General features: G+C 32.2%; 1 protein-coding gene across 1 annotated transcript; it reads right to left on the bottom strand.

Moving 5' to 3' along the window:
* Window positions 1-17,776: 17,776 nt before the first annotated feature.
* LOC129217053 (zinc finger protein on ecdysone puffs-like) lies at window positions 17,777-60,720 on the bottom strand. The gene is made up of 4 exons (XM_054851294.1): window positions 60,588-60,720; window positions 42,286-42,331; window positions 36,471-36,521; window positions 17,777-20,211 (listed from the first exon to the last, which is right to left on the bottom strand). The coding sequence occupies exon 4, from the start codon at window positions 20,192-20,194 to the stop codon at window positions 18,314-18,316; it is 1,881 nt and encodes a 626-aa protein (XP_054707269.1). The 5' UTR covers window positions 20,195-20,211; window positions 36,471-36,521; window positions 42,286-42,331; window positions 60,588-60,720; the 3' UTR covers window positions 17,777-18,313.
* Between the last annotated feature and the right edge of the window lie 6,526 nt (window positions 60,721-67,246).

A 67,246-nucleotide genomic window follows, 5' to 3' on the forward strand; every position in this document is an offset into this window, starting at 1 on the left:
TAGGCTATACTTCGCCAATTCTTTTCAAGAATTTTAGAAGATTTAATAATTTAAGTCACCTTATTTGCACTTTCCAGTCTCTGAAATCGAGTACTAGATTATACAGTTGTACAGTATTATTCAAACTTTAAGTTTAAAAGAAAAAATTAACAAAAGAATTCTCTCATTACAACAACCTTTTTTTAAATAAGCAGTGCAGAAAACGAAAAGAAATAGAAGTAGTGTATCATTTTTTCTGGGCTAAACAGATTAACAATATGCAGTAGAAGCAAGATAAAAGCAATCAATACAGAAGAATTTCCAAAATACTGCATTTGGGATTAAATAAATAGCAAGATATGAAACACGTGAGTCACAAAAATTTATTTCAAGTAATATGTTACAAACGAAAGAACCATGATTTTTACACTTTTGATACAGGATGTAGCAAGGAGCTGAATTTGATTTTATTTTGGCATTCATCCCCCTAGCATTTGTTAGAAATTTTAAAATTTGAGGTTTGTAGCCACACGTTTCCAAATATTCAAGGTTTTCAAGCACTTGAAAATAAAATTAGTTTTTTCCCAGCACTTACCATTTTTCAAGGAACAAATCATGCAATTTTTTTGCGAGTTACGGACCCACTTCAAAGCAGTAGCCCGAAGCTATAGCTTGTTTATCTTATAGGCAAATCCGGCCCTATATGTAATTCACTCTTACCTGCAGATTTTTGTAATTTTTACGAACATTCGTCAGTTTTTACGGTTAAAATATTTTTACAATTTTACCAATAAGAACGTGTGAATTCCAGAAGGTTCTTCAAAATTTTTCGTCTGTAACAACACAAAATATCTAATTTTTGAAATCACGCAAATTGAAAATAAACATTCTGAAAATAAAGAAAACAAATCATAACAAGTAGATCATTCTATTAGCACAAATGGGGAGGGGGGTTCCCTTTGTTTTAGGTTCTAATTTAAAAATAATCATCAATTATTATAAGTTGCAGCTGAATGCATAGCTCGTTTAGCCTACATTTTCATTTATATACTTGCCCAAATGGTTTTCAGTTCAAAATAGTGAATATAGGAATATTTTCAACACCCCAGTGAAAGCTTTACTATTTTTATTTAATGTTTTTTTTTTTTTTTTCTTCTTTTCTCCCTCCTATTCTCTTCATTTTCATTGAACTATTCAAAAAAGAAAAAAATAATGATTTTTTTGTTTTAAGATTTTGAAAGATGTGTTGTTACTATTTTAAGTTCTCCCAAAACTGGGGGGCATTGCCCCCTATGCCCCCCTTCTATAAATCCACCCATGCCCTTCTGAACTAGTCAAAGAAAAAAAATAATGATTTAAAAATAAAAAAAATTAAAAATGTGTTGTTACTACATAAAGTCCTCCCAAAACTGGGGGGGCATTGCACCCCTCTGCCCCCCATAAATCCGCCCATGACGGAGAGGTGACACAGCAAAAAGCAGACGAAAATTGGGAACCTGCCGTTGTTGCACGAGGTTCTCGTGTTCTGAATTGACTCAAGCACTGAGAAAATTGCCGATTATTGGGAATATTTAAGGGGAGAGAATGCTGCGTTTTATAAAATCATTATCTTTCGGAAAAATTTTGTTGATGCGAGATGCAACAACTGAGAAAAAAGGAGAGGGATCTTTCGGGAAGGGGGGGGGGGGGGGGGGTCCGGACCCCATGGACCCACCCCTTGGCTACGTCCTTGGGCTATCGTGAATTTAGATTGAAACTGTTGTGGACATCGCTACGCGTAAGTCTCTAGACTGTGGCAGGTGACAAAATCGAGATTGAAGGTAAAGTGGACTTGGAAATAGTGTTTGGGAATGCCACCTACCATCATACGTCATTCGTTGCTGATATCATGGACCCCTTCATTCTCGGATTGGACTTTTTAAAGAAATATGACTTCACCCTTGACTTCAAGACTAATGAGCTGCACTCGATGAGAGAAGACATAGCCATCTTCAACGCAGAAAATGAAGTAAAATCCGCTCATCAAATAATAGCACAAATAGACTTCACCGTACCCTCTAGAACATACTCATCATCATCTGGCTCCATTGAAGGAAGTAATAGTTTTCGATTTGACCTCATTGAATACCCTAACCTAAGCAATAACCCAAAGGGAGTGCTGGTAGCATCTATACTTTTGGTACGGTGTCAATTGATATTTGCCTAATTGCTATGTTTGATTTAGCAGTTGCAACTACATTTCCTGTACATAGCTGTAATTAAATCTCATGTGCTTTTGTCAAGAACTGTGTCGTCATTTCAAGAAACTTTGAAGTTGTATCACGAACTCTTAACAATATATATCACGATATATATCCGATATTTATTTTGAAAATATCATGACATTTTGATATTTTCGATATTTATTTTTTTCAAAGTGCGACATTTGCGATATAAAAATTAAATGTATTAATCATACTAATATTTTTTTTATAATTATAAATAATCAAAAGTAATATTTTCATACAGCATTAATGTATGATTAATATAATGTAAATAATATAATCTTCCTTCTTTATTTTCTGTTCATAAAATTATTAGTAATGCAACAATTTCAATTGGTCTGAAAAGAAAAATGTTTTATGGATGTGTACTGACTTATTCATATTTTTTATTTCTAAAATATATAAAATTCGTAAAAGTAGTTACCCAAGGAAGCATGAGTAAAATGTCTAAATGCCTAGATAATTCAATTAAAATTAATAGAAATGTATCAGTTATGCTACATTTTATTTCTAATAGATCAAATTATCACTTTTTACAAATGATGTTAAAAATAATTTGTACTTATGTCAAAGTACGTACATTTTTATATAAAATGTATATTTATGATTATAAATAATGAAGCAAACATTAATTTTAAAACTGATGCATTACAGTAATAACAAAAGTTAAAAAAAAAAACTGATTTGAGGAAGCAGTTACTATTTAATGACTTAATCTTGTGTTGATTGATAATATCGGATATATATCAAAATATCGGATATTTTCGAAAATATCATGCTATTTTCGGACCCTGCTTCTCATCACTCTAATTGATCGTTAAGAACGAAGTTCATCCTGCTCTTCACATCACAGAAAAAACCTTTTAAGTTGATCAAATTAGTAGTGCCTATCATGTACAAAAACATTTTTAGTGATGTTTATAAGTAGGCTTGCCAGACGTCCCGGTTTGACCGGGACAGTCCCGGTTTTCAAACTAAATCCCGGTATGCCAGCCGCATATAAGCTACCTTTACTCCTGTTCGGTCATAGGAAAATTTCAGGCCCTCTCATTGGCTTATTCGAGTGTCAATCAAAGCTTCAAAGACGCCATTGTAATGTTGCTAGTCGTCTCTCGCACTGTGTTTCTTATTTGTAATCTGCTAAATACGAATAAGCATTTGCAAATGATATTTAATTGAATGTTGCTGGAAAAAACAGCATTATTATTTCCAATCAATTTCATTCTTTGCAAAACAAATGAAAGCTGCATTTGAGCAACTATGCTTTGAAATAAAAATAGGTGGCGCCATCTTTGGGAAAAATGCATGTTTTACGACATTGTTTTGATTTGAATTCAAGTTATTTTAAAAATAACTCTCATGGTAAATTATTTTGTAGATAAAAAAGAGAGAATTCTGCAATTTTTCATATTCTTAATGATATTTAATGCAATTTTAACAGCACTTCTTAAAGAAATGATTACCATTTAACTTAATAATAAATACTTCTAGTGAATAATTTAATACATAATAATTTCTAATATAATTTTCTCTTGTGTCAATTTTTTTCTCGCTAATTTCTGTTGAATATGGAGTTAGCATTCCAGAATAAAACTTCCAATTGAATTTTGAGTGAGTCTGGGAAACATATCCTTCTTGTCTCCTTCTAATTTCATAACTCATAAAACAAAATAATGCTCTGCTTTAAAAAAAAAAAATTGTAAAATATATAATTAAACGAATAAATATTATTATCTTTAAGCAAAAAATGGCGTTTTTGAAGAAGGAGCTATTGGAGTTTAATTTAAATCATTTTTCAACTAATTCTCAATGTAAGTTTTTTTAATTGAACAACAAATTCTTTATCTTTTAATATTCTTCATAATATTTAAAGTTATGTTAAAAGAAATAGGTAATTTAAACTCTTGAATGAAATAATTGAAAATAACATTAAAAAGCAATGTTTTATTATGTAAATTTATATACATATGTTATTTCAAGTCACACTTCCAGAAATCGCACCGTTTGTTACCTTAAATTCACTTATTATTAATTAAAAAAAATTATCGCTCACAGTTGATGAGGCAATTCAAGAGAATTTCATGCAGTTTCATTTACTATTTAACTTAAATACATTTGGGGAAAAAAAAGTTTCACAAAATTCTAAAACTTGAAAACTCAACCATTTTTGTGACAATTTTGAAATCAATATATGATTTTTAATGTATTGTAATAAAAAATACAGCGAAATTTTTTAGACTGGCGAATGAAGAGAACTGCAGCTGTTAAATATTTTCAGCAAAATTTGCAAAAACGTTTTCCTTATTTTTTTGCTATACTGCTGATAAGACCTTCGTGGTTTCATGAATAGTTCTGAAACAATTTGAATGTAATCATTCAAATACATTAACTATCATACATTCATTGAAAAAATTTTAAAGCATTTTAAAAAATTGAATTTAATGAAGGTGAAAGCCTTTCTTTTTTTAATGCAGACATCTCAATTGTTTTAGCATTTTATAAAGAGTACACATCGACTATTTATAATTTAATTCAGGATTATGAATTTAACTATTGAAGACACACATAAAGCAATCCAACCAATGAACGATAAGATAAACAAAATATAGACAAAACAAAAAAAAAACGGATTAACATTAAAAAAAAATGGACAACCTGTTAGAGAGCTTTATAAAGATTTTGACCAATAACGATATGATATTTTGTTCAGCTGATTTTATCCAATAGTAGTGCGCGAACAGCTGATTCTTTTAAACATAATCTTTGAAGTAAAGGATTAGTTTTTTTTTTTTTTTTGTAAAGAAGGAAATTTTTCCAAAACAAAAAGGAACTTTTTCCAAATGCACTCACTACTCAATTAAAGGTCTTATTCTTAAAAGCTAAGTTATATTCAATAGAAATTAGCTAGAAATAAATTGGCACAAGAGAAAATTGTATTAGAAATTATTATGTATTAAATTATTCACTAGAAGTATTTATTATTAAGCTAAATGGTAATCATTTCTTTAAGAAGTGCTGTTTAAATTGCATTAAATATCATTAAGAATATGAAAATTTGCAGGATTTACTCGTTTCCATCTACAAAATAATTTTTCATGAGAATTATTTTTAAAATATCTTCAATTTAAATCAAAACAATGTCGTAAAACATGCATTTTTTGCCCAAAAATGGCGCCACCTATTTTTATTTCAAAGCATAGTTGCTCAAATGCAGCTTTCATTTGTTTTGCAAAGAATGAAATTGATTGGAAATAATAATGCTGTTTTTTCCAGCAACATTCAATTAAAGATATCATTTGCAAATGCTTATTCGTATTTAGCAGATTACAAACAAGAAACACAGTGCGAGAGGCGACTAAAAACATTACAATGGCATCCTTGAAGCTTTGATTGGCACTCGAATAAGCCAATGAGAGAGCCTGAAATTTTCCTATGACCGAACAGGAGTAAAGGTAGCTTATATGCGTCCCCGGCCGGTTTACTTCACGACCCGGAAAAGATCAATTTGATTTAAATGACCAAAAAGGTCTAAAAATAATTAACAGAAGTATTATTTAGGATAATTACTTAATCATTTGAAACATTGACTTGTAAAATTAATACCAGATTAGCTTGTGAGGGTTTTTCCAACAAGATTGAAACCAAAAAAGACTATGAAAAAGTCCTATAAAATGGAAAGTATATCAAAATATTGTTAAATCTTTTTATTCTCCATTGAAAATGTTTTTTCTAACTAAAATAAATTGTAAATATTTATACAGTCAACTCTCAATAACTTGATGTCCCAAGGGACCGGCTAAAACGTTCGAGTTATGGGAACTTTTCACAACAGTTTTTAAAAGTTTGGAACCCAAAGAAAACTTCGAGGTACAGGAATATTCGAGTTATTGAGATCCGACTGTCTCAAAAATGAAATATTGCAATTTTATCTGCTTATGCCATTTTTTACGACCCCTGTTTTAGGTTCATAATTAGTAACCATTTATTCATAGTATTGATAAGCTGCCCTATAAAAGGCTCCAAAATTCAGCCAGGGGTGTGTACGGATTTGAATGCTAGCGACGCTGGGGGAGGAGGCGTGGCATTCCGGTTGAACATTTCAGAAATCTGGCAAGCCTATTTATAAGAATTGCTTAACATACAGCAAAACAAAAAAAGAAATGGCTTGTTTTTTGGATGAAACCCTTTCAATGTTTTAAAATATTCTAAAAAAGGTAATTTTGCTGTTGCAAAACCGTCTTGCAACATCAGATTTTAGGGAGGACCCAGGCCCCCCCCCCCCCCAGGAATAAATTAATTGAACGACTATTTCACTTATTATTTTTAATTGACTTTTACTTAAAGAATTTTTTTTAGTTTAAAAAGAACACAAAGCATACTTGAATAAAAGCATTTTTGTTTGTTAAAGAAATAAAACTGGCGTCAGAGGACAAAGCGGCAGAATACTGTAACTCACTGGTTTCGAATTCAAGGGAACGTAATATTGCGATCCCTCATTAGTTCTTCTTTGATGGAATCAATAAATACCATGCTTCCAATAAGTTACCGCCATAAAGCCAGGGCTAAGTCAGAAATACATGAAAGCTCAGTCACTTCCTATGCCGGGCTGATGGGTGCTAATAAGCACGAAACTGCAGTCCTCGGCGGGAATGACTGAGCTGCCGGTGTATTTCACGAATAAATACAATTAAAGCAAAAAAATGTGCTGACGTACCTAGAACAGCCATTTTGGTTCAAAAATTTGGGAAATGTAATAGATTTCTTTTTCAGCTTCTCAAATTCCGAAATTAAAATTTCTTATTTTATAACATATCGGTGAAATTATATAGGGTTTAGTATTTAATTGTTTGAAATGTTAAAAATATTTTACGTCCGCATTCAAAGTATATTAGTGCTAAAAATAAATTTTAAAATGACTAATTGGCCTTAACAGATTCTTTTTTTTTTTTTTTTGAATAAAGTCATGTTAACTTTATTATGAAAATTTATATGAGGTGGGGGGCGCGCTCCAAAAATTACTTCTCATCCGCCCCTGCCCTGGATTTACAGCCCGACTAGCTAACATCTAAAATGTAAATGCAACACACTGCTGTGGAGTTGAATAATAAATCATGAATGTTTAGGAAAAAACTCTCACACAGATTTACTATAAACGCATACATCTGTGCGATGATGTGTTTTTTTTTTTTTTTCGTTAAAACCTTTTCTTTTTGATTTTTATCTCTTATTCTTGCCAAATTTGGTGCATTCGTTTGCAGCATTTTCAAAATTTGCCAGTATATAGCTACTTTCAATTTGGAATGCAGTGCTTGATATATTCTAGACTGTAATTGTTAAAATTAGAGGTGCGACATCGATGTTTTTGTACTTTAATTAAAAAAATAAAATTTCTCACAGCGAAGCGACATTGATTAAAAAACATCGATCTTTAAAATGATTAAAAAAAAAAAAATCGATGGTATCAGTAAATTGACCCAAAAACATTGAACTCTCGGAAACATCGACATCACCTAAATTTGAAAAGCGCAGGAGCTGAGCTCCTGTTCGCTACCATGCAAAATACGCACAAACAGGGTTGCCAACTGCTCCGCATCTTGCGGAGTTGATCCGCAGAAATTGCGCAACTCCTGAGCTACGCAAAAAAAAGTTATTTTTCTCCGCATGTCCCGGCCGAGCGTTTTCAAGCATGACCTAGTGTTTAAAGCTGTTCTTTATTTTTATGCTAGTGCTCAGAATTATTATTAAGCTCAAAAATAATTTCAGACAGGTGATTTTGGTTTTTTAAATTGCATTTTACGCAGAATACTGAGCTGCTCCGCAAAATTACAAAATATTTCTTAAAATAACCACAGATACTCCTCAAATTGTTTCTCCAAGGTTGGCTCAGATATATGCTGAATCCACACAGTGAGGACCTCATTGCTTGGAAAATAACATAGAAAAAAAATATAAAAAAGTATAGATTACCTGGAATTTCCCAAAACCATTTAAACTTCAACGGAGTATAAAATGAATGCATTCAAAGTAAACATGAACTCACTGGAAGAAGAGCTTTTAGAAGTGATAAAGGAGAACGAAACCAGCGAGAATATCGATATAGATGACACTAAACCAAAAGCTTTCACACTGAAAATTTTGAGACATTCCTTGACAATGTCAAATGAACTTTTTGATTTATTAGTGACGGAAGATCCCGTCATGGAAATTCAACGATGGAAGCGTCAATGCCTCACAAAGAACTTCAGAAGAAAACATTTTTATTGAATGCCAAGAGATTAACATAAGCAGATCTTTTTAATTAACACCAAGTTATTTCATGTTTTCTTTATACACATTATGCATATGTATTGAAGTAAGTACTCATTAAACTTAATATACAGACTTCCCTCGTATAACATGGTACTTCTACAACACGGTTTCTATATTACACTGTACCAAATTAGCAATTATTTTATATGGCTTCGATATTACACGGTACCATGGTAGTATTTATACTTCATTTTAATGCTTCGTGGTTTTGATATAACTCGAATGTTATATTTTAAAAGGATGGAATCTCATTTTTGTTTAATACATACTGTTAATGGTTCATAACTCTAATAAGTTTTTACTTTGTTTTTGTGAAACTTGGTTTCGATATAACACGGTATACATCCCTTGATTTACAGTACTTCCAAGTCTCGTATAACACGGTTTCGACATAACACGATACATATTAAACTGATTTTTCTCACGCACATACATGATTAGTATTAATAAAATAACAGTTTAAAAAACTAAAAAAACACGCTTTCGTAGCAAAATGAACTAAAAAGCGAAAAATAATCTTTGGATGATAGTAGTTGACCAATCACTTAATTTTAATGTAATACAAAAAAGCGTGGAGTGCTGTCTATTTAATTTTGCTGGACAACAAATGGAAGAAATTCAAGCAACTGATAAGAAGCACCCACGCTTTTTTGTATTACATTAAAATTAAGTGATTGGTCAACTACTATCTTCCAGATTATTTTTCGCTTTTTAGTTCATTTTGCTACGAAAGCGTGTTTTTTTTAGTTTGTTAAACTATTATTTTATTTTTCTGTTTTTTAGTCTTATCTTGGAGAATTATCAGATGACGAAATTATTTATAAAACGAATGCGACAAGGGCACTCCGATGGGAAGCTACTGCGGTGAGTCATCGATGTATGTTTGCTGAAATCATATTTATATTGCTTTGAAAATTTGAGATGCATTTGAATTCGGAACTCCAGCGCTCGAATACGCTACCTTGCGGTGATTTACAAAACTGCAAATGAAGCGTTCCACGTGTGTCTGTTGACGTAAACACAGGCAGTTTGTTCTGAGTATTTATTAACGCAATCGATGTGTCTTAGTTTGCTTTCAGCTACAGAAATTAATTCGTCACTTAGTAGTATTCTCGAGCTTCTCAAAATAATGTTAGTTTTCATTATTTCCTTAATAATTGGTAAAAGCGAAAATACTGGATTAACAAACTTGGATAACGTTATACAAGGTAAAATTTTTTATTGTTTTGTATGAATTTGTAAGAATATGGGGGTTTTTTAATCTTAAATTAATTAAACTTACCATATTTTACAGCAGCATTTAGTTGGAATGGACAGTATGCAAAATATTTTCTTGAATATATTATCATAGAACAAAATGAAAAATGTTTAACCGAGAAAGAATTTACTTTATTCCTTTTATTCTCAGCTGAAAGGTATCGCCAAATTTGTTTAGGGTTATAGTTGCGGTATTGTGCGAGCAAAGTAGCCTTGGCGAGATTTCGCGTTTTTAGTTAAACCATTTTCAATTTTTATCATGAGTGGAATAAAATGGTAGTAAGATTACAGAATTTGGTAAGTAAAAAGAAATAATTGTCAATCAACTGAAAAGAAAACTACCACCATATATCCGTGAGAATTTTGTTGATGATTTGCATAACATGACACAATTAAATCGTAACTCAGAAATTAGAAAAATCGAAACAGAAAATTTTTAAATTAACCGATTCTGGAATTCAAGAGAAATAACTCAGCTACAAATGGAAAACAAGTGCTAGCCAAAGCAAAGCAAAGAAGTATCATCTTCTTTTGGTAATAATTTGTAATGTCATATTAAATTTTCTAGCATTAATTGTTATTCTTGTCAGGCCACAATTATTATTTAGTTTTATCAAGAATTGATAAATATCGAATTCAACATCGTGAAAATGGCTGCTTAGAACTATGAACTACGTGTACTTTGCATTAATGTTTGACGTTTAGAAATGCTTCTTGAATTCTCATTTCTTTCTACGTGGGTCAGAATATCAACAAGACTTTGAAAATTAATTTAAAAAGAATAAAGCGAAAAAATCATACGTACGAACAAAAATCACAACACTTTTAGCATTTTCTTCGTTACCATGTGCGTTTGTTTTAGTTTTCAATTCCGCCATTAGACAGTGACTTCAGTGCCCCCTATAGTTCGTTGGAGTTGCGAATAAAAGTTTTGTTCAACAATGGTCTGATCAGCAATGAATTTCCAATTGAAGGCTTACCTAAATTTTGGCATGAAATTAGTTAAAAACAATTATATTTCATGTTCTAATTCGGAACTCCAGCGCTCGAATACGCTACCTTGCGGTGATTTATAAAACTGCGAATGCAACTAAAACATTGCCACGTTGCGCATCACGTGTGTCTGTTGAATCAACTGAAAAGAAAACTACCACCATATATAAACTGTGAGTACACATTTTATTTATTTTGTTCTGAGTGAATTTGAATAAATATCAGTTTTTCAATTCGATGAAAAAAAAACGAACTTAACAACATTGACTGGACACTTTTCTTTAACCTAATTCCACATAAATGATTTAAATAACCTTTGTTACTACAGTATCCTACTGAAATAGACAGTATGCAAATAAATTTTCTTGAAAATATTTATCGCAGAACAGATTGAAAAATCCAGAAAGAACGTTAAGAATTTGAACAATAAAAAATAAAAGATCGCCAAAAATCTGTTTATAGTGTTATGGTTTTAAAATTATGTGAAAGAATAATGTATCTTGACAAGATTTCGCATATCAGGTAAATCATTTCCATGACGAATGAATTAAATGCATGATTTCTTTGGATATCCAATCATATAGTCATAGAAATAAATTATCTAGTGTTAAACGTTGCTCTTGACAGTCTGCCACGTATGTGCACTATGTGACAAAAATGTCAACAAATGCTGGAAATGTCACGAAACTGAACTTAATATGTACTAATGTATAGAAAAAACGGTACAAAATGAAAATGCCGTTCGAAGCGAACCAAAAATTTATGAATTCCGAATTCAACATCGTGAAAATGGCTGCTTCAGAACAACTTACTGTGTGTTCTGCATTAATTGTTTACTTTCGTAATACTTTTTGGTTTCTAATATCTTTCTACGTGGGTCAGAATATCAACAAGACTTTGAAAATTAATTTAAAAAGAATAAAGCGGAAAAATCATACATACGAACAAAAATCACAACACTTTTAGCATTTTCTTCGCTACCAAATGCGTTTGTTTTAGTTTTCAATTCCGCCATTAGACAGTGACTGCAGTGCCCCCTATAGTTCGTTGGAGTTGCGAATCACCTTGGAACAAATTTTGTCTGATGCAGAAAAAATTAAAGGTTTTTGTAGATATTTTTAAATAATTTTTGCGAGCATTTTTAAAATTTTTTCCTTTTTCACATTGTTGGATTTATGCCAAAATATTGATTAAAACTGGAGGAAACTAACAATTAAAAGAGTTAATTAATTTGATTGTAGAATATTGCATTGTCATCGGGTCTGAGGTCGCGTGCCAAATTTCAAAAGAATACGATCGCAGGAAATTGGCGAAATTTGAGCTGCAAGATTCCGTTACAAGATACATACATACAGGTGAAGCTAATAAAAGCGTGTTAAAAATAAGTAAAAATGTTATTTACTAGACGATACTACACGGAACGAATTAACCGTGTTATACGAGGGACACACCTGTATATATTTCTCTATTACTGGAGTGAAGTTTTGTTTTTCATCTGTGGAACCTAACCCCTATTTTAACACTATTATTATCTTAATTTACATGGCGTTTCAGTAGAACGTAACCCCCCGATGTACAACGAGAGTTTATTATGTATATAAATTTGATATTGGCTTTACTTAATAATTTCTGAAATAATTTTTACATATCAATAGGCAAGCCGTTTTCTTTCGGTACCGATTCCTCCTTTGTTTGTGAACCGATTTCCTTCATTCTTTTTTTGTTCAGTAGCTATTCGGAACTCCAGCGCTCGAATACGCTACCTTGCGGTGATTTATAAAACTGCGTCTGCACCTAAAACATTGCCACGTTGCGCATCACGTGTGTCTGTTGACGTAAACACAGGCAGTTTGTTCTGAGTATTTATTAACGCAATCGATGTGTCTTAGTTTGCTTTCAGCTACAGAAATTAATTCGTCCCTTAGTAGTATTCTCGAGCTTCTCAAAATAATGTTAGTTTTTCTTATTTCTTTCAAAAAAGTATTAAATGGTGGAAGCGTAAACAAGAAAAGTCTGGATTAACAAAATTGGATAACGTAATACCAGGTAAAATTTTTTATTGTTTTGTATGAATTTGTAAGAATATGAGTTTTTTTTAATCTTAAATTAATTTAACTAATCATATTTTACAGCAGCATTTAGTTGGAATGGACAGTATGCAAAATATTTTCTTGAATTTATTATCGTAGAACAAAATGAAAAATGTTTAACCGAGAAAGAATTTACTTTATTCCTTTTATTCTCAGCTGAAAGGTTTCGCCAAATTTGTTTAGGGTTATAGTAGTTTTAGTATTGTGAAAGCAAAGTAGCCTTGGCGAGTTTTCGCATTTTTAGTTAAACCATTTTTAATTTTTATCATGAGTGGAATAAAATGATAGTAAGATTACAGAATTCGATAAGCAAAAAGAAATAATGGTCAATCAACTGAAAAGAAAACTACCACCATATATAAACTGTGAGTACACATTTTATTTATTTTGTTCTGAGTGAATTTGAATCAGTTTTTCAATTCGATGGAAAAAAAACGAACTTAACAACATTGACTGGACACTTTTCCTTAACCTAATTCCACATAAATGAGTTAAATAACCTTTGTTACTACAGTATCCTACTGAAATAGACAGTATGCAAATAAATTTTCTTGAAAATATTTATCGCAGAACAGATTGAAAAATCCAGAAAGAACGTTAAGAATTTGAACAATAAAAAATAAAAGTTCGCCAAAAATCTGTTTATAGGCTTATGGTTTTAAAATTATGTGAAAGAATAATGTATCTTGACAAGATTTCGCATATCAGGTAAATCATTTCCATGACGAATGAATTAAATGCATGATTTCTTTGGATATCCAATCATATAGTCATAGAAATAAATTATCTAGTGTTAAACGTTACTCTTGACAGTCTGCCACGTATGTGCACTATGTGACAAAAATGTCAACAAATGCTGGAAATGTCACGAAACTGAACTTAATATGTACTAATGTATAGAAAAAACGGTACAAAATGAAAATGCCGTTCGAAGCGAACCAAAAATTTATGAATTCCGAATTCAACATCGTGAAAATGGCTGCTTCAGAACAACTTACTGTGTGTTCTGCATTAATTGTTTACTTTCGTAATACTTTTTGGTTTCTAATCTCTTTCTATATGGGTCAGAATAACCAAAAGACTTTGAAAAATCTTTTCAAATGAATAAAGCGAAAAAATCATACATACGAACAAAAATCACAACACTTTTAGCATTTTCTTCGTTACCACATGCGTTTGTTTTAGTTTTCAATTCCGCCATTAGACAGTGACTGCAGTGCCCCCTATAGTTCGTTGGAGTTGCGAATTGCCGAGCGTTAATGTCATCAATAAAATGTTTCGAAATCGGACGCTAATATACGGAGATATTAAAAACGTATTTTCGTCCTAAATGGCTCTTTCAGATGGCGAACGGATGGTCCAATTTTTTCGAATTTGATGCGGTTGGAAAGGTCTTTAAAAAATACTCCTAACGAAGAAATTGTCAGGGCGCCCTAAGCGAAACTCAATTTTTAATTTTATCTCTTTTAGATTGTTGAAGGCGTGAAACATGAAGTTTAAACCGCTTTTCCTACACGAAAAATACATTTCAGTGCTTCGAGTTTGGTATAGTTCGAAAGATCGTGAAAAAAAATTCAAAAGACGTGTGCCCCCCGTTTTACGGCTCAAAAACGGAAATTCGCAAAGGTGACTAGAAAAGCAGCTAGAAGCAATTAGTTTGACCGCGGATTGTATATAATTTGGCAATCTGCCAAGTATAGACTTCCATCTGAACGAATCTAGCAGGGGAGGAGGGAAAACGATGGGATTTTGATGTAGTACGCGTTTCATTATGTCACTAGTGCCTTATTCATTTATTGCATTCGCTAAATAAAATAAGGGAAAACAAAAAGTTACCATGGAAACAACAAAAAGAAAAAATATTTTCATTTCGTTCAGGAACGCAAAAGCAAAATGGTAAGCTTAAAACTTTGTTGTAAATAATTCAATTTTTGCCTTGAGAATATAAATCGAATATAATTTATATTAAAAAAATGTTGCTGAAAGAGTAAATTTTCATTTTACAAAACTAAGACGAAATAATCGAGAGGCAAAAGTGCATATCTGTAACAAACCAACACCTCTATAAATTAATAGATACGTCACTTTTCCGCCTATCAACCGCATATTCGTCTTTCCATGTAATCGATGGTCAGACAGTACATTGAGTAAATTAACAGGTGGTGTTTGTTTTTATAGCTATCATCTTCTACAGCGTTTCATTCCTCTGCCTGCAATAGATCCGATCCCCACCCACTTGCAATACATGTTATTTTTTAATTAACAACCGAAATATTCACTAGAAATAATTTATGTGGCAGAACAAGGTTTGCTGGATCTCAGCTAGTTTTTATAATAAAATCTTGTTTTTCCTTTGTGCACTGTAATTTCAAAATAAATGTCTGGTTTGTTTGTTCATTTTGGAAAAGCAAAGACATCTTAACTTTCACTTTGCTTCATCTTCTCGTTTAAACGCCTCAGAACTTCTAAGAGGGGTGCAGCGTTGCCACAGAAGTTCAAGAATGAAATTCCCTAACATTTCCAGTCGATTTTAGGAAAAACTCCAGGATAATGAATGTCAACTTACGTTAATATCAATACAATATAATTTTTACTTAAAACATTATCAGTAATTGTTGCCAATATCTGGGTTAAGACAAACTTGAAATTTAACTACAAACTAGCTGCGTGCCCGGCGTTGCACGGGCTACCTAAAAAATGTAAGAGCAGTCCAGTTGATGCTTTTGTAGTACACTGACACTAGTTTCTAACGCGTTCAGGAATAAATAAATGCGCGTAAAGCAAGGTTTGCAAAACACCAGTAAAACATATTTTTGCCAAAACACCTCATCAACGTTAATAATCGTTATCAATGATACAAGTTATGAGTACATTTTCAGTCAGCACAAAAGGGGAAAATATATGCATTATCAGCTATAATCTTTACTCACGTTAAACTGAATTACATCTGATAGACTATATCGGAAATATTTATGCACAATAACAATCCGCTTTTTACATAAAATAGTCTACTACCCGGCGTTGCCCGGGTGTTTATTAATGCAACATACCACTCAGATAAATATTTGGATGGATTCTATCCACATGGTCGTACAAGAATTACATCAATCCGTTTTCCAGGTACAAACCCTCAAAGAACTCAAATAACTTGTAAATCACTCATTTACTTTACGACGTGCACGGTCCTCCTCGAAAATGAAAGTTATGTCATGTGACGCGAGTTCAACACTCAGGCTTGAACCAAAAAAAAAAAAAAAATAGTCAGTGAAATTTTGTGGCAGATTGCGGAAAACCCCCATAAAGTAAACATTTTAAATCCCCTGATTACAGGAAAAGCCTCAAAACAAAAACAAGAATTTTACCTGAGCATATTCGAGAAAAAAAATGGCAGCAGATCTTTCATCTCAATGATTTTCTTCACGCTCACATACATTTTAATAAAAGCATTGTTGCGGAAAGTTGAGATGAAGCACTGAATAATAATTTAAATGGAGGAAAGCCTTCGAAAAATAGTGATTTGATTTTGAAATCTAAGAGTCATAATTAAAAGTTTTTAATTGATATCTCCGCTAATTATTATCGGAGAATTATGTTAAATAGCCAAACATGAAGACGGGAGGATTACGAATCCATCGATACCTGGTTCGATGGTCAGTTCACTGTCGTTCGGGAGAAGAAGCTTGGACATAGATAGATAGATACTCAGATTTTATATGTATAAGATGCTTTGAAAGACCAGATATTTTCAATTAATATTTTTTTTAAATATCTGCAATTAAGTTGTGCAAAAGTTTGTTTCCCTTAGCAACTTTTTTACTCTTTTTCTTACTTTGCAACCTTTTCCTATTGCAAGATGACATGTGCTGGAGACCATTCGAGCATAACTGAGCACATTAAAGAAAGCTCATTTGATTTAAGAATGTCTCCCTCCTTGCAGCATAAATAACGACATTCCGTCAGTCCATAATGCAACAAGACTTTCTTCCAAATTTTTGACTAACATGACCTCATACTACACACTCGGCAAGTTCTATGATATTTAAAAAAAAAAAAAAAAAAAAAATCAAATCCTTAGCTTTAAAAGCAAATGAACTAAAAAATAAAATGCCCATTTTTTTTACAATTTAGTATTTTTACAAAAAATATGTAATTGCTAATTAACTCAATAACAGTTGAAGTTTGCAAAAATAGTCATTTTAATTCAGAATTAAAATAACTTCCAACCAGTGAAATGATGGATAAGTTTGAAGGATACATAAGAAATGAAACCTCAAACATACTAATCAATTTTCGGCAAACTATTAAAATCTACTGAGACCACACGTACTTTGCGAAAACCAATAGTAATGCATGGCTTGATTCCCCCCCCCCCCCCAAGGAAGCAAAATAAATTCAAATGTAATGATAAAAATCAGAGCTTTATAATTTACTTATGGATTTTTTGAAAATTAATTTTTTGTAGCCTTATTAAATTTAGTACTTGTGAAAAATATTTACATGTAACACAGTAAAAGGTACATTGGTCAAAGTGTTCAGAGATTTTTCTACCAGCTTCAATGCCACCTCATTTTCAGCGCATTAAACTCTGAACAGTATGGAATACTCCCACCATATCAAAAATTTCTCTGGGTTTTGAAATCATTTTTGAGCTCCCATGGCCATGATTCCGAGTCGTCAGAATGCACCCTCTTGGAGTTCCAAAACATTTCACTGTTAACACCTTGTATATTGAGGGGGGGGGGGGGGAAGCTACTGCAAAATTTGGCATAGCTGTGTTATTACTCAAGCAACATAATATTTAGTTGCTTCTGTTTATAGATTGGGGGGGGGGGGGGGCACTGAGCCACTCTATTGCAGCAAAAAATTGTTAAATAACACAAAAATATTCTACTTTTTTTTCATTTATTTATTTATTTCTATTGCAAAGTATAAATGTAAATGAAATCTGCTGTTGAAATATTATCAGAATTCATTTTTTAGTTTTAACATTGTGTCATCAAATTAGTCTAAATGTACTGCCAATGAGAAGTTTATAAAAAGCTATGAGAAGTACTACATCACAGAAAAGGGACACATTACAATTAAATTTAATTACTCTTGGAAACAATGGAATGAATGACTATGATATAAACAATAATGAATGCAAAATTAAAAATGTCCAATTTCGTGTACATATAGAATCTTTTGTCACAATAAACTTAATAATTACATCAAACACGTCAATTATTTTTCTTTTTTAAATTATGAAGCCATTAAAAGAAAATTAAAAACCCATGGTTAGACCTATATTTCTTCATTTGAAAATGCCAAAATGCATCATTTTATATTTCTTCATTTGAGTTCTACATTAAGTTGCATAGATAACATCAAATTGCTGATCATACTATGTTAGCTAGGATAAAAGGGCATCTTGATGATGGTTTAACGCCTTTTGCGTCCTCGACCGCGACCTCGCCCACGTCGAGTTGCTGGACTGGATGTTACCTCTTCTTTAGCCTCTTCTTCCTGTTCTTCAGGCTGATCATCTTTTGATGTATCAAGTTCTTTCTTGTCATCAGCCGCTTCTTTTGTATCCTCAGCATCATCTTCATCTTTCATTTCTTCCTTTCCGTTTTCAATGTTCGCATCTTCATTTGTACTTTCATTCTTTTCTTCTTTTACAGAAACTTCATCTTCTGTTTTTTCTGACACATCTTTCATCTCAACGTCTTGATCTTTCTGACTGCCTGTTTTCTGTGCAGCAAGCTCTCGTTTTGCAGCTTCCTTAGCTGCTCGTTCTACAGCAGCAATCTCTGCAGCCAATTCTGCTGCCTCAGCAGCTTCTTTATCTTGTTTATCTTGCTCATCTGCCTGTTTTTGTCTTTCTTCTTCTTGTTCAATGGCTTCTTCCATTGCTCGTTTGAATGATTCTGCATGCATTATTGAACGGCAGTGCTTGGACTTCGCAACTGTAATATCCTTGAAAAACTTATGGCAAAGTTTGCAATAATAACCCTGAACAGATACAACAAATGACTGACCAATTGATTTAGGTTCTTTTGGTTTAGGTTTTTTAACTTCTTTCTTTTCCTCTTTTTCATCTTTTTTGTCTTCCTTATCTTTACTTTCATCTGCATTTGCTTCATCCTTTTCTTGTTCTTCAGTTTCACTATCACCCTTTTCCTTTTTATCTTCAGTCTTTTCTTCTACACTTTCTTCTTCCATTTTTATATCTGGATCTTCTTCAACTTTAACAGGTTCAATAGCAGCTTCATCATCATCGGAGCCAGAAGCTAGATTTTTCAAATAATGAAACTCAGCAGATCTCTGCTTGTGCTCTTCACTTTTATAATGATCTCTGTATTCTTCTGAACTACTAAAGCCCAAACGACAAGGACGACACTTGGGGTACTTCTTATCTCTCTTTTTTCTGTGTTCCTTTGTACGGCGATGTGCCAGAAAATTCCCACTGAAAGCGCATTCACATACAGTACACCAGTTTCCAGGTTTCCTGCTCGATTTCTTCTTGTCATGATCACCTGAATCCTTTTCTTTCTTTTCATCATCAGTACCATCCTTCTTTTCTCTTCTGATAGCTAGCAATTCTTCAATCTTTGTTGTATGAGTTTTACTGCTTTGGTGCTTTGTTAATATCTCTTTATTAGGACATGTAACTTTACACACATAGCATATAAATGGCTTCTTCGGCTTATCATCAGATTTGGATTCTTCAGCATTTTCATTGCTTTCTTGCTCACCATTTTCTTTTGTAACTTTCTGGTCACAAGGTTCTCCATTCTCATCACAAGTTTTCCAGGTTTCAAATACATTACAATCAATATCAGATAAGTCATCAGTTGGTTCTTCAGGGTTGTAAGTGTCATCATCGTCATCATCACTTTGGTCGTGTCTACTTTTGGAACCACCATGTGAATCTCTACGCCTGCGAGGTTTTGCCAAACGTCGATCACTTTCAATGTTAGGACGTTTAGATCTAGGACCACTTGCTGGGCTTCTTTGAGGCAAACGCTTTCTCTGCATTTGACCACGAGGTAATGAACGACCACCCATTCTATCATTCATATAGTGCCTTGAAGGGGAAGGGCCACCATAACCCATATTTCTCATCTGCCCCATACCACTACCACCATACATTCCTCCTCCATATCCACTTTGATTACGATTATAACCAGAATTCATCATTTGATGAGACACCCCATACTGATCATTATATCCTCCATAACTCTGATTATAACTGCCAACACCAAAAGGTGGTCCACCTTGCTGCCATGGGCTCCCACTGTATTGATTTCGATAAGACATGCTTTGTAATCAATAACCTAAAAAACAAAAATGCACATTCAGAAAGAATATCAAAAGCATCTAATTTGCATGCAAGTATCATTTTGAAAAAAACTAACAGTAGATTTTACTTCAAAAACTAATTTTCTATCAAAAAAAAAAAAAAAAATTACATTGAATTTTAAGATAGCATTTCTCACTAAATTTTATTCAGTTCAGCATTAAATGTGAAATAATTTGAGAACTGGCACTCAAAATCTAAATTAAAAGTTGAAAAGAAATATAGGCAGTATAGTTAAAGCTATCTATACAAAGATGTATACCGTTCATTTTTGTCTACTCTCAAATTTTTAGTTTTATTGGCAGCTAGCTTTAGAATTAACCAAAATATCAATATCAAGATTAACTGCAATTTTTGAGTGTTGTAATGAAGAAATCATAATTTATTTCACACTTTTTAGTATGAATATGAAAATACAGGGCGGCGAGACGAATGTTAAAAAAAATCCGACTTTTGCATAAGTTCACAAAATTTCCCTGATTAACGTTACCAATGATAATGGTTTCCTTTCTTTGCCCTACTTAAAAGTCATTGCATATTAAATAAAATGCAGTGTTTAAAACGTTTAAAGCTGTTAATTAGAAATATATTTTGAAAAGCTTGCAGGGTTGCTAATTTTATGTATCATGGAACATATGAAAGGGCAATTCAAGCTATGTATGATAAACTTCATAGACAGAGAAGCAACTTAAGGAAGTTAGACCTTGAGGAAAAAAGATGGACAAAAATGTGGGCTAACGTGTCAACAGGGTCCATGCTCATTTTTAAAAGTAACTAAGAACTTTTTAAGGATTCTTAGATAACTTGAGGTACACCATTTCAAAATTTTCCATTTGGGCACAAATGCATAACATTGTTCCTAAAATGCAAGGAGAGGCGCAATTGATTATGATGCTCCATATCAATGAACTAAGGTAATGCACTAGTAGTGGCCACAGTTAAGTATAATTTATGTCTTTTTTAAACTGTGGGTCTACAATATTAATTCCAGTTTTTTAGCTCAATGAACGTATTTATAGCCCAACTATTCCTAAATCATCCCATTTTCCAAACTTCACATTTGATCCAATAGTGGTCACTCTAAAATCTGAGATTTTCAGTAGTGGCAACATGCATGAGTCAGTAGTGGCCATCTGGCATCCTTTTCTTAGAATTCACATTACTCACTTTAAATTCAAATAACTGATGGATAAAATTGATTCAATATGATAGTAACATTAAGTACCAATATATTAATCACATTTTTATTGTACACTTCTTTTTTTAAAGTACATACGTACTTAGGATAAAATAAAGTTTTTAGTAGAAAATTTGTATTTGTATTTTTTGTACACTAATGTAAAAAATAAAGTGAAAGAAAATGAATTTACTTATATAAGTATTTTACATATGAATTTTGGTAAGTATGAACTGAATAATTATAATCACTACGAAATCACCTTCTTTACTAATAATAAAGCTGAAAGTCTCTCTGTCCGGAGGATGTCTGGATCTGTGTGGCGCATAGCGCCTAGACCGTTCGGCCGATTTTGATGAAATTTTGCACAAAGTTTGTTTGTAGCAGGGGGGGGGGGGGGGTGCACCTCGAAGCGATTTTTCGAAAATTCGATTTTGTTCGTTTTCTATTCCAATTTCAAGAACATTTTCCTGAGCAAAATTATAAGATGGACGAGTAAATTACCAAGTTATCATAATGTGGAACTGTAACTTGGACAAGTCAATTGGTGAGAAAGTCACCATACATTATTTGTAAATACATAGGCAAACTAAAAGACCTTTTAATTTTTCTACTACGGGAAAAGCCGTGCGGGTACCACTATTTCATTTGAAAATAGTAAGTACACAATTCAATGTAATTCTAGGACAATTTATTTCCTACAACTTACCAAGGTATATCAATAGATATAGGAAATTGGTAGCATAAATTTTGAAAACTACTAAAGGCAGGGTGTCCATGCACCTAGAAAGTCGTGGATTTCAGCTATGATCAAGAGTCGTGGAAAATCACGATTTTCGGCAAACAGTGCTCAAAAATCATGGAAATTAACAATTGGTCATGGATTTTGAGTTCAAGAACATTTTGAATATTTATCGAATTTTACACATTAGATTAAATGTACACATCTTGGCTATTTTTTTATGCTGTTACTCTTCTATCTCAATTTTTCGCACCTTTCGAAATCCGATTGCATCCGCTTTTCTAATACTCTCTTGTTTTTCTTTTCATGAGATTTTACCATTTGGACATTTATAATTATGTATTTAGCATTATTTTTAACCCTCCTTTTATGTCTCATTGTGTAGTTGAAGACTTTTAGACTTCAAGTTTTTGCCGATCGCATTCAATGAGAAAATGTTAGTTCATCCGTTTTGCTTCAAGAGATTCATAAAAATTATCATTAATTCTCAGCTGTGTCTTGAGTTAATGAAGATTTTAGAAAATAAAATCGGTCTGAAGAATAAATTACGGACGTTTGGGACATCGATAAAATACAGAAATCAGGGAATTTTCAAAGGTAATGTTTTTTAAAAGTTCCTAAATGTTAATATTTTTTTTTCTGATTATTTGTTATTTATTGTAAACATAATTTTAGTAAGCACTAAATTATTGCTAGTCACAGATATTTTAAATTACTAGTAGTGCACGCATTTTGTTATTCGGTATTCGGTTCGTCCCCCTTCCCAAAAATTTGAATTTGGGGCGCCCCTGAACATTAGCAGTCATTAATAAATATGAATCAATAGATTATTAATTGCAAAACACATACTGACATGATTTAAAGACTTTCAAGAGAAAAATGGTTCCTTAAAGAAGCTTTATAACTAAAAAATGATATATCATGGCTTTTACTAATTTTACGGTGTGTGACTTCTAATAAGAAAATCTGTATTTTGAAGAAATTATTTCTTAAACCTAAGAAATTAAAAATTATCTGCTTTGATTAGAAAAGGGATTATCTCGTTCAAATAGTAGGCAATTCCCCCTCTATTTTTTTTCCTGCTCAGCAGGCAAATTGCAATTGGTTCTAGTTGAATTTTTCTCCTCTACCAACACCAGAAGCAAAGTCTGAGTTTGTTCGACGTGGCATGTTTCCCATGAAATAAATTTATTTGTTTTATTAAAATTAAACAAAAAATATACTAATCTAAGGTAGCATATGCGAAACTAACATTTGATTAGCCAAAATATTTAAATATTTGCAGGATGCAAAAAGATTGAAATTTCAAACACCAGCAATTTTACGCGAAACCCGAGTAAGTTCAATGTTGTCATGATTTCCAAATTAATTTCTTTGTTAATTAATGAAATTAAACAAAAAATAAACTAATCTAAGGTACCATATGTCAAAATACCTTTCGGTTGTAAAAAACATCAAAATATTTACAAGATGCAAAAGCATTGAAATCCCAAACACGGAAGCAATTTTTCGCGATGTTGCATACTGAACACATGTTCAGAAAATTACATTGGTGAAATACTTTAAAACTTCTAAGCACAATTCGTTGATTTTTGGGAGAATTTAAGCACTAAGAAACTTTTTCAAGCACTTGAAAATGAACTTTTTTTTCAAGCACTTTTCAAGGTTTTTCAAGGGTGTACGAACCCTGTTTAAACTTCCATACATTACAAGGATGAGAGTGATCAGAGAGCAAAAAAGAGCGGGGGGGGGGGGGGGCGCTTAAATTCATGCAGAAAAAGTATGAGATCAAAACCATTGAATTCCTCGAATGAATGGGAGGGGGGGAATTGACCATTAAAACATGAATTTCGTTAAAAATTTAATTTTAATAAAAATATAAATGAATTTAATTCCGTTGCCTTTTTACGAAACATTGTAAACATCATAAATGCAAAAAATCTTATTCCCATGGCGGATACAAAGAGATTGCGATTTTTGAAACGAATGCGTTAAAAGTGAAAAGAAGGCACATAAAAGAATTATTTAAGTAAATTATTTTAGAATTGTATTTTAGAGCTCTACAATAAATGTATTATTCATAACAATCAACATTATTGAAGCAAAAATCAAATTAAACCAGCGATTTAGATTTTAACTATTTGACTCTTAAAGGACAGAATTTTGCTTGGCAATTGCAACTGTGATTTTGATACGAATGAGAAGAAATTTCATTTATTTGGCCCCTAAAAAAGCATAAGCAGCAAAAATCAGGAAAACTTTTCTCATATCAGATGCAAAGAGACTGCTTTAATCAAAATAAAAGCATCAAAAGTCTAAAAACGGCAAATTAATTTACTATCATGCAAAGCCAAAAACATTCTATCAACATGTGAGTGGTTAGAGAGCAAAAAGGAGGAAATAAAAAAAAAATTCGTAATAAGGAGGATGATATTCAAAAAAATTTCAGAGAACAGATATCCAAAACCGCATCAAAATAGAACCTGAAAGACATGATACTCCAACAAAAAATGGCTAATTTACCAGTTTTAAAGGTAATGCATATTGAATTAAGTATAAGTAATAATTTTGTACTATTTGATGCAATGTATCATTTTTTGAAAGAGTTTATTCCTAAATAAATCTAAATTCTGAAAAAGAGGCAACAAATTTCTAACTCCTGGGAGCCAGAAGTCAATCTTGGTTTCCCTCACACTATAGTGTCAACTTTTCACATTTTTTTGAGAAAAATATATTTTTTCGAGAAAATCATTGAAAACATTCGAGTTTATAGTGTTAAACCAGTGAAAAAATAAATTTTAAAATTAGGTCTGTTTGTAAAGTAAAAATTCACAACAGAGAGAAAAATGAAATTTATGTTGTAAATCATACTTTTCGTAGTTAGAATTGAAAATATATATGTATATAAACGATTGGCTAACCTTTTCCTTGCATTGGAACTCAAAATTTGTTTTTAAAACTTCCTAATATGATTTCGGAATCAAAAGAACTACTTGCAGCAGCCTCATTTAATCATGAAATCTCAATAATCTCTATAAAGCCTAAACTATTTGCCATTCACATTAAATTAATAACAATATTATTGAAATGAATAAAATAAGCAGATAAGATAGCATATAGTAAAAAACCACATAACATTACAAATAATTGAAATACTTGCAGATGCAAAAAGATTGAAATCTCATACGAGGCATGCAACTTTCGGCGCAGGATGTGTTTAACGTCATTAGCATGATTCCAAAACATACGTTTTTGGTAGATATGGTGGAGGATGAAGATTCAAGGGAAAAAAAATTAGTAATAATAAGAAATCGGAGACCGAAAATTTAAAAAAAATCGTATTTTTATCCGATTTAAGAAAAATTAGACCTGAAAGAGGCAAAAGAAAGGAAGAAAAGTTTAAAAAGCAAACAGAAAAAGCTGGAAAAATCTTATTCCTTCAATGTGAAAACGAGAGGAAAAAGACGGAACACCAAATTGGCAATCATTTTGAAAATCACCCTCTTAATAGAATTTCCCTATTTCTGTGTTAATAATTAATGGTAATTTTCCCCCATATTCTTAGGAATAAAATACATGAAAAGTGATGGAACAATACAATAACAGAAATTTTTAAAAACTACCAAGGACTTCTCATAATACACTCAAAAGGACGAAATAACTTTTCTGGATCAAAAAGGACAATTTAAGAATTTCTGTAGTTTTCGAAAATTCCTAGAAAATGACACCACAAACGAAGAAAGTACGGCTCAAGTCAGTTTCAGGGGGGTGCCAATGGCACCCCATCCCTCAATTTTACCAAGTCTCCTTTTCTCTCAAGAATTGCAACCCACTAATAAAAGACTTAAATTCTTCTTAAGAAATTCTAAAATAATTTCTCCAAACATTTCTGTGGTATTATCTGCCTCATGCCCCCCCCCCCCTGACACAAACACATGAGAATCCTTGCTATAGCTATTTTATTAGAATAAATTGCTAAAAAATATATTGACAATATAGCCTATGGCTTTTCTTTGTTGCAGATACATATGTAATAGGCTTTGCACCCCCCCAAAAAAACGTTGAACTTAATGACCTAAATATATCGATATAGAAAATATCGATTCTGAGAGCAATATATTGCGGTATTAAAAAATTTAAGTCAAAAACATTGTTGCTTTCTTGATTATCGGCCAGAAAAGTGACATCACTGGGATTAGTCAATATTATCGCAATCGCTAATGGTAGGCGCACTGTCGCACACATTGCCAAGATAATATATTTTCTGTCTCATGCTCGATATTTGGCAAAAAATATTTAAGCCTGCCAAAATATTGAGTGTTTATTGGATCAAGACTGAAAAATTATTCCCAATAGCATGGACAAATTATGTAATTGTCTTTGTTAAATTTAGCATTGAATAATATTTAAAAACTCTAATGTTTTTTATTAGAACTTTTAATAACTTCATGAAGGATATGTTTTAGTTTGTCTTCTTAAATGTTTTTTTTTTTCTGGTAAGATTTTATTTTAATTTATACAAATTTTTAAAGATTTTTTCACTTAGCAGACGATTTTTTTTTTCAGATTTAGTCCGAATGAATTGTTTGGCAAAAAAAAAAAAAAAAAAAATCCTGAGTGCAGATGAGTATAAACAGGGTTCATACTCAATTTGGATAAAAAATCCATGACTTTTCCAAGACCTTTTCATGACTTCATAAAAATTTTCATGACAATGTTACACAAAAAATGTAGTGCTATTTAGTGTCAAACTTTTACGTGAATGCCACTACCTCATGGGAGGAGCACTTACTTGTGACTGAAAAAATATCAGTGCACACTGCAGAAACTAATAAATTATTCTTTTTTGGTCTTCATGATATAAATTCAAATACAGAAAAAATATAATGAATGCAATACATTGATGTTGAAATGTCTACTAAATATTTAATAAATAGAGCAGAAAAGTAATAAATGGGATAAAAATTGAATGAGTCATTACTAAGTTTCCAATAATAAATTCACTTCATAAAAACATTGCCCTTGGTGTCAATAATGCATCTAATCACCCATGTTACTTGACAGTAGATTCATTTATTAAAGTAAAGCCACGCTTTTAGTAAATTCATTTTTCTAAACCAGATCAGATATATTCCAGCGGCCACAAGGATCAGTTTTGCGAGCTGTATGCTGAGCACCTCTGTTTTAGAGTATTAGAATTCCCCTATTTCTATGTTCTATTCCCTGACTAACGTCTTCATTTCCTAAAGCCTTCAAAATATTGTCACTCAATAATTCCAGCGCTATTTTAGTTATTGTAATTTTCTCACAGCCCAAAACATTTTTCCATGACTTCAAATAAATTTCCATGACTTTTAATGAAAATATTTGCTTTCCATGACTTTTCCAGGTCAGAAATTTGTTAATTTTTTTCCATGACTTTCCAGGATTTCCATGACCCATACAAACCCTGTATAAAAGACATTTCTGGAGAGTGGACTCTTCAGAAATTTTTTTTTTTTTGACCATTACAGGGTGTGGCGACAGGAACTGTGAAAAAAAGTTCCCTGACTTTTCCCCGATTAGGTTCATCAAATTTCCCTGATTTACGTTACCAATGATAATGGTTTCCTTTTTTTGCTCTTCTTGAAATCCGTTGTATGTTTGTATAAAATGCAGTATTTTAAGCGTTTTAAGTTGTGTACAGTTGTTGAACTAAAGATATAATTTTAAAAAGATGCTGTTTTTTTAATAAAATGGTTTTAAAAAAAACCATATCCAGTCATTTTTTGGGGGGGGGGGGGGGGGGGGGGAATTACAAAACAGTATATTAAATTTTTCTACATAGAAAGTTATATAAAATTAAAAAAAAATACTTTACTTCAAGTAACCACTTAGCATAAGAATTTTAAGAAACTATTAAAATCACTCTTAAAAACATGTGTATTTATGATAGAACTAAAAAGTAATTGAAATTTTTTTGAACTAAATTTTCAAACAGTATAATAATTGTTTCAAAAATAACAAGTAATAGTTAAATAATAGAAATAATGTAGTTATTCTTATGTAACTGACATATTTATGTAAAACAGATGAAACCTTTTGACAGCCATTCAAAGGGAGCTTTTCTCTAATCAAGAACATAAGTTTTAATGAAAGATTACAGCATTTTAACAATAAAAAAATACAGATATTTACTGAAGTGCACACGTTAACTCTATTTCAAATGATTTCAGTGTGTATCGAAAAAAAATCTTAGGTTGCTTTCATAACAAACAGCTTTGAAGTGCAAGGGGGAAAAAAAGCAATTGGTTAATTTCAAAATAGATAAAAGAAGAATACAACTTGGTTTTAAAATAAAAGAATCATTTAAGCCTGAAGAAAAGAAAACCTTTCATAATCTGCGGTGACAGCAAATAGTATAGCGGCAAAAAACAAAGTTTTTTTGATTCAAAGTTCAATTTTAGCAATTACTTTAAAAACGCGAAGAAGTAATAAATTTTAAGCTTTTATCAGTAATTATTCAAAAAACAAAGATTTCTTCTTGAAATCTTGATCACAATACGCTTATTACTTCGAGACAATGGAATAAAGGCAAAGGAGCTAAGGCATTGATGACAATTTTCTCTTTGCCTGTAGGGTTGTTTATTTTATGTAGTATTGAAAGAAAGCAAACTTCAAGCTAGGTAAAATAAATAACTTTACAGACACAGAAACAATCTTAGGTTGAGGGGAAAAGATGCACAAATATGCGGCAGTGTATAATCGTACCTCATTAAATTTAAATTTTTTTTTTGAACAGATAATTAATGGAAAATGCATAGAGAATTAGGGTACTTAATTTTGTAAAGCAAAAAAAAAATTTTTTTCTTCATAAAATCACTTTTCCCTGATTTTTTGTTATTTTTTCGAAATTCCCTGACTTTTCCCTGATTAATAAAGTTCCCTGATTTTTCCCTGATCTGTCGCCACCCTGCATTACATTTTTCCACGCTTTTAATTCCTAAGAATAAGGGGAAAACTCACCATTCATTATTTTTGAATCCGATTTCTTTTGATCCCATATCACTTATTTTGCTCTGGAAAAGTTGTTCCTTGTAACCTTAAAACACATGTGGGTGAATTTCAAAACGATTGACTGTGTGGTGTCCTGACTTAATCCGTTTATTTTTACCTTGAAAAAATCCATTTTTACTTTCTTCTATATCTAATATATAGAAGAAAGTATTGGATTCGTGCAAATTTTCGAATTTTGACGGATTCGAACGTTTTGAGGTGTGCTGAGTTCATTTCGACTATTTTTGGAAAATGTCTGTCTGTCTGTCTGTGTGTGTGTGTATGTATGTGTGTGTGTATGTATGTGTGTCACGTCTGTGTGTGACCAGTTTTTTGTGGCCGCTCTACAGCAAAAACTACAGCATGAAATCGAACGAAATTTGGTACACATATGTGCCCGTATGTGAACTTGTGCCCATTGGTTTTTGGCGCGAATTCCTCCAAGGGGGGTGGAGCGATGGGACGTTTTTTGAGTTACGCGTGCTTGCTATTCCTCAGGAAGTAACTGGCGGAATCAAACAAAATTTGGTCCATATGTTGCCATTAACAGGAGCAGGTGCTGATTGAATTTTGGTGTCAATAACTCAAAGGGGGGTTGAGCTATAGAACGTTTTTTGTCGTCAATTGTGACTGCTGTATCTCAAGAAATAACGAACGGAATCAAACAAAAATTTTTTGACAAGTAGCCCTTAGTGGGTATAAGAGCTGATTTTATTTTGGTGTCAACAGCTAAAAAGGGGGGTAGCGCAATCGCCCGTTCTTTTTTTTCCATTGTGAGTGCCCTATCTCAAGAAGTAATTCTACGTTCTGGTTGAAATTTGGAATATATGTGAATCCATATGTAAACAGACTTTGGTTCAATTTTGACGCCAATCGCTCCAAGAGGTGTTGATTTTTTTTTTTTTGCGAATAAAAATAGCTTTATTAATGCAACAATAAGAAAGATAAATCGTAATAGATTGTCGTCTGCGTATTTCTCGTGATTTTAATGGTATGGAAATGATCGGAAATATTATCTCAATGCATGGCCCCACTGAATACTTAACGGCCGTGGCAATCGCTGAAACTCATGGCAACAAAGAGGGCGCCACTGGCTACCCGTTTTTGTTTCCACTTGGCGTGATTGTGAGCGTTGGCGCTTTGGCATCTCTGAATACGTGATTTCTCGACTTATTATCGGGCGTACGTCATTTGACGAAAATTTTAATTTCAAAAGAAGGAATGAAGAGAAATAGTGCTGAATAAACATTGTATTACAAAGGTGAAGAGCATTTCTTATTGTTATTTTAATATCATATCAAAAATTACGCCTAAAAAAAATTAACTAAACACAGAAAACATATGATTTTTTTTAATATTAATGCGTAATTCTTAATATATTTTTTTCAAACTTTTTTTTTGTTGTTGAAAGCTTTGCAAATAATTTTCAAATTTTTTATTGAAAATCCCCTGGGGGTTTCCTTTTTGGATACAACAGTTCTAAGATTGATGATATATGGCAGGCAGCCCTCATTTCTAATTTTACATGCTCATTTACATGCGAATTTTTTCTGCTCATAAAATTACATCGAAAATAAAAAAAAATAAAAACACGCTCCGCAATCTGTAAATACATTCATTTCTCAAAACTTAAAGGGTCATTCATTGCCCCTTTTGACCCTGATGGGGATTAGAGGGGGGGGGGTATAGGAATTTACGTTACCAATTGCCATTCTTTTTGCTCGTAATGTAGTGTGTATTTTACAACGAACAGAATTTAATTAAAAATGTACGCTTGGGAACAGGCTCGACATTTAAAAATTCGCGGAGGGGGGGGGGGGGGGGGGGGGGCGGCAAAGGTTTTGTGTTCGGGGAAAAACGGGGGAAAGTTCGGGAAAAAAATTAGGCATTTTGCTCGTATTTTGAAAAAATACGAGCAAAATGCCTAATTTTAGTATGTTTGCAAAATTTAGTGGAGTCATAATTGCCCCCTCCCCCCCCCGTGATATCCCCACTTGACAGGCCTGGTTAGGAATATTCTTTTCCAAATGAAGAAGAACAATAGAAAAGTTAAAAATATGATGGCAATTTAAGAAAATGAACCATTAACATAATTTTAAAAACATTTAAAATCAGAGTGTGACTAATACATGGTTCTACGACGGGTCCGTGATTCTCGCACCAATATTTTACGGACACCAAAATAATGTCATTTATCTTTTTCCCCTTCCATTTTTAGCACATCTCATGTTATAATAACTTTAGTGTAGATTTTAGTAGTATATTAGTGCACTATACGCATAGAGATGCACAAACGTTTAGTGCACAAGAGCTATTTCGAAAAAGTGCAGATTTTTTTTCCTTACAAAAGGAAATTCATATCATAATCAAAAAATAAATAAAAATAACATGGAGCTAGAAAAACTTTCATTTTCCCGAAGCTTAGTTTTTAATTAATTTTTTTTAAATGTCCGATTTTGAAAATAAGGCGTGGTCTTTATGACGTCACAAATGATGTACTTTGGCGCATCTGTCTACCGCGCTCTCTACGTTATGATGATCAAGAAGCGAATTACATGTTGCACTCTACGCTTACTATCAATCATATAGTTGCCAACACTTGTGAGTAAAGAAACTAATTGAATATTGTGCTCTGTGAGTGCCATAAGTGAATGGCATTTCATCACTTGTGATGTCATCGGCAGAAGCGTAAACAATGAAAGCGCACCGATTAATGCATTTTTTTTAAATATTAAACTTAGTCAAGCTATTTTAAAAAATGGTCAGATCCTATGATTTTAAAAATGTTCTTTCAAAAAAAAAAAACCCCTTGAAATTTCGGAAACGACCCTGTTGCTTCACACTCTTTGAGCATCAAAAAAATTTATATATATATACACCCATTCCTCTTTTTATGTAATGAATAGGGACCGCATAAAAAATCGTGTAAAAAAATGCTTCAAACTTCACCAGTAGCTTTAAAAAGTTTTCGCAACTGAGTTAAAAAATATTTTTTTATGCGGTGGATAGGGACTGCATAAAAAAAGTCCTCACGCAGAAAATACCCAAAATATTGTATTTAAACGAAATCAAAATAAACCAAGCGATGATAATTTTTCCGACTCCCGAAAAATTTCCCGAATTAAGAAATTTTTGGAAAGTCACAGTGACTTCCCATCGGATGCCTCTGTCGGCCCTTGATGATACTACCACGCACTCGTTTGATAAATAAAATTCAAATTCGGATTGCAAGTGAAGGTGAAATAATTATTCTCCCATAGTCCACTTCTTTCTTTCTTTTTTTTTTTTGTTCTTTCATAATAAATTTCGAGTAATCTTGGAAAAAACTTCGAGTTATTTAGAATAATTAGAATGGAATTAAAGATAAAAAAGTCGGGGGACTTGATAAAAACCTCGAGTTATAGTAAATATTTGAGTTATCGGACTTCGAGTTATCGCAAATCGACTGTATTTTTAAGAAAATTAAAATATTTAGCGATGTAAAATCCGGTATACATTGAATTCTAGTCATAAAAAACTATTTTCTACACTTGAAAAATGAATGAGAAAGGAGCTTTGAACTAGAAACTTTGAAAGAAATTTGATCGCCAAGTTTGCGAAAATTAGGATATGAATTTTCTGTTCCAAAAATAAAATACACACACACAGTAGACCGTCAAGAATCCGCAGGAGTCTAAGATCTGCTTACAAATTTTTGTAATCTTGTTCTAATTGCAGCTCTAAATATCTAGCATTTCTTAAAAATAAAAAAAGGGTGGGGAGGGGGGTAATTTTCCGTCATAGGTACGTTAGCGGTGCATTTTTTAAGCTGGCGATTAGTTTCAATTTTATTTATTGTCAGGGACTATTTCAAGTTACATATAAAGTACTTATTTGGCGATACCATAAACTATTTTGTCTTTTTAAAGACTTATAAGCGAAGCAAGCCTAGAAACAAGATCAAAAAGTCCATTAAAATAAAAAATAATCCTCTGAATAATTAAGTTTCTCCATTAAGCGTAAAATAATTTGGCGGTGTATTTCAACTTTAGATGCTCCATTTACGCATTAAATAATCAGCTGAATATCATTACTGATTCGATTCGAATTGGTTGATTCGGTATATTTCTGAGCATCTTGCGAAATATTGATGGTTGTTTTCTGTTTCATTTATTAATTAAAATAAACAAGCTTTCAAACTTGTCGTTGATTGGTTGATGCAACCGTGGCTTGTGGCGCCTCCTTGCAGTCAGAATGGGCAAATATGAAGTTTTGAAGTTTTTCCATCTAGTGTGGCCATGTTCAAGTACAGAAATAGTTGCCCCGGTTTAACACAGGAAAGTCAAAAATTGTCAAGGCCTGGTAAGCGCCAGCGCATTCAGTGGGGCCATGCTCAATGATTTAAAGTTTTTAACTGTTGCCGTCTTATGTTTGTTAACAAATAAAATATTTGTAATTAATTCAAGCAAGGCTTTTAAAATAACTTTCAATTTTCGCTCTTTGCTTTGCTTTTGTAATAATTCAGACATTGGGATGGTCGTCAAGTTTTTGCATGTGTAATTTTGTTTTTGTTGGGAATATTGCTTCCTCGTTAAGCATGGGGAGGGATCAGAATTATAAGAAAGATATAGAAGAAAGTTTCGTGATGGCCACAACATACTAGTTTTGGCTTTGCAAAAGCATATAGTAAGGCATTTATTTATACCAAGGAAAATTTTAATGCTAAGAACAGCCAAAAATTTCGAACCGTGTCGAATGTAATGTGTCAATGCAGTTGAAAATACCTGAAATATGAAGTTATCTATAAATTTTTCCCAATTATATATTATTTATTCTTCCTTCAAGCACAAAGGTATTAAATCTACCATCTTATGGTTTTAAGGTTAGAGGATGATTGAGAATGCAAGAGAGATAAGTAGGCAAATCAGTATTTTAAGAAAACGATACATTGGCTTTTAGACGCTAATTTGAATTACAAAGTTTTTTTTGTAAATCTATACAATTCTATACAATATTGTTACGAGCTCAGCCACTTCAAGAAATTCTTTAAATGACAACACAGTTCTTGAGAATAATTTACAGATATGTACAAGAAATGTAGTTACAACTACTACATCAATCAGCAATTAAGCAAATATCAATTAACACCTAAAACTCAACGGTCACACACGTATTTACTTCAAAATATGCAAAACCACAGCGCAAGGCTGATACGATTCACAAGCAAAAACTAAACCTCATTCAAATGCTACACAGCCTTTATACACAGCAACGAAATACCCAGAAAATCCTATTTCGTTCTACCACTTTCTCATATTTTCTTTTTATTCCATTCACAAACAGGGTGGCGACAGGAACTGAAAACAAGTTCCCTGACTTTTCCCTGATTAAGTTCACCAAATTTCCCTGATTTAAGTTACCAATGATAATGGTTTCTTTTCCTTGCTCTACTTGAAATCCATTGTATGTTTGTAGAAAATGCAGTATTTTAAATGTTTTAAGTTGTGTAAAGTTGTTGAACTAAAGATATATTTTAAAAAGACACATATTTAACAAAATGGTTAAAAAAAACCATATCAAATCAATTTTTTTGGGGGCAAAAAAACTACAAAATAGTATGTTAAATTTTTCTACATGGAAAGATTATAGAAATTTTTTTTAAAAAATACTTTACTTCCAGAAGCAACTTATATAAGAATTTTAAGAAACTATTTAAATCACTCTTAAAAACATGTGTATTTATGATAGAACTAAAAAGTAATTGAAATTATTTTGAACTAAATTTTCAAACTGTACAGTAATTGTCGCAAGAATAACAAGTAATAGTGAAAGAATAGAAGTAACGTAGTTATTCTTATATAACTAATTGACATGTTTACGCAAAACAGATTAAAACTTTTGACATATATTCAAAGGGAGCTTTTCTCTAATCAAGAACATAGGTTTTAATGAATGAATACAGCATTTTAACAATAAAAAAATAAAGATATTTACTTAAGTACACAAGTTAACTATTTCAAATGATTTCAGTATGTAACAAAAAAAATCTTAGATTGCTTTTGTAACAAAAAACTTTGAAATACAAGGGAAAAAAAAACAGAAAAAAAGGCAATTAATTTCAAAAAATATAAAAGAATACAACTTGGTTATAAAATAAAAGAATCATTTAAGTCTGAAGAAAAGAAAACCTTGACGATGAAATAAAGACAAAGGAGCTAACGCATTAATGAAGGCTTCCTTTTGCCTGTATGGTTTATTTTACGTCACATTGAAAACGTGAAAGGAAATTTCAAGCTAGGTAAAATAAACAACCCAGCAAACACAGAAGCAATCTTAGGAAGTTCATCCTGTGGTTAATAAGATTGAATACTTTGACGTTGAGGAAAAAAGATGCACAAATATACAGTGTACAATCGCACCTCATTAATTTTACTTTTTTTTTTTTTTTTTTTGAAGGGATAGTTGGCTGAAAACGCGTAGGGAATTAGGATACTTAATTTTGTAAAGCAAAGAAAAAAGTTTTCTTCATAAAATCAGTTTTCCCTGATTTGTTATTCTTTCGAAATTATTAGACTTTTCCCTGACTCTTCCCATATACTTCATTCGAATGTAAGGGGGTTGTATATTCATTACAAGAAACCATTTACAGGTTTTGTTACTAAGATAACTTTAGATGAAAAATAATGGAATAAATGCCTAAATTTAGTCAGATTACAACAAATTAATCATAAAAATAATTACTATTTAAAGAATTTGTAACAATATTATCACAAATAATTTTTATCCAAACAATTTGTATGCAAAGAAAACTATGTATTTTCCGTCATTATTTTTGACATCATTGCTGCTCAACCATTTCCTGTGGAAACGGACAAAATTGAAGAATCACTTATGTTTTTTATGGATTTGTGGATGTAAATGAACAATTGGGCTATATTTCAAGTCTCATTATCAAATGAAACATTTTATTTGAGTTATAAATAAACCAAAAGTATAGTTTTTTAGATGTCTTTGATATCTTTAAAAAAAACTTATTTTTACACTTGTACGAAAAAACTAAGTTTGCATTTTGTTTAAATCGATAAGAAATGTTATTTTCAGTTTGTATTAAACAACAATCGTATTTTTTCCCTATTATTTCTTAATTGCTATTTTTAATAAATTGGAGAAATTTGTTACTGGTGTTATAAAAGGGGGACTGTGGGCACTTAATGTGGTATATCCTGATTGATGTAGAAATTTGAATAAAATTCCAAAATGTGATATTTTTAAACACTTATCTATACGAAAGAAGAAAACTTACAAAGCAGAGATGTTCTGAAATTAACCTATAGGGGTAAACCAGCAATTCAGCCTGTAAAAGAACAGAAGAAAAACTTTAAAAATAAATCTTGAAATAAATTGATATTAAATAAATACTAATGGTACATTTTTGGTTATTACTTTCATATGCTTGGCATGAACAAGAGAAACTTAAAAAAAAAGAAAAGAAAGAAAACCTACAGTTGTCCATTGCTTCTTTGCGCTACATCTTTTTCTTTTTTCCCCCAAATATAGTACCTTTTTTTACGCGCTCGTGCAATCTTTTTCCTATAAACCGGGTTGCCACCAAAGTTCAAGAATGAAATTCCCCTGACATTTCCAGTCGATTTTAGAAAAATTCCAGGATAATGAATGTCAACTTACGTTATTTAATATCGATACAATATAATTTTTACTGTAACCAAACCAACTTTATTAACTAAATATTGCTTTAAAACATCAATAATTGTTATCAAAATTTGGGTTAAGTTAAGACACACTTAAAATTTATTTACAAATGCTTTGAAAGACCAGATATTTCAAATTAATACTTTTATTTTTAAATCTCTGCAATTGTGTGAAAAGCTTGTTTCCCTTTCAATGCAAACATTTTATTTTGCTCAAAACTTTTTGTTAGCACTTTTTTCTACGCTTTCTTACTTTGCAACTTTTTCCTATTAGAAGATGATATGTGCTAGAGAATAACTGAGCATATTGTAAGAAATCTCATTTGAATTTAAGTCTCTCTCACTCTTTGCAGCATGAATAACAGCATTCCGTTAGTACATAATGCTACAAGACATTTCTTTCAAAATTTTGACCAACACGCCCTTGTTGACACTACACTCTCAACAAGTGGTGTGACATCTTTTAAAAACATATATCAATGTTTAAAAAAAAAATTCAAAATTAAAACACCATAACAAAAACTGTGATGTATGTTTCCAAAACATCACCATTATTCTCAATTGTAACATCAACATGTAAAAAAATTATCAGCAGTATGACAAAGGGATAAAGTAAAACATCTTTCTTTGGCAAGCAAGGATCCATGAAAATCATAATTCATTCTGTTTCAAAAATAAAAATGTATGCTAAATATTCTCTGCAATGGTGATTCAATTTAAAATTTACATTCTTAATGCATAATATAGAAAATTCTTACAATATTCTTCTAAAATGAACTTAATTTTTTTATTTTAAGATTTTTTAACAAATCCTTAGCTTTAAAAGCAAATTCAGAATCAAATTAAATGCTCATTTTTTTACAATTTAGTATTTTTACAAAAAAAAAATGTAATTGTTAACTAATTCAATACAGTTAAAGTTTGCGAAAATAAATAAAGTCATTTTAATTAACTCTGGATTAGAATATAACTTCCAACCATTGAAATAATGGAAAAGTTTGAAGCAAAAAAAAAAAAAAGTAATTATATATATAATCAAAGCTTTATAATGTGTGTGTGTGTGTGTGTTTTTTTTTTTTTTTTTGTAGCCTTATTACATTTAGTACTTAAAAATGAGCTTGAATTTTCTTCCTCTCAACTATTGGGAAAATCGCTTATCTGGAATGCAACATTGACTGCACTTCCACATTTTTACGCAACAGTTTCAACCATGTCTTTCAAGAAAGATAATCACTTCTGAGGGGCTGAGGTTGTCTTAGTTGAGGGAGTGGAGGTATAAAATCGCTGAAGAAAGCATAGCGAATCCTTCTCATTTTAACCGTTAATAGAGGAAGTTATGTAGTGGAAGAACGGGGGGCACATGCGATCACTAACTGGCAATTAATTCTTTATCGAACAAGTTGAACTATTTTCATAGATCAGTAGTAGTGTGTAAAAACAGCATGAGTGCGTAGTTTTATTTCCCAATAAATAACAATGTGATCTCTTACGTCTACTGTATCTCATTTTCTCATATTTTGTGTAACATATTAAGTAATACAAATGGCAGCTAAGGGTGCTGTTTCATGTCTAAGGGGCTCTATGCTAAAAAACCTATTTAAATTGTAAGTTCATGCACCCTAGTAAAGGAAATATTAGGTTTATAAATACAGAATCCCACTTCGCAGAAATTCAGCTATCACCAAAAAACTGGAACGAATTAACCTTAAAAACTATAATTTGAAAAAGAAATTATAATTTGCAACATAGTTCAATAACCTGTTAGGTTGAAAAAAATCACTGGTTTATTCTGCAGCAGTTATGGTGGTTCTAGAACAAGCCTCCAGTTGATTTTTCAGTTGTCGAAAGCAAAAACTATTAGTTTTGATGTGTACATTGATATGTTCTTTTACTTGTACTGTTTTTATAAGATGCAATGTTTGACAAATTTTCTCAATGAGAATCCAATAAAGTTTAAGATCATTAAAAGATTCAATTCATTATTATATTCTGATTATACAGCAACCAGATATATCCAAAATCAAGGTCATTAAAAAGTTATCCAACCAACATGAAAGTAAATTAGCATTGTTCTTTTGAACATGATTTTCAAATGGTTTCTATATAATTCACAAATGTACTATCACAAGCATTAAAATTTAAACAAGATTGAAATTTAAGTAAATTTTGAACATCAGAAGGGTACAAATATAAAATGAAGATTATATTTCTTTGCTATCGCTAGATAAGAATGAGCATTCTTTTACCCTCTTATTCCCAATACTTTCTAATCCCTTTGATTTGCTGCAAAAGGATGTGAAAAGTAAAAGTAACGCCTAAAAGTTTCGCACTTTCAAATTATCCCGATTCATGCATTTAATGTGCTAAAAAGCAGTCAGGGTTCAGGTTTTCTTCCACTTGACATCTGCCTGTTGTCTCTCACACATTGCAAAGGCAACCAATACAAAAGAAAATGCCAAGTAGTATATCTTTAACTGAAGCATTCTGCGGGTATATAGATTTGGATGGCAGGAATTGTGTATGCCACTGCTTTTTCAGCGAATTTAGAATAGAAGCACATTTGTTTTGTTGACATTATAATGAAGAAAGATTTCATGTGAATAATACTTTTCGTGAATAGTTTCAAACTTAAAGTAAGGTTTTTTTAGGCTTTAATGTTTCGGGAGAGAAAAAAAGGAGCAATATATCTGAATAAGTGATATTACAAGGGGTTACTGCATTCCTGTTTCAAGTTTGTGCCAACATTTAGAGAAAAGTTCCAAGGTATATAAATTATTTTACTTAATTATTTTTCAATTTCATTAATATACTAGCTGCATTGCTCGACTTTTGCACCTCGACAATAAAAGCTATACCAAGTGACACATGATTGTCATTTATGCTTGAACGAAAAGAATCTAAAATTTCTACGACGGTTGCATAAAAGTACCAAAAGAAAATTTTTAAATCCCCCGATTACAGGAATACAGTTGACGCTCGATATAATGGCCATCTCCGTCCCAGAGAAAAAGGTCTTTATAATGGGTGGTCGTTATAAGAGGTAGAAGTTAAAAAAACATATATACATGCATCACGCATGTTATGTTGCTCTAATAAAGTTTGCATTTTTTCAAAGATTCCAGTTAAATTCCTAAAGTATTTTTTATCATAGACATTTTTTAAAAAATAATGGGTGAAAAATATTATGACCGATTTTAAAGTAGAAAATATGGGAAAAAACTGATTACATATTTAAAAATCGTTTACTTAAAAATCATTTATTTTCTGAAGATAAAATCAGAAACACTTGTTTGCCTTTTTAACGCACATGATTTTTGCAAAACACAATTTTCCATTTCAGTTATAGATGATATGTAGTGTGCTTTTGAAAGAACATTTAAAATTCCCTTGAACATTCAAAACTTTTCACACTAGAAACTTTGGTCTCAATTCCTTCCTCATCTGATCATGATACATCAATTAATTTTTGTGCACAGTATCGAGAAATAGTTCATCTTCTGACAGATGCTCAACACATGCTAAATCAGAATTGATGTTAGCATAATTGTTTTAGTTTAACTCTTCATCCAGTTTCATTTTCTTAAAAACATTTTACAGCATTTCATCTTCATCGAAATTTTCATCTTGGATTGCCTGACTTCAGCAAGTTGCTTCTGCATTTCAGCAGTAGATTCCAATTCCTTTTGCTTTTCAAAATCAACATGATGAAAGCACTTTTTGAGGGTCTTTTCTGAGACTTCATTCCATGCTGCTTCAGAGAGATGCAAAACTGCCAAGATCTTAAAAACCACGTGATCAAACACCAAACTAACATAAAATGTGTCAACCCCTTTTACTTCGGAATCCGGAAATTTCACTTACCCCCTTTATTTTTCTGTGCTGTTTTGAGTAGTACTCCCACCCCCTCTCAAAGTTGGATTGAACACTGAAGACTACATGCAACTGTCTGTAAACAGTTATCAAGATCATTTCAAGCTACAAATTTGCTTTATTGGAAAAACATCGGAAATAGTGCCCGCTGAATTCGGTCGTTGTATTGGATTAGAAGATACAGAACGGTCTTTATACCGAAAGCAAATTAACATTAAGTTCATAGGGACAAAGTTCGGGCGTTTACCACTGGTCGTTATAATGGAATGGTCTTTATAATGTGTGGTCGTTATAATGAGCGTCGACTGTAACATCAAAACAAAGACAAATTGGCAGCAGATCTTTTTTCTTAAGGAGATTCTTCACACTACAAATTTTGGTGAAAGCACTGATCAACAATGCTAATTGAATGCTAATCCAGTGGCGTACTGGGTCCCTCGATAACGCGCCAACCTATGCCAATCTCATTCTAATTTTTGTGAGCTTTCTTTGCCCCCATATTATAGAAAAATACAATTTTTGGGTTGTAAAACTAAAATTTGAACGGTTTGTTGTCATTTGAACAGTTGGCCTTGAAAAAGGAATATGGAAATAAGATTCTGAGCATCTCTTTACGCTTGAATCGTATGTTTATGTTGTGTAAGTAAATAAAAAACTAATATGCTATTATCAACTGTCGAACATCATCCATTGAACCACCAATTGCACAATCGAACCTGTTGAACATAGTGCTCAAATACCTCCCTACCAAATTTGGTCATAATCTGGATTTGTATAGGGAACATACATACTTCATAAGAGGTAAAAAGGTAATTAGCAAAAAATCACGTGTTTATGATTAAATTACACTTTCCGTCTGGAACAAGTGGGTTACAGCTAATTACAAGTGGGTTTTAAAAGTTAAGATAACAAGAGCTCAAACGGGTGTGCAGATTCTCTGAAAGTATAAAATCACTGAAGATAATGAGGACGATCTAAGCTTTTAAACTGTGTCGGCAGATGGTGGCACGGTTGGATGGCTGGGTTCATGGAAACATGCGCCTCTTATGAAACAAGTGTGATAAGGGATTTGCGTAAGGAGGTTTTGAACCACCCCCCTCACGATCCTGACATTTTACTAAGTGATTTTCCTCTTTTGGAGGTCCGGCATGGAAGAACTCGTCAAAAATGGGAAATCACATCAAGATGGCTTGCTAAATCGCAGCATTGATTCTGAACTACCGAATCCACAAGCGTTTCTTTTTAATGCCCGTAGAGATAGAAATTACTTGGTGCTAAGTATGAGACTGTAGGGGGAAAGAGAGGCTAGTCCAATACTACCCAGACAAAAACCTTTTCACTTTTTGTTTAATTGCAAGACATGTTTCCGTCAACACAGCTACCTTCTGCGTTTTGATCTGACCCAACTCTATCCACCTGCATAATTTGAAAGCTCTGCTCAAATGCATAATGCTCAGCTGATTTTATTCATACAAAGAAGTTGCGCACCCATCAGAGCTCATGAAATGGAGGAATTTAAAAGTCGATAAAACTACTAACCCTTTTGATGTAAATACAATGTCCTTAGATCTTTTCACCCTTAAACCTATAAAAATGAAAAGAAATAAAAAATATAGTAAAAATAAAAGACAAAAGGGTGCCCTAAGAAATTTACCTATTTACTATATAGTCTAGTTAGTTATTATGTAACCTTTATTGATAAAATCCTGTATTAATTTTTTGCATAGTACATGCAAGAAACCCTTCTAAAGAAACGGTACCTAGAAAATAAATACAGCACAGTAAAAAGCTATATCACTGCATCATTTTTGAACTATGAACATTTGGCTTTAAAAACATCTAAATAAGTATCTTAGGAAGAAAAAAAGGTAGACAGCATTCACAAAATAAAGCTAAATGTAAGTTGATATACATAACCAAATTTGCAAAGGCAAATTTTTAATGCCATCTAAAGGGAAAAATTTGATTATTATATTGCAACTTGCAGTTGCAATACAACATACATTTCTATGTAAGTTACATATTTAACATAACTGCTTTTTTTTATTGGTAAATATTCAACGATTTTCTGCCATGAATATGTGCCGGTTAGAATAGAAAACGAATTTGAGGCATCAAATGCAAAAAATATTTGAATATAAAATAAGGGTAGTATAGTTGCTTGTTAAATATACAAAAAACATCAAACTTCAGCATTTTGTTAAAGGCAAAAAAGTTAAAGGGCACCCTTACATGTTAAATAAAAATTAAGAAATCTGGTTAGTAATACAAAATACACAAAAAAACTAGTCCAGACAATAAAAATAAGTAACAAATTATCTAATAACAATGTTATGAAAATTCCTTTATTTCTGAAAAAGAAAAAAAATTAAATTATTGCAAGAGAATTCTCAAGTGTTACTTTAACAATGATGCAGATAGCATGGTCTAAATGTACATATTATGGCATTTTAGCTTTGCTAAAATAAACTAAACATCACACCATTAATATTTCCAATAAAAAGAAATAACCACAAAACAATAATGGATTACAGTCTTGAAAAGCCGCGTGATGCTCAAATCACAAATGTTATTGTATTACAGTAGGCAGAGCTGTGACATTTGAAAATTGGTTTTGCATTCTAGACACAATGACATAAAAATGAAGTGCATAGCATGAAATTCGACAAACTATACCCCACGGCCACAAGGAGGCAACATGACTATACAAGCAGCCGAAAACAAATCCATTACATTGTGGTTTTTTTCATCATAAAGGTGGGTTTTAAAAAACCCAAGCAATTCTGGAATTATTTTCACTGAATATCTGGATTATATGCCAGTCTGAATGTTTTGTAGAATAAAACCACTTGGTCTAAAGTCAAACTGCAGGTCCTGTATTTTGTGAAAGCACTAGGCTTACACAAGTAGGCCTACCGTGCTTCTTGATAAAAGCCAAACTGGAAATAGCCAAACTGTAGCACAAGTGTTCAAGCTAAAAAAGTTAAAAAAAAAGACATAACTTATCTGATTTTAAACAGTATCTGCTCATACCACAAAATAAATATTGCTATAAAAAGCTTTCGTACATAAATATATCACAACTGATAACTTTAAAGCATTAATCAATACATAAACAGGCAATATTAAATGATATTTCATTTGCATTGTCAAAAGGTTTTACAACTTTACTTTCTAAGATTTTGAGAAATGTTTTTGAATGAATGCAGTGGATACTTAAAAGGTTCAAAATTTAAACTTTAAACGTGTAGTTAAAAAAAAAAGGTTAAAAACCAAGAAAAAAATGAAGGAGAGAAAAATTTAAAAACAAGGAAATTTTCTAAAAAAGCCTAAATTTGTCAATAACCCTTTCTCACAGCAGTCTATGTCAAGCTTTGCACCTTGTCATACAAAACATGTCAAAAGTTAGTGCCACCAGTTACAGTTTTGTGGGTTATCACTCTAATTCAAAGCAATAATTAGCAAAAAATAAAAAACACACTAGAACATTCTTTGCACAATTCTTTTCAGAAAGTATAGTAAATAATGGTAAGCTAATGTAGAATCTATTTTGAAAACAAAAATACAAGATACAATAAGGTCAAATATAGAGAACATGAGGCACTTAGAGCTTAAGCCTGCTAGCTTCTTACATTGTTGTTGAGATTACCAAGTTTATTACTATTTGAGAGTTATATGATAGATTAAAAATGAAAGATACTGTCAATGATAGCCAATGGCTACTAAAATCGCACAAAATGGTAGATAAGTTTCAAAAAATTGCAGCCAAACTTGCATTAGTAAATCTTTTCTGTTCACACTCCATGATTTCATGATTAAAAATTTACCCATATTGAGACAAAAATACACAATATAAAGAATAAAATAAAGGTATGAGTGCAAAGTGCAGATAAGATAATATATTCAACACATAAATTAACCGATATATTTCATTGCCACCCAAAGCATCTTTAATCGATTGTTAGAAAAAAAAAAGAATGATCTAGCTTGTTTCAACTTGGATTGTTTTGAAATTCAAGACGGCTAGGCATTTTTCTGAGATAGAAGTAAAGAATAATGGTAAGTACAAATTTAGCGATATCCATGCTGTAAAAACACACAGCAAACTAAAACGTTAGAAGTTTATAGAGGCAGATGCAATCAGATTTCAAAATGCATAAAAATTTTGGGTTTATGCAAGTTAAACATGGACAAACTTTTGCCCCTGCGTGACAGACAAATTTTTAGTACACGAGAAGATAAAACCTCCTCTTTCCTGCATCCCCAACAATTCAATAGTCTAATATTTAGCCAACAAAAGAATTTGAAAAAGGTCATACGCCAAGATTCGATAGGAAAATGAGTTTCCATCAGCAAATGGTAGCCAAACCGGCGACTTCAATCAAAATAATGGCCGCATTTGGTGACCAAATTTTGAGTTCTACTATATGGGCAAACATGACTATGATGTCAGGTAAAATTAAATATATCAACAAGTTCGAAGTGTGATTCCAGCAGAAGAAAGGGATGGACGCTCATTAAAATAGACGCACTTAATATATGAGCTTAACAATTAAGGAAACACACCAAGGCATTTTCTTGTGAAAATCATGCAGCCACACCACTTCACGGACCTCTCATAACCATTGTTACACAGAGCACACAAGAACGAGATATTTAGCCTACATGAGGAAATTATGTCTTTAGTTAAAATCAACCATGATCCTTCAGTTTTTTCTGTTCTGAAAAGGCTGCTAAAGCTTGAATTTCCAATAATTTAAAAAACGAAAAACACTTGCTCATAATATGTCGAGTTTCATCAATCATTATGGAAAATCAACAAGATAGCTTTTCTTGAACACTGATTAGCGATTAATGCAAATTAAATTTGCTCATTTTTTATCATTCCTCTCAAAACATTTGGGGGTGCAACCGTCCCCTCTCAACCCCCCTATTTGCCGTCCTTGTTTGAATTGAATATATGATGACTAATTACTGTCAGATGTTGAATACTACTGCATAGTAGCCAAAACTGCAGAAACATATGCAAGCAAAAATATTCAAAACACAAAACTGATATCTAGGAAACTCTGATCACTATACAATGTATAGGGAGTCAAATGTTCCAAACACATTGTCTACAAGGCATTTTCAAAAGGAAAAAACAGTACCCGTATTACTACTCAAGAACCCAAACTCTGAAGTTTTCCTACATCTAAAGCTCCGAAACATGTGAATAAGTTGCATCATTTGAAAAGCTCAGAGGGGATTTGCATAGTCATGACAATTTACTGATGTTGGACAAATTCGTCACATGCTCTGATATTTCTAGATCATCTGGAGGACAAAGAAGATCAAGGACTGGTTTTGAAGACTGAGGCAGCAAGTCAAACTAGCATATTGCAAGCGCCAGTGCCGCATCATGCAGCACCAGTCACTGACATGACCTCAATAGCAGATTCTGTGATGGAATCAATGCAGGAATAGCTAAAAAACTCAATTGGTGAAAATTTCTGAGGGACAATAATCAGGGCTGGATTGAGGGGAGGGCAGGCGGGGTTACTGCCCCGGGGCCTCCACAATAAATTTTTTACAAAATATCCAAACTTTCACGGGCCGAAAAAATCGGATATATTACATATATATCAAAATATTCGGATATACATCAAAGTATCTTATATTTTCGAAAGTATGATGATCTTTTTGAACCCTAATCAGGGGCCTCCACACTTCCAAATCCGGCCCTGACAATAATGTATACTTGTAAAATGAAGAACTTTACAATATTTGTACCGGTCACCCCTCTCCTGGTAATAAAGGTGCTTGCTGTGACATATCTGCCATGAAACGGGTGCGTCACTACATTTAAATAATCTAGTAGAAAAACTAACTTAACATAAGAATGGTCGATGAATTTCAAAAAGTACATTAATTTGGTATTCTACACAAGGGTGTGCATTAGTTGCATTGATCTTTTTGTATGTTTACATTTGCTCAATTCTAAGAGAAGTACATACGGTAAACTCCCGGTTATCCATGGGATATTGTGACATAGTAACCGCAGATAAGCTAGTTTGCGGATAAACTGCAAAATAGGACCAGTAGGTCAATACAATATCATAAAAATCAATAACACTTATATACATTAAAGCTGAGCTATAAGGATAGAATGTAAAGATTGAAAGAAAAAACTCAGTATTGTTAACTAATTACATATACGCTAGCGACATGCAAACAAATTAACTGAAACATATCAAGCGATAGTTGGGGCAAAGCTAAAATGGCAGCATTATGAAGGCAACACAGATCCTAATCACAACATTATGATGCTGCCAGGTTAGGTTTGCCTCATTTATAGGAAGAGCTGCCAACTTTTGAAAATCCAAAATCGTAACAGCATTTCTCAGTGGGGTGGGGGGCTGCCTCAGATTTAAAGTGATGAATTGTCAACAGTATAAAAAACAATGATACTTATACTTAACAAATTTCAAATAATGATGTAGAAAATATTAATACGGAATAAAAATATATTTATGCAATTTTTCAGCTATTTGCCAAACATTCAATAACTGGATCAGTGTCGCAATCTAAAAATCAACCCATGTTTATACCATGCAACTTTCAAAAAGCAATTCTTATTGCGCAGGAGCAAGTGTAGTCTGATTTGCTGAACTAATCGGTTTAGTTTTCATGCATTTTTTTTGGTGCGTGTGTTTTTAGGATTATAAATTTAAAAAAAAAATTATAAATTTTTGGACCCGATTTTGTAGCATTACGATTTTTTTCGTAGCAGTTGGCAGCTGTTTATAGGTTTGCACTTATAAGAGGTGGATAATTTTTTTGAACAAGACTGGGTCAATTACTTGTTCAATCATGTAAGCAAATGTAGATCTAAAGCAGCAAGTAGGTTTGATTTAAAAATCAGGTTAACCAGTAAGATTTCAGCCACCTTGGAAGGTTCAATGTCATTGGAAGGGAAGGAGAGAATAAAATAGGAATGCATAAAGAGATTTTGCTCTCAAAAAGATAAAATGTGAGCCTTTTTTGAAAGAGGGGCAGCAGATACTCAGGAGTTTACTGTATTTAGGTTTATTCTAATAATTATTTTAACAATTTTAAGGTCTGAAAAGGAGCATTTGAATTGTTTGATTTTAACACCCTTCTTGGTCAAATATTTTATCTGAATTTGAGTTAAAAACTTTTTTGTTGCTTTTATTCTGAAACCCAAAATTTTGATTAGACGACTAGATTTCTAACCCAGGCACCAAATTTGGCATCTAAAATTTTGAAGTACATCAAAGCTCCCCCCCTCCCCCGACTTCCTTAATTTGTATAAATAGTTTTAAAATTCAATAAATTTTAGCTTTTCCAAAAGTCAATTTCCTCATGTTTTAGAGCTTGTAAATATGCTACCGCAATTATAGAACGAATCTATTCACTAAAGACGCCTTTGATACGAACATAATGATTCAGTCAAAATTCATGTATAGAAATTAATCCACAAGTTAGAACTAATAACACTGGTTGAATGGAATTGTTTAAAAGCATTTTCAGGCTTTGGTTTGACTTATTAGAACTTTTGCATATTTTTATTGAATTTACTTCATACTTCTCCAGAAAAAAATTATTTATCTTGTACATTTTGCAGATCATTTAAAATATGCTGTCACTCATAAGTATGTTGCTATTATATTAAGTATACAATAACAAGTATATAACAGTTAGGGGGTGGGGAATACTACTGCTATATTAACTATTGCTTTGAGGTGTTTAAGATTTGCAAAAAAAAATTTTTTAACACACAGCTTTACAATCTATTTTAGAGAGCATTAAAATCACCACTTATCACCCCCAATAGTGAAATATTTTATATTAATATAAACTTTAATATAAGATAGATGATTTAATTACAGAAACTATTTTGACATGCAAAAAAAGAAGTAAAACTTTACTAATTTAAAGGGAAATTAAGGGCAGTTAAGTACTAAATGACCGATTTCAAGTATTCTACCTATAGAAAACTCAGAAATATACAAACAATTGCAGAATTTAAAGGCAGAGGGTAATGACAAATTCTTTCAACAAGAAAATTATTTTTATTGTGTTTAGTTAAAGCTGTTTTATTTTTATTGCGCAACAATGCTGACCACACCGGCTGAGTGAGAAAGACACGAACCAAGAAGGGTTTTAAAAGTACTTCTGTTTGACCAAATTTTCAAAGAAACACTAACCTATCTATACATAATAGTTACAGAACCCTTTTAAGTACAATGTCATTTAAAGACTGAGTTTTTCATTATAAAATGAGAAATCTCCCTAGAATAAAAAATATTTATTAATTTAAAAATAAATATTGGAGGGGAAAAGCTTACCTTTAAAAGTATTCAGCATTCTCTTTAGATTTTCCCACAGTGATCCAACACCATGAGCTGACAGAACTGCTATGCACATGTTTCGATATCTAATTTGTATATATCATAAAAAATAACCAAGAAAATCTGAACTGTACTTTTCAAAATTTAATACAAGGCAAAACATGTGCATGACCAGAACATAGTTGAGAAGTACATAGCAAAAACTGAGATTAGATTTCATTATGAAAATATCCTTCTGTTTATCTGCATGCTAATGTTTAGAAAAACAAAAATAAATAAAATCCAAAAAACTAGCAGCAACCTTTGATTTTAAATATAAAACATCAACTGCACTAAAAAAGAACAAGAGCCTGAAACTGCTTGCACAGTGTTGCTCAACCTTCTTTGTACCAAAGGGTTATATTCGTATGAAGAGGAATTTCGCGGGGCCAGAACACATATACAGTTACATGTGTTAACATTAGAAAACCCGGAAAGGGAAAGGAAAATACAAACTTTTTTTTAATTATTATAACATGCTTATTTCATTATATAGCTACTTGGTTCCAAATTTGCAACAATCAGCTTTAATGTGGACTGAAGATGACCGGTTCTTTTGAATGTTTACATAACACTGTTGGAATTTTTTGAAAAAAAAAACTTTCTTTTGGTTTAAACCAGTTTTTTTTTTTTTTTGTTTAAACCAGATTTATTTGGTTTTTAATACTATTTCTAAGAAAAAGAATTTTATTCTAGGAAAATCATGAAGATTTTATGAATTAATTGTTAAGGAATTTTTAATATTCATATTTGTACTTAATTTCTTTGTAATTAATTTAAAAAGAATAAAAGAGTAAAGTTTTTAAGAGTAAAATCTTGTAAGTTCATTTTCTCATACTTAGAGAATCCTGTAGGAGAATATTGTATGTAAATGGGTCTAGGTATAAATAATCAAAGAAATAATTTACTGTGATAGTTCATGCATTAATTACTAATAACAAAGAATAAATTCTGGCAAGTTAATTCTCATAATCATGAATATCTACTAATATAAAATAGTAAAATTAAAGTCACTTATGCTTAAACATGGAAAGCATTTTGCAGTATCTACAAATGAATCTTAAGTCTGACGTACATTATACAATACAACCTTAAAAATCAAAAGATCAACGCATATTTTGTTTAAAGATTTGAAAAAAAGTTACAAATCATGTAATTTATTTACCTAATGTATCGATGAAACAAATATAGAAACAGGACAGGTTAGGTTTTTAAAAAAATCATTGTTTTTCATTGTACACATTCTTTCTCCTGGTTTGATACATTTAAAAGCTTCAGTATAAACTTAATTGAAAATACTCTTTTAGCATAGTTTAATAATGAAGACTCATAAAAATTAATGTTTTTCATTCTTCCACCACTCGTACATGAGACTTCTTATATCATATTGGGATCAAAAAAGTTCTTTTAAAGGTGAAAATTTGAATTTTCTTTTTAATAAGAACAGAAAATTTTATACATCTTCTTTTCTTGCACTGACTATATCATCTATGGGTGTGCAAAAAAGGTATAAGCGCCTACTCTGTGTTCTTGGACGACTTTAGTTATTTTTTTTTCTCTTATTTAAATATTCTAGTGTTAAGATATGTTTACACTATGCATTGCTTCAATGGTATATAATTTATCTCAATAAATCTTAAGTATCAAGCAAATGAGGTAGTAGATGAAGTTTTGGTTGAAATGCAAAAGGCAAAAAATAATTTAATAAATAAAAAAAGAGCTACTTGGATATTTCATCTATTTAGCTTCTTTATTTACCTAGCATCAATTAGATTTTACTCTTTGCAATAATATGTAAAACTTGTGAAAACATTTAGGGTTCACAATGAAGTTTTTGAAAAAAGAAAAAAAAAAATTTTTTGTAACTTTTTTTTAAAAAACCAATTGGTTTAAACCAGGGTTGGCTTTCTGCCGGCAGAAACTAGTTTTTGCCATGCCAGTGGCAGAAACTGGTTATAACCGGCAGAAACTGGCAATAACTTAAAAATGTCTAATAACTCAAGTAATTAGTAAATGATATTTGTTCAAGTAAACTAAAAAATTAAACATCATTTCATCATTTAAAAAAATAAAATCCAATGCTAGTGCACTTGATTTAGTTCAGAAAGGGAACTTTTCAATTGCAGAGGTTCGTAGTATTTGGATTAATTTAACAAAGGGTAAAAAAAATCATACGGGGATGCTTAGGAAAGAGTGGCATACAGAAGTAAACAGGCATTACTCATTGTAACTTGCTCCTTTATATGCTTCCTCTAAATTGTTTGTGATTGAAATTATCATGTCATATGCTTCAAGAAGAAAGTGCCAGAATTTTATTTGCCTAGAATTTTGTATCTAATGTCACAGCTTTGCAAAACAAATTGGCCAAATTTCTCAAAACTTATTTTCTAGTCAAATTTTTACCACAACCCCAGTTCTACATGGTGGACCAGTTATGGGGCATTCCACGGTATTTTTGACATTTATGTAGAGTCCGTAACGTGACCTTTTTTAACATAACTTTTTAATTTACTGTTTGATTAGCATATTATTTTATTTTGATCTTTTCCTACCAACATACCAGCTCAAATTAAAATAATTTGCAAATCAAACGGTAAATTAAAAGTTTATGGCAAAAAAAGGTCACGTTACGGACTCTACATAATGTCAAACATACTGTGGAATGCCCCTTATACAATAGAAGAAAGTTTCATGAACATTGCTTGCTCCTTGATACATTGTCTGCTAGCTCTTCTGTTTCAAGAATATTCTAAAGTTTCTCATTTGTGCATATTTTTGAACCTATTTAGATTTTTGAAACCACCTTTTCGAAGAGGCAATTACAGGGTCCCAACAATGTAACATTTGATTTTGAATTGTGATAATTTTGTAATAAAATTACAGTGCTTTGGTTAACAATTATTTTTTCCATGCATTTTCTGTTGCATATCAAGAACTCATTTTGCGAGTTTTTGCCAGTTTCTGCCGCAAATGTGGCATAAAGTGGTTTTTGCCATGCCGGTTTTAACCGGTTTCTACCAGTGGTTTTAACCGCCTGATAACCTTGATAAAAAAAAAAAGCTCGGCAGAAACTTGCCAACCCTGGTTTTAACCAATATGGCTTAAAGCAATTAAGGACATTGATCTTAACAGGCCACTTGGATTAGATTCGTGGTTCACATGAGGCAGTGAGAAGCAACAAAAAAAAAAAAAAAAAAAAAAAAAAAAAAAAATGTATGACCAAGGAGAGGATGCAGCATGGCAATACTTAACTCAAATCTTTTTTTAAATATTAAGCCAAGATTTTTAAATTACTATTCAGTTCAACAATGGCATTATGTCCCCCTCAATAACTGCATTATTGGAAGGAGGGGAGCGTAACATTCTAAAAACCAAACGTGTAGTTTCTTTTAATTTTACATAAAAAAACTGCTGCACTTCTTCAAAGATGTTATAAATGAAATAAAAATTTTACTTTCAAACTGGAGATAAAACACACTGAGGCATTTAGAAGGATATGAAAATACATAACATTTTAGCCCTCTGCTAAAACTTTTCCCATAATTTTAGCTTTTGTGCTGAAGATCTTTTGAATGCAGCTTAAACCCTGACCTAGGGGCTTATATTTAAAAGAGGTTTACTCAAAACTTGAAAATTTCCACTTGCATGCCTTTGCTTCTCACTGCCTCATATGGCTCTCGGGCCATAGGTTGAGCACCACTGCACTAGCACATTGTGTAATAAAACAATATTGATAATTAAAATCTTTAAAAAATATGTTTATAAAAATTTGCAACAAAACAATGCACAGGTTATTCCAACAGCTGGAACAATATACTTGCTAGTGCTGAACTGGTCTTATAAAAAAAATTAATATTTCTTACACCTTAGTCAACAGTTAATTCAAATATCAAGTAAAAATCAATGAAAATTTATTCCTTGGAAATATAAATTATTTAATCAGATGAAAGTATGAATCATGTACAAGTCAACATTTGAGGCACTGAATGAGCATCTATGACTTGATAAAAAAAAATAAAAAAATCAGCAAAACGTTGAAATTAATAGCATTTCATAAATACAAACATGCTTAATAACAAAAAGCATGCACTAATTTTCAAAGGGCAAATACAAGGCCCTTCACGGAGTGAGGGGAGGGGAGGGTACAAACCGTATCTAGTTGACCCCCCCCCAAACCAGAGTTTGTTACGGTTGACTTGATTACTAAGAATTTACCTCAATATGGTTTTAATAAGCCTCAGAATTATTGTCTTCAACTTTAAACAGTTACATTATAGATAAATAGTAACAACTAAAATCTTTAATTGCTTAGCAATGCACTTTTAATGCTAACAAACCAATGTAAGTTTCATCCAATGAATAGTGCAAGAAAACATTAGCACCAAGATATAGTATAACAATCTTTTTTTTTGTTAGAGATTCACAGATTTTCAATATTAGTTTTATTGGCATTTTACACAGTTAAAACAAATGTAGAACTGAAGGATCAAGTATTAGGATCAGAAGGGGATAAAACAAGAATCAGACATTACTCTCGAAATAATCAGATAAAACAGGACCATAAATTCTTTTCCCAAAGAGCAAAAAAACTATATTTAGCACATAATTTTTTCTCGCACCTCTTTATTCTGGCTGCAAAATAATGATAAAAGACATTCTGGTCATATGAATGTGAAATAGATAAGTCTTTACAGTGCAATTTTCTTTCATTAAGCCAGAAAGATGCAATGAAGCAGAACTTTACCTATATCCTCTATTGGTATTTTCAGAACTTTGCCCAAGATAAACTAATCTCTCCTGTCCCTAAAACTGGATTGCCTGGTCAACATAAGGACGGTGTTTGAATAGATTATAAAGAGATTGTGTTTTCTTTATTCCTTTTCATTCAGTTTTCTTTAGGTTTCTCGGTTTCATTTTGTTCTGGCTTCCCAAAAGTTTCATTCTTTTCCAAAGAATTTGCATAAAGAACCTGTTATCTTTACCAACAATAAAGCTGAAAGTCTCTCCGTCTGTCAGGATCTCTGTAATGCCCACAGCGCCTTGACCGTTCTGCCAATTTTAATGAAATTTGGCACAGAATTAGTTTATAGCATGGGGGTGTGCACCTCAAAGTGATTTTTCAAAAATTAGATTGTTATTTTTCTATTCCAATTAACACTTTCCTGAACAAAATTATCATAAGATGGACCAGTAAATTACCAAGTTATCATAACGTGGAACTATAACATGGGCAAGCCATTTGGCGAGAAATTCATCATGCATTATTTGTAAATGTACAGGCGACCCAAACGACCTTTTGATTTTCTACAACAGGCAAAGCCGTGCGGGGGCCACAAGTAGTGCATAAATGCAAACCCTATGTATGTAGCTTAACAGGTCAAGAGTGAGAAAATGTACCTAATTGCTATGTACACTACTTCAAAACTTGAAACCAAGGTTGGGTTTTGGATGCCAGAAGTTTGGGGAGGACAGGTGTTTTTATCGTCCAAAACTATCTGTTAAACTGTCCAAAAGTAAGCTTCAGTTAAAGGAATCTTTTTTGATCAATTCATATTTACTGCAAAATTTGAAATGCGTGAATATACATATTAATTTTAATTTTTGAGTGATTTCTCTCTGAAATGCTCATTCAAATAACATTTTATTTAAAAAATAACTTATTTAAGAATTGGCAGTGATATGCAAGGAAATTCACAACACTACCAAGAAAATTTAATTTTAACTTATAACTCAAAGGAGTGCTACTAAATTTAATTTTTACATGCAAAAAAATCTAACAATTCAAACTTGTAAAGCAGAGGATTGCATCTCTTAACTAATAGGCATATAATTTCAACATAGAAGATGGATTGATTACCTTTTAATATAATTTGATGCAGGAGTTGGCTATTTCAATATGCTTCTTCACAAGTTATTTCAATATTTTAATTTTAGTACAAGAAAAGCATAGGGTCAACTGAAGTAAAATTAGTATAAAAAACAGCTTTTTTAATTTCAGTGACCCATAGCAGAAGTATCATGAAAATATAATTGTGTTTTTGTTCAATATTCTATACATTCTCCAGTACTAATGACAATCCATTGTGTGGTATACCATGAGAAAGAATATTAGCTTTTTGAGGGGTGCCATACTAGATCTAAAAATGATTATCCATCTTGAAAAAAAAAAAAAAAAAAAAAAAAAACATTTTTGACGTATTTTAATACTGAAATATAAATTATATATTCATGATTTAAAACTTTTTTGCCTATACTGACATTAACTTACAAGCGTGATTCAATTTCCTTTAGAAGAATGAAGCATTGACTAAGGTATTCTCATTTAAAATTGCACTTTCTACACTTGTTTGAAAAATACATTACACATCTGAAAATATTGGAATTCTGATGCAGCATAAGTTGGATAGGCATAAAGTAACAATGAGGTTGCTTCCAGCCAAATGCGTACAAGAGACTTGTTTTATTGTCAGTTAACACACTAGTGAGTCACGCCACCAAATGGCAATGGAGGAAATTGTTTTTTGGCAAGCCTACTTCATAGTTATGAATATAAAGGTGAAGCGTTTTATCTACCATTCCAAGAAAGTGTTCCAAGGGTATGCAATTATATTAAGTGTATGAATGTAAATACTGTTAAGAAGCAATGCTTAAAGAGCATGACACTAAATGAAGAAAACACATAAGAGCACAAGTCTAAATGCACAAATAATAACACTTCAGTGTTTGAAAATTATTGTTGGTATGTTTGTCTGAGACTGCTACAAACAGATATTGCTACCACCAATTAAAATTCAATAGTCGTAGGCCAAGGGGCCATCAGCAACCAATCTATAATATCTATCAGCCTTTTTATAATATCTATTTGTTTTAACTAGAGTTAGTGGCTTAATCTTCATAGGAGCTCATGGGATCTGAGCTCCTGCACTTACAATCATTTGTGAATTCTTGCATATTCAACAGAATCGAGATGTATTTATATATTAAAACAAGTTCTGAGAACCATAAGGATTATGTAAAACCAAAAAAAAAAAAAAAAAACTGAATAGAAGTTTACATTTCTTTTTGTTTTCATTTTGAAAAATGAACATTACAAGTAAGTACGATAATGCTTTTAAGCTTATGTGGAAATGAATATTAGTTTCCCCAAGATCTAAAAAGGGCCAAAGTGCTTTCTGATAAATGGGCACTTGCTCGAAAGAATTTTGTTGTTGAAAAGTCTTAGTTATGTTGTAGCATGGATGACGGATCCGGAAAATGTTAAAAAGGGGGCGATTGTTTTTTACTCTTGGAAAATATCAGTCTAAAATTGAAATTTTGGAACTTCAATTTTTCCTGCAGAAAGCTCTAATTCCTATCCCCAGAATAATAAGAGATGAGCTATGATTGTTTTCAAGACTTCAATTCCGGAGAAGAGCTCCCTTTCATCTAACACCATCGAATATTATATGAAATTGCGTTTTTGAAACTTGAATATCAAAAGTATACACCAAGAAAGTTCCTGTCTCTCGGCTGAAGGAGGCGACAATCCTCCCCACCCCCCCTTATCCGTCCTTTTGATGTAGTATAATCTTCTCAAAAGGGCTCGATTAAGATATCAAAGGGCCCCAAGCCAAATATGTTTTTGGGGATCCTTGTATTCAAACTTTATAACATTATACAGTATATTTTCTGATATTTTAGATGTTTTTCTAATTCATTTCTTCAACTTATCCTTTTCTGTGCCAAACTCTCAAAGAAACTTTAATGCTTTACTAGTGCAACATTGGATGATATATTGGGGATATTTCGATAATTGGGAATCTGGTGATCTTTCTTCATTGGCATCAATTTTTGGCTCCAGCGCCTGCGCGAGAAGTATTTTTCTATGCAAATCAAAACAAAGAGATCAGAAACATCTATTCACATAGGGTTACTATAAATCAGCAGGGTTACCAAAATAAAATTATTTACGCCAAAAATGAAGCGACCGCGCCAGATTCCCAATTATCGAAATATCCCCGATATATTTAATTGCTGCTGAAGTATCATGCCCTTTTGGCTAGCAAATCGATTTCAGCTTTGAAGATAAACTATGTCAACATGCAATAAAAGCAGACATCAAGTGCCAAAATAAGTAACAAATTAATATGAATCCCTAGAGTACCAAATAAGGGAATAAATTTCAATAGTTATAACAAATTTTGTAACTTGGATCTGCAAGAGAAAAAGCAGAAGAGAAATCAAATGCAAAGCACAGATGTAGTCATTGAGAAAAACTATGCTTGCAAAAAAAATAAAAATACCTCAATAATCTGATATAGACAGCCCCTAAATACAAAATGAGCTTATTTTGGAATTGTTTATGACAACGAGAAAAAGCAGGAAGATTCTGCAATAACTCAGTTGCAAAATGATTCATTCTTTAAAAATGTTAAAAGATTGTGCTACAACTAAATTCTTTCTGTACTTGAACACCAGATAGACTTTTTAATGAATGATGATAGCGACATACTCTACAATGGGAAAGTAACTTAAAATTTGGACAAGGGAAAAGCAGAAATGAAATTTCTGGAACAAGGTGTTGGAAATTTGTCCAAGCGTGACATTTTAGAAGTAATTTGAAATAAGTGCATTTTTTCAGTCTAGTTTTTTGAAATTATAAAGAAAAAAACCTTTCAGTTGACCGAAACATGATTGTTGAAGGCAGCATACAAATATTAAAGAAATTTCCTTACGGAATCGTACGGGCTTAGAGCAAAGAGCAATAACTAATTGTAGTCGACTAGCAAGAGTAACATCGAATTATTTCAATTATAATGTGTTATTTCTTTATTAAATTAAATTCTTTATTAAATTTTTTATCATTAAAAAATCTTTTTATGGGCTAAGAAACAATAATAGGGAAGTTGCAACCTATTAAATGTTCATATTTTGACTATTGGACATTGTCAATTGACCCTCAAAACTAAAAAATTCACCATCGCCAAATTTTAAAACACCCCGATTGATTTTTACTGAATTTTTAAAAATCCAAGCACAAAAATACGCTCTTCTGAAATGTCACGAGCTTACGTCACAGGGCACTAATGGGAAGCCTTCCGCCGAAGACCCCTTGTTTTCGCTACGGACATTTTGAGCGTGCTGATATTTTTATTTTTCAGAATTTCAATAATCCTTTTGAACACACTATGGAGGCCTGATTCGTTAAAGCACAATCTAATAATCTTCCTCAAGTAACATCAATGATTGTATTCGAATATTTTCGACGGATGAGACGTTTAATGTTCCAGAATTGCGAGAAGTTAAATGCAAGGAGGTAAGCCTTACGTTTCGTCTTCGAAGCGAACAGCACGTCCCCTGCAGCGGAAGAGCGCATGACGTCACTTCCTATGCCATTTGACGTCACAAAGACTTGAACTTTTACTTTTGACAAGGATTACTTTAAAAAAGGAGTGACCCATATTTATCCCATGTGTGATCCATAATTGCCCCGATCAGGGGTAATTCCCTGTCACTCTTAATTTAAATAAATAAAATGCAATTTTAGGTAAAGGGATCATTTGAATAATTTCCAGATTATTTAAGCTTACTCCATGCCAAATTATATAATTTTATCTTTTATACTTAGCCCATAACATGGGATGTTTCACACACCACTCAAAAGTTTATACCACCACTCCTACTTCATATTTAGTGGATTGAAAGGTTTATCCCAACAGCTTTGTTTTGTGACCTTGAACACCTCCCTTGCTTATCAGGATCTTTTGTGCATCTGGTTTAAATTTCATTGCATTCTTTAAAAGCAGTCTCTGAGACCTCACCTCCTCTTCAGTGGTACAATTTTCGGTAGTAATCGACACGATTTTAAACGTTTGTACCGAGGATATGGATTTATTAATTTGATCCCACTTATGCGGAAGAGATGCAAACTGTTCGGAATAAGGTTATTATAAGTTTTAAATGTTCTTAAAAAGGTACCCAATGAACGTTCCAGGGACAATGAGAGCTGAATTATTTCTGGAAATACAACGCAATCTACTAATAGTTTAGCGCTGCCAAAATTTTCCAGTAAGGTGATACAATCATTTTTTCTGGTTTTAAAATCTTCATTATGTATGTAATAACTGAAATGAAATCATTAATAAGTAACATTCATTTTTATTGCGAGTAGTACGTTTTTTCTGCAGCATGTGATTTTTTTAGAAAAAACTTAAGACTCTAGCAAAATGTTCTTGTAAAAGGTACATTTCAATTTAAAATTCAAAAATATTTTTTCCTTGTGCTGATAAAAGTTCAAAGAACATCTAAGGCAAATTACAGGAATGTATCTTAAATTAAGATTGTATGGCTTTTTTGACCCGTATTTCCCCTGTCTGACCCTACTTTTAGTCATTACCAAGTATTTTGTAACTAACTTTTTGATGTTAATAATGAGGTGGTAAATCAAGTGTGTCCCTAGTAAAATTGTGACGTCGGTTAAATGCGATGAATTTAATTGAAAACATTTGTCAAACTTTTTCTACATGCCCAAAAAAAAAAAAATTAAACAAGAGTAACAGTGTAAGAGGAATATCAAGATATATAGAATGAATATGAATCATTTAAGACATTTTGGATAGAGCAACAAGAAAGGAGCTTCCAGTCATTTGAAAATTAAACAATTTGAATATAAAAATAAAAAATCACGTCAATACGAAGCACAAGATAAATACCCAATACAGGTACAGAACTATTCCGTCGAAGTAAAAAGTACAACAAACAACTTCCGTAAACCTTAGTTCCTTCATTGCTTACGAAAAGAACTCAAAGAAACGTTTACGATTTTTCTTTCTTATTTTACATATTAACATGAAAATACAACTAAGAAAACGTACACTAGCAATAGATTACCAAGATATGCGGCCAAAAGAACATCATTCAACAACCCTTTCTACTCTTACAATAAAAATTAGATGAACTGAAATTGGAATGAATACTTCACTTTCACGAAATTAAAGGGCTGATCACCGACACAAAAAGAAAAATGGCTTCGTTAGTTTTATCAATTTATTTATTTTTCAGCATGTAAATAAAATCGGCGGGTGACAGATCAGTTAAATTAATTCATTTAAAAGCGAATTTTAATTCTGTTACAACAAAACATTTTATTCCGAAGAAACAAAAGTAGAAGATGCAATAAAAATTTAAAGCCTTAGGCTTAACACCGGCAAAAATAGGGTTAACCGGTAACAATAAATTGAAGAGAAAATTGGGGTAAAAGTGGATATCAAACTTATTATCTCAGTATTTTTTGGTAATATGAGAATTCAGATTAAAAAGAAAATTTCCAACTCATAGCTTTTTAATAGAAAAGTTGAAATCAACTACAGCTATACATGAATAAAAGATAGCTACGTTATAGCGAACTCCAACTGTCTGATAGTTTTCATTTTTCAAACAAAAAGGAGAAAAAAAAGGAACAAAACTTACAGCTGAGTTTCTTGATTTCTTCACAATACTATTCCAAACTGCTGGCGCCTTGAAGACAATAAATTTCAAGAAGATGAGCAGTAAGAGCAAAAAATGGCACTCGATCGGAACTTTCTTGTTGGAAAAATGCGCGATGATAAGTGTTGCCAAATAAAAGCTAAATTTTCTGTTATTATAAAAGACGCGGTGTGATGTCATTTCGAATGATAGCTCAGTGGTCATGGCGGAATGAATTAATTAACCAGCTTGAATTTTTTTTCTTTAAAATCTGTTGTTTTGATTTAGATCACTTAATACGAAAATAGAGTTTTTTTTTTTCTTTTTGAAAAACTTTTTTTTATATATCGAAGGCTCGCAAGCAACGCGGTGCCGTTCATCTCAAAAAAGCTTCAATGAGAGGACATTAGTCTCTTAGATCGGCTATTACTGACGATTCCAGGCTGAGAAGTCCCTAAAATGATATCGAAAACCCTCTAAGAGTACTCACAACACCCCTCCACGAAACAAAATTCATTCAATGGTGTGGTGTGTGCCATGAATTCTACCTTCTCGTGAGCACCCCACCTTCATAGTATTCCTGTTCTGCCAGTGCTGAAGCCAAAATACTGAGCATGTGTCTAGTATCGCTTGTCAATCTCCAGCATTGCATGCTGACCAATCTCTTGTACGAGTGTTTACAATGTGTACAGACTTTTTTTTTTTTTTTTTGTGAAATGAAATGTACAATAGAGCTCTGATTATACGAACGCCAATCAATTTAACTAACCATCTCCAGAGATCTTGAAGGAGGACTTTGTGACTGCGACATATTTAACACACCCCAGAGGTCTAAGCTAAACAAGCAATAGCTTAGAGCCCCCGCCAGTGGCACACTCAGGAGTTTTTCCTGGGAGGGGATAGAATTTTTTTTTAAGGAACGCTGATACGTAAATAGAGAGGCAAAATCAGTGTTTTTCAACCTTTCCCATATTTATGCAGATTTTGTTTTTAAATTTCGTATCAGTAAAGTTTTATTACATAGTTTTTGTAAAAAAGACAGTCGAAAACTTTGTACTATGGAATGAGTAAAACGACACAGCGTGTATAAAGAACAAACAAAGTTATTAAAATGGAGTTAAAAACTCAGCAAACAACTGTTTCGGGGCTGTCAAATGCAAGCCCCTTCATCAGTGCATAAAAGAAGAAACGAAAAGCCCACACAATATAGACCAAACGACAAATGAAAGAAAAATGGAAGGAAGCAAAATGGACATGGAAACTGGAAGCATTGCGTCACAGAACAGCAACGACACCTGTAGTGCGGAGAAACGTCACAAACAGAAAAAGGTTTTCGAAGATGAGATTTCCAAGCACCAGGGAAAGGGGGGCGTACTCGACAAATCATTAACTATTGAAGCAAAATTTTCCCAGATATAATAGGATTCCCAAAAATCTAAATCAAAAATCAAAGAGCACCCATGAACAACCTTGGCAGAGGAAAAATCGAAAGTACGATTGAAAGACCGACAGAGTTGTGCAATTGAGGAACGTTTTAAATCTTGTTTCTTGACATAATTTTCATGTTCTTTAATACGGAATTTAAGAGGACGTCGGGTCTGTCCTATGTATGTCATTTCACACTGACAAGAAATACGTACTATAAATGCCTCATCTGTCAAGTGCCTGAACCGGGTGTTTTACCTGCGAAAATTTAAGCTTGTTAATAGGGGAAAATGTAACCGAAAAATTAAACGTTTTTACCATGATCGTCTTTTGTCGGTTTTAAACTGTATTGATCCACATATTCAATTCGCCGTGGAAATGGAATCTAACAATCATCTCTCTTTCTGTTTCTTGGATGTTTCCATCGCGCGTTCAGACAATACTTTTATCACTACCGTTTTCCCTAAACCCTTTGCGGTCACCTTCCCCCACATAAATTATCTGTCAATCCCCCTCAACAAAAATTAGCGGCATTCAGAACTTGTGTTTTCCGGGTTTTAACGAATTGTTCTAATTCTAATTTACTTGCTGCAGAATTGAATTATTTAAAAAAAGTGTTGCATTGGATCGGGGGTTTTGACACCATACACAGGAAACTTATCAATTCAACTAATGAAAATCAAGCACTGGCTAAGATGAATTATTCTAATTTGGTTGTTTTACCCTTTTTTCCAAGAATCAGTCACCAAATCGCAAAATTTTTTTTAAAGTTTAAATTTTAGGTCGCATTTTCCCTTGTCAACAAACTTAAATTTTCGCAATTAAAACACCCGGTTCAGGAATTTGACAGATGGAGCACTTATAGTATTTCTTGTCAGTGTCAAATGACATACATAGCATGGGCGGATTTATGGGGGGTCAGAGGGGGGCAATGCCCCCCCCCCCCAGTTTTGGGAAGACTATGTAGTAACAACACATCTTCCAAAAATTAAAAAAAGTTATTATTTTTTCTTTTTTCAATAGTTCAGAAGGGCATTTATAGGGGGGCATAGGGGCAGTGCTCCCCCAGTTTTGGGACGACTTTATGTAGTAACAACACATCTTCCAAAATCTTAAAACAAAAAAATCATAACTTTTTCTTTTTTGAATAGTTTAATGAAAATGAAGAGAAAAGCGAATGTCGTTTTCTAATGGGAGGAAAGAAAAGGGGAGAAAGAACAAACATTAAATACAAATAGTACAGCTGTCACTGGGGTGCTGAAAATGTGTCTAAATTCACTATTTTGAACTGAAAACTATTTGGGCAAATATATGAATGAAAATATAGGTTAAACGAGCTATACATTAAGTTGCAACACTTATAATAATTGACTATTATTTTAACGAATTAGAACCTTAAAGCAAAGGGGAAAAATCTCCCTCCCCCTCATTCGCGCTAACAGTGGATCCCTAGCTCCCAAAAAAAAAAAATTCATGATTCGTTTCTTAAAAAATGGAAATTGCTTGAAGAAACTGATTTCATTTTTAAGTGCTTGAAAACCTTGAATATTTGAAAACATGTGACTACAAACCTTAAATTTTAAATTTTCTAACAAATGGTAGAGGGGGAGGAATGCCAAAATATGTCAAATTCAGCTTTTTGCCACATCCTGTATTAAAAATGTAAAAATCATGGTTCTCACGTTTGTAACATATTATTTGAAATAAATTTTTGTGACTCACTTGTTTCATATTTTGCTATTTATTCAATCCCGAATGCAGTATTTTGGAAAAATTTTTGTATTGATTGCTTTTATCTTACTTCTTCTGCATATTGTCTATCTGTTTAGCACGGAAAAATATACACACTACTTCTATTTCTTTTCATTTTCTGCCCTACTTGCAACTGAAGAAAAGTTGTCACGAGAAATCTATGGTTTCTTTTTTCCTTTAAATTTAAAATAGCTATTTCTTACAAAGTTAGAACAGGACTGTAAAAATTTACAATCAAGTACTAAAATATCAGACTGGAAAGTGCAAATGAAGTGCGTTTAATAATTTTATTTATTCTAGAGTGATTGAAAATAATTAGATAAGTCTTTGAAAATCCTAAGCAAAGTGGGCTCCAATTACTTCTACACCATATTGTTAATCTGTTTAGCCAGGAAAAAAAAATGATACACTACCTCTATTCCTTTTCGTTTTCTGTACTACTTATAATTAAAAAAAGGTTGTTGTAATGAGAAATCTATAGTTTACTTTTTCTTTCAAACTTAAAATGGCTGTTTCTTACAAAGTTTGAACAATACTGTACAACTGTATAATCTAGTTATTAATTTCTATGTCTATCCAATTAACCTTTATAAGGCTTCAAAATGCAGAATTTTATGTCCATTTTACAAAATTTCCTTCGGGGGAGAAAGCCCCGGCCCCCTAAAATTGGAGATATTCTATTTCCCACTTAAAAGGGAGCCCTGCGTCACTCTCTTGATACCAGCTCCCTCTCTTAAGGACAGCATGAAAACACACATTAATGAAAACGACACACAAAAAGTAAAGCATGGATTTATGCATCACAGGAAACAGACAAAAGCATGGGAGTGGGGGGCAATAAAAATATTACTAAAAAAAAAAAATCCTGCCCCCCCCCCCAGGAACTCAGTCCTAAATCCGCCTATGATACATAGGTTTCACGTTTTACCGCACTATAGGTGTCGTTGCTGTTCTGTGACGCAACGTTTCCAGTTTCCATGTCCATTTACTTCCACTTTCTTTCATTTGTGGTTTGGTCTACATTGTGTGGGCTTTTTGTTTCTTCTTTTATGCACTGATGAAGGGGCTTGTATTTGACAGCCCCGAAACAGCTGCTTGCTGAGTTTTAACTCTATTTTAATATTTTATATGTACTTTATACACGTTGTGTCGTTTTATTCATGCACAGTTTTTATTTTAATTATAAATCAACTATATAAAATTTCAGGGAAGAATAAAATTGCTGTCTATCGAACCACAAAATCAGTTTAAATTTCTAAATCATAAATGACACACACCAACTTTTAATTATGCTCAAATACAGAAAAAACATTGAATAAAGAAAGCTGAAACAAATATTTCCTTTTTAAAGAATGAGGTTGACTCCTCTGTGGAGAGAAAAGTTGATTGTTGGAAAAAAGAATTTTACAGCAGCCGTATTTTAAGAAGACTAATTTTCAAATATTTTGTAAAATGCCCAAAATTTTAGGCCTTCTCCTTGGTCTGGTCAAGGAGGTTATGGCCATTTCTGAATTTCATCTGATCTCTGGGAGGGGCTTAAGCCCCTTTGCCCCTCCGTGTGTGCGCCACTGGCCCCCGCCCTGTTGAGGACCCCCAATTGCCGAAAAATTGCATGAATCGTTCCTTAAAAAATTGAAAAGTATTTGAGAAAATGTCGTTTTCAAGTGTTTGAAAATTTGCAAAAGTGATATTTTTGTGACTCACATGTTTCATAAATTGTTCTTTATTTAATCGCGAATGAAAGTTCTTTTGTATTGCTTGCTTTTATTTCACTTCAACAACATATTGTCAATCTGTATAGCGCGAAAATATAAATAAATAAAACTAAAATAAAATAAATAAATAAATAAAATAAAAATAAAATAAAAAAATAAAAAATAAAATAAAATAAAAGAATAAAATAAAATAAACTATTACACTACCTCTATAACTTTTCGTTTTCGTCATTACTTATAGAAATCTAAGGCTTATTTTTTCTTTTTAAGCAAAAATACTGTTTCTTACAATACTACAAAATGATAAAATCAGATACAAACTGTGAGAGACTGGAAAGTACAAATGAAATTTCTTCTATAACTTGAATTGTTCCAGACTTCTTGAAAATAATTAGATAAGTCATTTAAACTCCTAGCAAAATGTGCTTCGATTTTATTTTTTACCAAGTGGATATTAAAAATGGGCAATATATGTTACTCTCTTGTTACCTATTTTTCAAATCTGCAAACTTTTTTGAAAAGCATTTTTTACTATTGATCATTTTATAGCAGTACCCGCACGGAGATGCCCATGCTAAGAATTTAAAAGATGTCCGTTGAATACCCCCCCCCCCTCCTTCTGATGTGAAAGGATCATTTTCCTTCAACTAAAATGTGAACATACCTTATTTTCAAAAAACCTATTAAAGTCTCTTTGGAATTTAAAACTATTTGCTAAAACACATAAAAAGATTAACAGTAGCTTTAAAACACAAAATAATCCTTCAACTGTATAGTTCATTGCTTAGCGCTAAGCGACCACGCTACCGTAACCCTGCCCTTTAGCGAGTGAAACTTTTTTCTGCAATTTAAAATGTTTCGACAAATAAACAATACTATAATAAAAACGTTATAAAGAACAATCACAATTGAATAACACGAATAATCAATTTATATACTCAGAGAAGTAACTATCTTCAACTACAGTCTAATCTCGATAACTCGATGTTTATAACTAGAATATTTCTTTAGCTCGAAGCTTTCATCGAGTCCCAAACTCCTGAGACTGCTGCGGAAACTTCCCAGGGACGGATTCAGGGGAGGGTCTAAGGGTCAACTGACCCCCCCCCCCCCCCGTGACAGGAATTTTACTAAGACTATTATCAAACTTCAAATTTTCAGATCAAAAAAATAGTACACGGAATCAATGTTGACCTGTTTTTTGCTTGGTTCTGTAAAGGTATATCTGCTCAGCGCGTCATAATTCAAAGGATTGACTGGGTGTGTTTACTGGGCTATTGCTATTTTGAGTTTTTGTACATTTTCAAAAGCACAATCATCTCTAATGAGCTTAACGTTTCTTCAGAGCACTCTTCCACCTCAAACCACATGTCGCGCGTGTGTGTTGTGTGTGCTTTTTCCGACTATTTTATGGCTGTTTTCTCATATATTCAAAGCAGATAGTAACGTCGCATAGGCGGATTTAGGACTGAGTTCCTGGGGGGGGGGGGGTGCAGGATTTTTTTTTTTTTGAGCAATATTAGTTGTAATCAAATCTGGATTTAGATTTAATATGGCCCTAAGTTGTTTCAGCTTTTTGGTATCTTTTGTAGACCCGGACAACTTTTCTGTCGGTGGCAAAAAAGGCCAAAGTGCACCCCCTTCCCCACTATGTTTTATATATGGTACATGATGCGAAATGGTGTCCCTTTTAAGTAGGGAATATACCCAATTAGATAGACCAAGTAGAATATACCAATAGAATATACCCAATTTTAGGGGGTCCGGGGG

The sequence above is a fragment of the Uloborus diversus genome, chromosome 2 (assembly GCF_026930045.1).
Source record: "Uloborus diversus isolate 005 chromosome 2, Udiv.v.3.1, whole genome shotgun sequence".
Classification (NCBI taxonomy): Eukaryota; Metazoa; Arthropoda; class Arachnida; order Araneae; family Uloboridae; genus Uloborus; species Uloborus diversus.

Bases quoted from the DNA above. Each gene is read 5' to 3' on its own strand.
- LOC129217053 (XM_054851294.1), bottom strand. From the start codon at position 20,194: ATGTCTTATCGAAATCAATACAGTGGGAGCCCATGGCAGCAAGGTGGA.